Source organism: Miscanthus floridulus, chromosome 6 (assembly GCF_019320115.1).
Source record: "Miscanthus floridulus cultivar M001 chromosome 6, ASM1932011v1, whole genome shotgun sequence".
Taxonomy (NCBI): domain Eukaryota; kingdom Viridiplantae; phylum Streptophyta; class Magnoliopsida; order Poales; family Poaceae; genus Miscanthus; species Miscanthus floridulus.
Genome location: NC_089585.1, coordinates 8242482 through 8314052, shown reverse-complemented (window position 1 = coordinate 8314052; position 71571 = coordinate 8242482). Strand labels below are relative to the sequence as shown.

At 44.7% G+C, this 71571-nt stretch overlaps 3 protein-coding genes across 4 annotated transcripts; 1 reads left to right on the top strand and 2 right to left on the bottom strand.

Annotated features, from left to right (window-relative positions):
• Positions 1–3609: 3609 nt before the first annotated feature.
• LOC136461607 (eukaryotic translation initiation factor 3 subunit A-like) lies at positions 3610–13873 on the bottom strand. The gene is given in 15 exon segments (XM_066460888.1): positions 3610–4411; positions 5152–5353; positions 5953–6033; positions 6115–6318; positions 7509–7706; positions 7796–8017; positions 8598–8716; positions 8719–8758; positions 8843–9070; positions 9650–9679; positions 9764–10132; positions 10223–10438; positions 10872–11353; positions 13463–13549; positions 13728–13873. Coding segments are annotated over 14 exon segments (2952 nt in total). The 5' UTR covers positions 13509–13549; positions 13728–13873; the 3' UTR covers positions 3610–3896.
• Positions 13874–49625: 35752 nt separating this feature from the next.
• On the top strand, positions 49626–54280 carry LOC136457558 (2-oxoglutarate-Fe(II) type oxidoreductase hxnY). Of its 2 annotated transcripts, none has more exons than XM_066457591.1 (11): positions 49626–49924; positions 51145–51340; positions 51603–51701; positions 52022–52073; positions 52305–52441; positions 52521–52621; positions 52709–52767; positions 52915–52971; positions 53126–53171; positions 53709–53788; positions 53914–54280. In XM_066457591.1, exons 1-11 carry the CDS (start codon positions 49838–49840, stop codon positions 54002–54004), a joined length of 1005 nt encoding a protein of 334 aa, XP_066313688.1. In that variant the 5' UTR covers positions 49626–49837; the 3' UTR covers positions 54005–54280. The 2 variants fall into 2 exon arrangements, with proteins under 2 accessions (XP_066313688.1, XP_066313689.1); XM_066457592.1 differs by having other exon boundaries at positions 49627–49924; positions 52305–52426.
• A 7193-nt stretch (positions 54281–61473) lies between these two features.
• Positions 61474–66895, bottom strand: LOC136461605 (NADP-dependent malic enzyme, chloroplastic). Its single transcript, XM_066460887.1, has 20 exons — positions 66728–66895; positions 66344–66576; positions 65112–65232; positions 64947–65021; positions 64670–64821; positions 64470–64575; positions 64335–64400; positions 64120–64215; positions 63958–64029; positions 63789–63872; positions 63560–63658; positions 63346–63393; positions 63198–63251; positions 63011–63109; positions 62792–62881; positions 62631–62708; positions 62286–62360; positions 62084–62174; positions 61858–61986; positions 61474–61751 (listed from the first exon to the last, which is right to left on the bottom strand). Exons 1-20 carry the CDS (start codon positions 66776–66778, stop codon positions 61663–61665), a joined length of 1908 nt encoding a protein of 635 aa, XP_066316984.1. The 5' UTR covers positions 66779–66895; the 3' UTR covers positions 61474–61662.
• Between the last annotated feature and the right edge of the window lie 4676 nt (positions 66896–71571).

Sequence of the window (71571 nt, the reverse complement as noted above, 5' to 3'; positions counted from 1 at the left end):
CATTCAAACATGAGTACATCTCATTAGCCCATTCTTTAGGAAGCATCTCAAAAGAGTTAAGCTTTTTCATGATAAGATGATAGCGTTCCTCACGCTCACTCTTTGTTCCCTCATAGAGCGCACAAACATCCGACCATAGTGCATGGGCGTCCTTGTGGTTCCTTACCTGGTTAAACACATCTTTGCAAAGGCCTCTAAAGATGGTGTTTCAAGCCTTTGCATTCCATTTCTCGTAATTCACCTCATTGCCTTGTAGGTGTGTAGCATCCCGAGGTTTTGGGAAGCCTTAGTGAGGCGGCTCTAAGTATTCCAACATCTAGAGTTTCTAAATACGCCTCCATACGGATTTTTCAATATGGAAAATCATCCCCCTGAAAGATAGGAGGATGTCGATTCCCGTGAGACATCTTTCTCTAGACAGGTTAAGTCTAATTCGTGAGCATGAGACTCCGATGCCAATTGAAAGGATCAAGATGCCAAAGAGGGGGTGAATTGGGCTAATTCTAAATTTCTTTGCAATAATTAAGTCCTACGGTTAGCCCAATTAAACCCTTGTGCCTAGAAAGTGTTTTTATTGATCTACCGCACTAAAAGTTTAGCAACCTATGTTCCAATCCTACTCTAGCATGACAATTCTAGTGAAAGCAAATGACAAGAATTGAATTGCTCAAAGTAAAGAGAGAAGGAGGAACACGGCGATATTTTGCTTGAGGTATCGGAGAGTCGCCACTCCCCACTAGTCCTCGTTGGAGTACCCGCGCAAGGGTGTAGCTCCCCCTTGATCTGCGCAAGGATCAAGTGCTCTCTACGGGTTGATTCTTTGACACTCCGTCACGGTGAATCACCCACAACCGCTCACAACTTGAGTTAGGTCATCCATAAGCTCCGCTGGATGATCACCAAGCTCCCAATCACCACCAAGCCATCTAGGTGATGACGATCACCAAGAGTAACAAGCACGAACTCTCACTTGACCACGACAAGCATAATAAGAAGGGTGGATGCACACTTTGCTACTCTTGCTTTCACTAATGAGGGCTCTCTTTGGGATTCTCAAATATCAATCACCTCACTAGGACCTTGCTCTTCTTGGCACTCTCAAAGGTGTTTCTTCAGCTGTTGGAATGAGCAAAAGTATCCCCCTCACACGAATGAAGTATTTATAACATTGGTTGAAAAACAAACCATTATGTGCCTCTACAGGGTGACCGGACACTCCGGTTATGTTGACAGGACGCTCCGGTCAGTTCTCTCCTGAACTCCAGTGTTTAAGTTGTGACCGGACATGTCCGGTCACGATTTTCCCTCTCTAGAACCTTACTGGAGTCGACCGGACGCTGAGACCCAGCGTCCGGTCACTCACCTCTTAGCGTCCGGTCGCACCAGACGAAATCACCTTGATCAAATGAACTGACCGGACTCTGCACCAGCGTCCGGTCACTCCAGAACCAGCGTTCGGTCAGTATTTGACCTTCCATTCACTTCCAACTCTCGATTATACGTGAATGAAGTTTGCTCCAATGGATCTAAGGGCTTTTTAGGAGCTAGCTAGTGCTAGATTTAGCAAGTGTGCACCACACCTAACTCACTAGACTCACCTAGGTCAAGCTACCCGTCCATACCCCCCTTAATAGTATGGTCAAAGGAAAAATAAAGTCCTAAACTACTCTAAGTGTCTTCTCAACTCCAATCGACACTTAGAACTAGTCCATCATTAACCTTGTCGTCCATCATTTAAAAACCGAAACGATTTTCATCATAGGAGCATAACCACCATGATTGCCCAATCGATCTCCATTACCATGACCTAACTTAATTGCCTCTATAAAACACACGTTAGTCATAGTAACCACGTATTGTCATTAATCACCGAAACCCAACTAGGGGCCTAGATGCTTTCAGAACTGACCAATGTAGTTTATTTTTACTGTTTGCTAGACTGTTCATGTGCTGAATGTGTTCGTGAAAAGACAATCATTGAGCTTAGTGTCGGCGGGGCACTTGAGCTGGAGACTGAGAAGATATCGTGATTTGCGGTGGCGGCGAACAATGGCAGCAGCGGTAGAGGTAGCGGACCTACCGCCAAAGCCAGTGGGGCAAGCGAAGGCGGCAGAGCTGTTTGGCTGACGGATTTTATGGCTGATAAGCCGAATGATGCTATTTTGTTGTGAGAGAAAAACATTGTATCATGACTGATAAGTTCACGCGAATAGGCAAGTGCATGGGCACGCTCTAATAGGTCCCTAATTCATATCATACCTCCTCGTCGAATCATAACATGTAGGTTTATGCTACTCTAAGAGGGTGTTTGGGACTGCCCCACTTCATGTTTTTTAACAAAAACAAGTTTAGCTCCGTGCAAGTCTGGAGGTGCTCCACGATAGAGTTTGTGAGAGAATTTTTGGAGTAGTCCTAAACACCCCTTAAAGTCTTGTTCCACCTCAATCCATATGTGTTGGAGTGGTTTAGTGTTGAATTTAGTTTAGATTTTATACCAAGCTACCCAACACACATAGATTGAGGTCAATACATGGATATCTAAACAAACTCTAAATAGAGAACAATGAGGCTTCCTGCTACAGACACGGGGTCGACATCCTACTGAGCCATTATTAGGATAATCTAGCAAATGTGCTCGTGCATTATAAGTTATAATGAAGTCCAATACATATAGGAATATGACTTCCTATCATTGTTAGACTTAAGTTGTTCTAATTCATATGAGCTTTGATCACGAGTCAAGGTCTCATACAAGAGACGGAGGGTGTAACCCAATACGTTTTGAATCGGACTCCATATCAATAATCATATAATAGGTCATGAGATCGAGCCACATATGAGACACGGTGTGAGTGCAGCGTGGGAAGTAAAGAAAGACTAGAAAGATTTTACATTGTAGGGGAGATGGACAGAAAAAACAATGAAATTTTAGCTCTTTAATATTAAGTATAGATAGATTAAGGCCCTGTTTGTTTCCAGCTTCCGGTGAGCTTTTGACCTCGGCTCTGGAACCTTCCAAAAACAAAAACAAAAAACTCCTACGAGCTAAAAGCCCAAAAGCTCACTTCGAGGAGCTTCTGGCTTTTGCCTTCCGAGACCTTTTGGTATTTTGAAGCTCCCTGATGGAACTAGCTACGCACTTATACACTGTTTTAAGATTTCCAAACGAGTTCACACCACGAATGGGACTAATTTCATTTCAACTGTCAATGTACAAACCCTTTTATTGGCATACCTAAGATTGGCATCGCGTCCATTTATCAGGATTTGAATAGAGAATAGACACTGACGAGTGAAGAGTGAAGGCGGTATAGAACGTACATGTTCGTTCCACAAACTCAGATGAGTCGACCAGGGCAACACGAAAAGTTTTTGAGTAGCCTGTTTCAGTCGCCTTCCCCGTTACTTGCAAAAGTGACCAGTACAAGATACTATCATTCATTAACGACTAAAGAATTAGAGGCAACACGAAAAGTATTTCAGTAGCCTGTTTCAGTCGTCTTCCCCGTTACTTAGAAAAGTGAGCCACCAGTTTTGGTAGATACTATAATTAACGACTCAAAGAATTAGACAGCCAAACCGTACCACAACGACCCAATTGCAAGATCAGATATAACTGAGCTTATGCCAGACATCTCCCTTAAGAAGTTAGAACAAAGGTACGAGCCAATAAAATCATAAGATTTGAGTATCACTAACAAATAGCGACACAATATGCATGGGGTATGTGACTGGAAAGGTGCCATAGCCTAAAAGGCTAGCTCCAAAATTTTAGGTGCAGTCAGCAAAATAAAAAACAAATTCAAGTAACCATTCTTCCCGAGATCACTAGCAGGCATTGTGCACGGAGGTCTCCACATTGACATATGGCAAAAAAAATTCTCTGCAACACAGGATCAGTTCCGTGGCCGCCCCCAGGTTGATGAAGAGGACGAAGAGTTCGAGGAATATCTTGATCCGGGGCGCCAGCGATCAGTAGACGGAGGCAGGCCATCTTGGCGGGGTGGGGGTGCATCCTGTCGTGCAGGACCATCTTGCCTGAGCGGACGCACATCTGGGCGTGTGCGCTCTTCACGTGAACCCCAGCGATCTTCATCGCGTGGACGCACATCTGTTGGTCTCTGGCTGCCAGAAGAGCTGCTGCTGCTATCACCACGGAGTTTAAACTTGGGAACATATTTATTAGGAGTGGGAGCAGCCGCCGCAGCAGCAGGCGCTGCTGCTGATTCTCGAGGTGGCTGTGCAATAGGTGTAGAATCAGGAGCGCGCACAGCCTCAGATCCCTTCAAGAGCTTCTCCCTGCTCGCTTTTGCCTTCTCCTCCAACTCTATCTCTCTCAGTCGCTGCTTTTCAGCGATAGCATCAAGCTTAGCTTTCCTTTCAGCCTCCTCTCTCTTCCTCCTCTCTTCCTCTGCAGGAGTAAACAATATAACCAATAATATGGATGAATTAGGATTTGAATACTTAAGTTCCATTTGGCCAAATATGGAATACGAATAGAAACCAAGCCATATTCAGTTAGACCATAGCAAATAGAGTTTATGCTATCTGTTGCTTAAGTATCAGAAATCAATGCTAGGTTAGTGTTGGATCAGTTTGAACAGGGAGTCAGGGACCTCTTCATATAATGACCAAAAGCTATTGCATGGTGGGGTAAAACAAAACCGAAGATTACCAAATTCAGATCATTATTAACAAGATATCAAAACCAATGAAATCATGTTAACAGCATTCACACAATGGAAAAGTTAAAACAATGCATGCAAAACTAAAGATGTATGAAATGTTAACATTGTAAATTTATACCTACAAAGTAACTTTTAAACTTTAGGTCAAAAGAACTACAAGATTATGATTCAATTTCAACAGTTTTGCAGAAGATCAAAATGAACTAAGGCTAAATAGCTAGTGGGCAACTTTCCAGGTAAATTAGGCAACATTTTGCTCATTCTTACTTAACAATTCACCACGATCATTTTGACTACAATACAGGATAACGGAAGACAATAATTTAATGATCAAAATTTTGCTTCCAAAAGGTAACCAAAGGTAATAATAACCAAGCAGATGTGTGCCAACAAGTAATCTACATATGGTAAATCTTCTGCTAAAAAACAAATGGTAAATCTAATCAGTTCAAAATTCACTTGCCTTCACGTTTTCTAGCTTCCTCTTCCTCACGAAGCGTTTCAATCCGCTGTTCCTCCAGGTTCAGATAATACATCAACTTCCTTACTGTCTCCCTTTCACGCTTTCTTGATGATATCAACTGACTGATCCGTTCATCTCTCTCTTTCTTTAGACGACCAAACTCAGCTTCACGACGTTGGACAATTCTCTCCTGGAAAGTGTTCTGCAACAGCGAAACAGAAAGTCAGTACAATGTTTTCTCTCACAACAAAACAGCATCAGCCGACTTATCAGCTGCAAAAACCATCAGCTGAACAGCCCAATTATCTGTCTTCAACAAAGATATTAGAATATAGCTAGTTTGACATCTCGTTAGTTAAGACACACAAAAGCATTTCAAATTTGAACACCAAGTTCTGTAAATGTCAGTTAAAAGTAGCACAGTGGCCACTGGCCAGCATTAGATCCTGAGCAATCTTATCTTGGTTGTGTCAGGATCGGTAGTGGTATATACAACTGCTTGTTGCTGCTGCTACACTTTTCTTGAGTGAGCAAAAATGGAGGTTGATTTGGGCTGCTATACGCTAGTGGTTTTCTTAGAGCATCAACAGATTAAAGAGGGGGGGGGGGGGGGGGGGGGGGGGGGGGGGGGGGGTAGCCAACCTGACCTATTCTAACTTATTAACTAGGTGAAATCATTAACACAAGGATAATATTCAGACAGGTTATAGGGTGTACAGCATCACAAATTGAATATATACCAAACAGAAGCCACCTGCCCTGTGATGTAGAGGCTTAACAAAGACATAAATAGCATACAACCTTGTGTTCCAACATTCGAGAAAGTCTATTTTTCTCTTGCAAGTCGCCAGCATGGTGTTGCTTGCTGAGTTCAATCTCCCGCTGCAAGCAGAGATAAATGACTTAAGTGCTGACAGTTATCTGAACTGCATATAAACAATAAAAGAATAGTAGAAAACTGACAAGCTGCTCTTGCTCATGAAGGATCTTCTCTTCCTCGAGACGTTTTTGGAAAGCTTCCTGAATCAGTGGTGCCTCTTCCTGCCTTTTTGCCCTTTCCAGATAATCCATTGTTTTTGCAAACTTCTGCAGTTTTTTCTCCATTTCCTGGCGCTCCTTCAACTGTTCATTCCGTGCCAATTCCATGATGGCCTCCTTAGTAAGCTCCTGCAACCAAACATTCAGATCTATAAGAATATATTGAAGAGGTTTAAAATTAAAGGATAGAATGGTAATTAAAGTTCCAACACTAGAATTGAGGATTTTAGGCTTTTAGCAGTGTGGTCAACATTACTTCAGAACAATGGCAGATGGTTATTGATGACACATGTGGGTCAAATATAGTGATAATATCCAATTTAAAAGAGAACACGTGATAACAAGCTCATAGAACTTTAGAGACAAATGCAGCAAGATAATGCAAAACTGAAAATCAATAAATATAACTTTAATACCATTACCAAACGCACAACCATACGCCTTAGCATGTACAACCATACGCCTTAGTATGTACCCCCTTTCTAGGGACGGAAATGGATGTCTGTACATCCAAATTATTCAAATTCATATCCGCTAAAACACGTACTATGGATATCCATCCCAAAAAGTGTACATCTCGCATTTCGATGAATCAACTAATTTCAAGTTTGACTAGATTTATAGAAAATAGTATCAACATTTGTAATCCATATAGGTTTACTATGAAAATTGGCATGATTAATCTAATGATGTTTATTTGGTATCATAAACAACAACAACAAAGCCTTTTAGTCCCATGCAAGTTGGGGTAGGCTAGAGTTGAAACCCAACATGAGCCCCTAATCATGGTTATTTGGTATCATAAATATTAGAATTTTTTTGTCTACATTTGGTCAAACTTGAGACTGGTGAACTGCTCGAAATGTAAAATGTGCACTTATTTTTGGACGGAGGGAGCACTTTATTTATGATTCAAAATGAAATTTAGTAATATCGTACCCTTGTACCATCGAATTTTAGTCCATAGCCAAAATAACATTCAATTATCCCATGAACCATATCAGAAATTTAAGTTTCCCACATAACAAAAGGGAAAGAGCACACATGCGCCAACATGTTTGTACAAGATCCATATTTTAAATGAAGCAGGAAATAGAAGATCTGAGCCCGGCATGGAGTTCGCCTCCTTGTTCGAGCCAGATATTCCCAGTCAAAACCTTGGTCATGTCTATGTGTACATCTACATCACCTATCTCCTACTGGCCATCTTATCCTCCACTAAAATCCGTATAGAAACTTAAAGCATATAATGGACCATTGTTTTCACAAAACATAGATAGCAAGCAGTGCTAGTTACTGTAAGGCCAACTGTTTCTTACCCCTTCAACAACGACATGTTTTTTCCCTGCCTTCTTCAAGTCTTCTAGCAACTTTTTTGCTTCTGCTTTATTTTTTTCCTCTATCTCTCTACGAATCCGGTCCTGCTCCCTCTGCTTCTGTTCATTGAGAAGCCTCACCCTTTCCTCATCTGCAGTTTTCTTTTGACTGCTCATTCTCTTTTTTTCTTCTTCTTTTTCCTGGAAAGAGAGAGCAACCATAAACAATTAATTAATTAAAAAGGACAAGCACAAACGAACAAGCATTGAAGAGTAATAAAAAAATATACCTTCTCCAATATTTGACGCTCAAGCTCTTCTTTGCGTTTTTCAATGATGGACTTTCTTGCAAGAAGCCTCTTATGCTCATTCTCCACTATTCCAGCCAAACTAATGAGACTTTCACCGAGTTTAGACGGCTTTTTCACTGGTGGGCAAATATGAATCCTCGCTTTATTTAATGAATCAGCAAGAACACTAAGGTGATCACTTAAGCCATCAGATTCTATGTCCTGCAAAGAGAAATCAGACATAACCATTAGTGTTCAATCTCATCATGAAGCAATGCATTCAGCACCACAAAAAATATGACATCCAGCAATCCAATTAAATTTTTGCATATATGAAAAATTTGAGGAGCTAAAGGGTTATTACATGTATTCCAAAAGAAAAGGGTATAGCAGTGGAGCACATGCTCATAATACATATAGTAGGTGATGAGTATCAGTATATTAAAAATAAAATAGAAGTGTTTTCACCATATGTACATTCACTGGAAACACATTAAAGAGCACTGTGCGCAAACGAGGTGACAATGTGAACCCACTGTGCAAAACCTTGAACCATGTGGTACTGCACACTTGCGTTTCTGGCAGATAAAACACCAAGGAACACAATAGCAGATAAAACAAGGAACATAAAATAATGGAGGGCCAATATAGGTCTTGCACATCTAAGATCATGAAAAGAAAACGGTATGACATACATATACAGTTATACACAAAGCTTACAACCCAAGAGGAAACTGTGAACAGATAATGACAGTGCTAGAACACATCAGAACTGCTGGTGGACAGAGTCAGGACCACATACCACAGTACCAAAATGAACAGCTCCTGATAAGTGGTTAACTTTTATAGCAACAAAATTGCGTTTCACAGCATCAACAGAAATCTTCTCCACAACAGAAAAGTCAAAGAAAGGAATCATTTTGAGAGCATATCAATCTTCATGGACTGGAAAATACAAGAGGCCTGAAAAATGGAACACAAAAACTAAAAGTCATTATTGCAACATATAACAATTATAAAGGTATGTACAAACATCATGATTAGGACCTGTTGTAGCACTCTCAATGTTGTCAGCTTCTCCAATGCTGAAATGTACTGAGATAGCTTAACCTCTGGAACAGAAGAAACTGATGAAAGCTTCCCTCCAATCTTTGAAATCTTCGAAAGAAGTGGCTGCACTTTTGATGCAAGGTCCAGAGGCAGAAACTCATGTTCCAAAAGGTTGTACAAATCTCGCACTTCTTGGGAAGCACATGAAAGGACTCCTTTGGAGGCCTACAAGCCATAAAAATAGATAGATATTGATAGCTATCTATGACAGCAAGAGAGATAACATTCATTTTATATTGATGGGCCAAAGTAAAGAGATGACAATGTTTTCTTATTTCATATATCCAACTGACAACGGTAAAGGTAGAATCATGTTAAGTGCTACTAATAAGCAGTTACTTATATAACATAAAAATAACACTAGTAGCATAGTGCCTCAGAAGAAAGCTCTTTGAAAGTCTCATGGCCATGCTGAACCATTTAGGCTTGTTTGGATACCCTTGTATCTATCTCAATCCACTCGCGTTGAGGTGGATTAGGGTGTAACTTAAACTAATTTACACTCTAATCCACCTCAACACGTGGACTGAGGTTAATATGAGAGTACCAAACAAGGCCTTAATGTAAATAGAATATCACACGCATTAAAATAATTCTTCATGTGCAAGACATCTTTCTAGAGTGATAAAACAAAATAATAATAAAAAAAAACAAATTGCTCAAAAAGGAATGCATGTGATGACAGAGACCACATAAAAAAAAGATAACACAGCTGCAGGAATAACAGTACGATTAAGCACGTACCAACTCAGATAGAAGAGATGCTCTTGAAGGCTGCAAAAGGGAAAGCAGATAGATCAGGGTGGAAAAGTTCTACTGAACATACTATTTAATTCACACATGGTTTGGAGAACAAACCATTTCCCTATTTTCACGCTTGGAATCAAGCGAGAAGTTAACAAGGTTGGCCATCCGCATGTTACGCTCCTTCTCATTCTCTGTCTCAAGATGAGATGCACCATATTTTTGGTCATAAGGTGCCACAGATAGTGCAGCAAGTAAGACAGAAGATGCTATTAATTGTAGGTCCTTCTGAGACAAGTTTTTATTGTAGCTCTTTTGCAAGTTGAAAAGCTTGAGCCACGCATACGCATGATAAAGGTGGCTGTCAGATATCCAGAAGATTTCAGTCAACTTTGCATAATACACCACCAAGATAGAAGGTTTTGGCATTTTCTTCACCATGCTCATCAAACCATGGATATCTTCCACTGATCGGAAGGCTTCCTGCAAGATGGTATGTTCAGTGACAATTCAAGGAACATAGCACTTATATGGATAAAAAATTAATTAAAATTCATAAGTTATGGAACAAACCTGCCAAAGGGAAAGCTCTGTAGCAACTTTAAGCTGCTCAACACGTGTATCAAGATACAGTTGTAAACTTTCAGGTGCAGTCAGATCAGGACGATCTCTTTGATCACGATATTTGTTGAGATTAGCAAGATGGTTTCTGATAATCTCACACAACCTACGGAATTCAGTTGTTCTCTTATACTGTTTACAGAATTGAAAAGCCCTATGAGCAGTCATCTGCATATTAGGAAGTTAATCAGTCACAAAAGCTACTCATAAGTATTTGCTGGAGCACAAATCGTACAAGGAATAAATCAACATACAAGTAAACGGTAGGTACATGATCCAATAGGAAAGTCAGTAATGCCAAGCCATTTAACCAAAATATCAGACAGTACATTAAGCTATTGAGTTCACAAGATATGTTTTGACAGGTAGATACCATTTAATAGCAAAAAGGCTGAATTCAGATAAAAATTGGTTGAATGGCCACATACATCTGAATAGAGTGGTTGTTAAATGGATAGAGGCAAAAAAAAGGTGTAAATTCAATAATAAAAACTATGCAAATGGTAATGTGCTGTACCAATATCATGGAAAAACTATGGGCCACATACAAAGTAAATTCAACAGAAACAAACAATAGAATGCTCATAAGAGAATAGCTTACAGCATATAACGCTTCAAGCTTTGAATTGTTCCTTAGTATCTCTAGAACAGTCCTGTATGTCTCCCAGAGGAACTTAAACCATGGAGTTACAGCTTCTTTATCTGATCGGTCCTTTCCTTTCTCCCCACTAACAAAACTGAGCATGAGGTCCTCGGGGCGCTTGTCTGCTTCCAGATCTTCAACATCCAGAGCATCTTCCAGGGCTTCTGCCTGACTCTTAGCTTGTTCAGCTTTCTCATTGGAAAGCTGCATGAAGTGCTTTATGACATCCTCCAAGGATGACACGTTCACTTGCTGGCAGACAATCCTATACTGAATAAGACCATCTTTTGCATATCTACCTTTCCTCAGGTCTACACAGAGTTCTACATACTTCATCATGATCTTTTCGAGAGGCTTCTGCCATGACCTGTACCTTTTCGAGGTAATGAGATCATGTAAAGCCTGCAGGGCTGCCTGCTTTTGCCCAACATGGATTAATTCTGAAATAAAAGCAGAGGAAGCGATCAGCATACACATCTTTTACGCCAATACGCCAATACAAGTAGATGCCCAAGAATTTGCAACCATGTTCAGAACAATATCGATACAAAATCACTAATTGTACAGATATTTTGATAACAAATCGAAACCAGCTTATAGATAAAATAAAAATGAGGTCAAAACTCTTGGGGTTTCTATTTTCCTTTTTTGCTAAACTTATAACTGGTCCTCGTGGAGAAGGCAATAACAAGTAAAAACATGGATATAAGAAAAAAGTAACATCATTGGTCAATTCAGTATCTAATGGAAGTCTTAAAACTAAAATGGCATGGCTTAGCACTATTATTATAACATGCAGGGGCAAAGGTGAGTTCTTGTGGGTGGAACTGCACCCCCAGAATTTTCGTTTTCAATTGTTATCCCAATTTCTCAGCCCTTCATGCACCACCACCAACCCCACAGCCCAAAATACTGCACCCCCCAGCCCAGTGAACAGCACAATTGAAATAGGCAACCTCGTGACTGAATTGTTCACTGGAGAGAAAAATCATCGTAGCCCAAAGACCATCCGCGTCCGGCATCTGCTACTGTGTCTTTCCCCTCCGTTCATCTCCTCCCATCGTTGCATTTGCATACAGGAGTCACCCATCTAGCCCGGCGACGGTCTCGCAGACTGTCTGCATGGTGCCAACCACTAGCCACCGTGCCTCCCTCGCATGCCTCCAGCATCCGCTATCCTCATGCGGCCAGGCCTGCAACTATGACTGCCTCAGCTACGATACAGCATGGTAATGTGGCCAGTCAGTCACCCATCGCCGAGTTCCATCGCCGAACTCGGTGCCGCCCGACTCCAAAATACACGATAAAGAAATCAGAGAAAATTCGATACTGAATCGGTGAAATTTGGGATTGAGTACTTTGGTTCCACCTATCTGTAATGCACTCATTTTATCATTTCCTAGTTTGACAATCATTACAAAAAAATACATGCATTTAGAGATTGGGAAAATTTGCATGTCCTTATAAATTATTAGGAATCACTACATGTCTTAGATTTTACATTTAAGTGGCGTACTAAGCACATTTTGATTGAGGGAAACATTTTTATTAAAGGAAAACAACATAGCCAGATAATACCAACAATGCTACAAGGTCAGTAACCGATATTAATAGTGAACTCCATTTTGGTAAACATTTTTATCACTTCATTATTCTCACTCTAAGGTATTGCAACACTGCTTAGCAAGTTTTTTTAAATGGCAGTCACAGTCACAACTCACAAGAATTCTCAAATTCCAGCCTTCCTAGTTGTTTTCAGGTAAATTAAATAAATCATTTTTATGGTGCATAAACTTCACAAGATTCTATCTAGTGGAGTGGGATTTGATCCCTAGATCTTGTAAAATACAGGGTTGGACGCTTTTCACAAATTATAGGACTCCGATATACATTGTACTCCCTTCATTCCAAATTATAAGATGTTTTGGCTTTCCTAGATTCATAACTTTTGCTACGCATCTAGATACATGTTATGTCTAGATTCATAGTAGAAGCTATGAATCTAGAAATGTCAATGTCTATAATTTGGGACGGAGGGAGTAGCATTTATAAAAAGGTATTTCTACCTAAAATTTTTTGTTTACCTATGCAAAAACCCAAAAATCACGAATTCCTTTAGGAATTTGATCCAAAATTTGAACTCCTCTTGTACCCCCTCCTCTATTTCTCTCTAGCTTTACCACCAATTACATGACATAATTCATCAAAAAAAATCAATGGGTCAAATTACCCCATGTAATGCGACAGAACAGACAACTGGCTAATATTTGCTTGTATGCAGTAACCGAGGCTAGCCTATCTAATGGAACAACATCAATGTAGCCAATGCTCAGCTTCCAAACTAACCTAACACTTAGAACCTACCACTCAATGGCTTCGTCAGCAGTAAACATTTCCTATCCAATCAAAGCAAGTAACAAACACATCATCTTCACACTATCCTAATTCGCAAGTGCCTAACAAATCGTGCATGCTGCAGGCATAGCTTCAGCACTACCGCGGCAACAACCACCTGCAGATAAAAATCGAGCCAAGTTCCAGCGACTCACCTTCAGCTCTCTTGAGTGCGTTCTCAGGTTTCGCGAAAGTAGCCATGGTCGCAGCAAGGGTTCTGTGGCGGCGATCTACTCCTGCTCCTGCACCACTCCAACAATCAGGGGCGGATCTAGTAAAGGCATGTACACCCGATATTTTTTGCAAAAAGTTAGAAGTTATTAGTAGGCATCAAACAGCCAAATGGTTTGAGGCTAAGAGTTTGGGAACTCGGTTTCGCACAGCAGATAGGGAAGAGAAGGGGGTGGGAACTGGGAATACCTGGTGGGCGCTCTTCTCCGGCGAAGAGATCGGCGAAGGCCTCGGCACCTGGCGTAGGGCGGCGGCGGCACCCCACCCAGTCGCCGCACTTAGAGAGGGAGAGAGAGAGCGCGCACGGCGGCTGGCACCGGGAGGAGAGGCGGAGGCTGGAGGTTAGGGTTACTTCGCAGTATATATATGGGCCTGGTTGTAGTTGGGCCTTTAACAGGCCTTCGCCCTTCTCCTTCCAAGCTGAGATGCGTATGTAGCTGTACGCATACGCAGCGGCTTAGCGGGCTGGTTAACGGTGAACAGGGCGAGAGGAAATTTATACCACCTACCTCTCTCAACTTTCACGAAAGTCTATTTTTACTCCTCAAACTCTAAAATCAGGAAAAACACCTCCTCAACTTTTAAAATCATTCATCTTACCTCCCTGGACCTGTTATAAACAGTTTTAAACACGGTTTTATCTTTTTCTTTTTTATTTATTTCGTCTGATTTTTAAAAAAATCATAGTAAATCACAGAAAAATCATAAAATGGAAAATCTAATTTTGTTAAACTCCACATGAGTAGATTTACACAATGAATATACAATATGGTATGTTATAGTACAAAATTTTTATTATGATTTTAGATTTATGATTTTCTGAAATTAAATAGAATAATTCATACCTGCAGTTTCTATGGTCCAATTATGGTGAAATTTTTATAGTGGATTAATTATTATATGATTAAATTGTAGTAAAAATTTCATACTCATTGGATCATGTATAACTTAGTTATAGATTTTTATTTAGGTTTATGCTCGTTAAATATGAATAAATCTATAACTAAGCTATACATGATTGAATGAGTATGAAATTTTTACTACAGTTCAATTATACAATAATTAGCCCACTATAAAAATTTCATCACAATTGAACCATAGAAACTACAGCTATGAATTATTCCAATTAATTATATAAAAGCTTAGATCTAAAACCATAGCAAAAATTTTATACTAAAGTATATCATATTATATATTCACTATATAGATCTACTCATGTGGAGTCCAACAAAATTGAATTTTCTATTTTATAATTTTTCTATGATTTACTATGTTTTTTCAAAGATTCGACCAAAATAAATAAAAAAGATAAAAGATAAAATCGTCGTCAAAACTGTTTATAACAGGGCCAGGGAGATAAGATGAATAATTTTAAAAGTTGAGGAAGGTGTTTTGCCCGGTTTTGAAGTTCAGGGAGAAAAAGCGGACTTTCGTGAAAGTTGAGGGAGGTAATATGGACTTTTTCCAAAGTTATATAACTGGAGTCGGCTCATTAATCGCTCAATTCGATTTATTTGGTTTTTATATTTTTAAACGAACTGAGATAATATTTTAGCTCACGTAGTTAACAAGTTCGCAAGCTTAAAGAGCCAACGTTATTAACCTTAAACTTATATGAGTTTTGAATGACTTGATATCTTACACCTTGTAATTAGTTGATGGTTGGACATAGACCTTAAAGATCTATGGCCTATTTGGCAGAGATTCGCCAGCTCTAGATTCAAATTTTCAGCTCCACTCCAAAAAATTTCCAAACACTAGATCCACCAAATCTGGATCCACCGAAATAGTGAATCTCCTCAGGGGTGCTTTACCAACTCAAGATTGGTGGAGTTGGGCAAAATAACCCACCACTACCACTAGTTACACAAATAACACTTTCGATATGTTTTCTTTCTTTCTTTTCTTCTTCGTGTGTCCGCACCTAGAGCTCGCCCCACCGGAGCTCGCATCGAACTGGAGCCCCAACCACGCCCTCACCTGGCCGTGTGCCCTTGGCCGGCCGTGCTGCCTCCGCCAGGCTCCCAGCCATGGCCGCTGCTCATCGACTCCGTGCCCGCACCACTTGAGCCGCACCCCACCGGAGACCCAACCGCGCCCGCGCCATCACCCTCGCCCACCAGCGCTCATCGGCGCACGTGCCTCGGCCGTGGCCACGCCCGTTCGCCCCACACCGTTGGAGCACCCATCTGAATGCATCATCGATTGCCCACCTCGTGCCTACGCGCCCGACGAGGTCGCCCATGCCTACCCACCGTGCGATGTCTCTGCTCGATAGGAGGAGGAGAAAGAAGAGTTGATGCGTGGGCTCAGGTTGGTAGTGAGAGAGAGAGAGAGAGCACTAGAGACCAAGGGCAATTCTGGTCATTCAAATGAAAATGCCCTTACGTGGATCTGGAACTGCTACATTAGCCAAACAATTCTCTGGTAGATCAACGATAGTAGAGCTGATCCACGGTGAATCGCAGATCAAGACTCACTTTTCCAGTGGTGAATCCTTGCCAAATAGGGCCCGAGACTTGCAATTAGGTGATGGCTGGTGATGATAATTTAATATAAGGTTATGTTAAATCTTGGATTAAATACATGATAGTTTAGATTAAATACATGACAGTCCAGCTAACCCCTCGACTGATTCTCCAAATTAGTCGGAGGCTTAGGGCTAGACCCACGTATATGCTCGTCATACACTCTAGGCATCTACAAATGGCTTGATGGGCCTCTAAGGACTGGCTCCAGAGAAAGGCCTCGGCGATTGATAGGCGAGGCTGAGATGCCATGTCCCTATCAGAGCCGTTCTTTGCTCGGGGGCTCGGCCAAGACATAAGGAATTCCCAACCCACGAAAGCCCTCGCCAAGACAAAGCTCTTGTAGTCATCCTAACCTTGGCTTGAGGTGAACGTTCACCCCAGGCGAAGTCGGAAGTCAGGTCTGGAATCTGTAAGGCGCCTAGAGCCTGATAGACGTAGAAGCACCTCACCATCGTCTTGTTCCTCAACCGCAAAGCATTGTTGGCCACTCCCTCGGTAGGGTCACGCCTAGGGCCATCTCAATAATTTTAAGGGCCCGTGGGCAAGCAAGATAGCAAGGGTCTAGTCATCTAATTTTTTAATATGATGATTAAAGTATATAGTACTAATAATAAGTGTTAACTTGTAACATAAGTTTCTTGTGGGGAAGTTAGGCCTGTCCCTTGTCGCGTGCGAACAGGGTGGCATCGGCATGTCATGTCTTCACGAATATGTCTCACCTCACGAAGTAGTGTCATCATGTTTTGTAATTGGGCTAGCAATTGAGAGGCAAAACGATCGATTGATCAGGAGCGGTCGGTGATGAGGAATAGCTAAATTTCATTATAGGAAGCGATGACAAGCTAATTCCTTATTTTTAGACTCGTGCTAAGTGTATGTTCATTTAAATTTCCATTTTCATATGCCAAATATGTATACTAAATACCGTATAGACATACATATACTCATGGACCCCTCTATGGCATGGGCCCCGGTTGTTGCATCGACTGCCCTCCCCTCTTAAGACGGCCCTAGTCATGCCTAGGGTGTGATGTGTTAGGACAAGGAACTCTCTAAGACCTTGGAGAGGGGGGCTCTAAGCCCGCTTAGTAGCCCCTCCAGACAGAGGGAGAAGCCTTGCATGCTAAAGAAGTTAGGAGAAGGCTCACCTAGGGAAAGTAGACAACACTTAGCGATCAGCACCAGGCTATAGCAGTGGCGTCAGGGAGTGGTTGCGGTTTTGTCGATCCCTAACTATAAGACAAAGGAGGACCAGGTGATGGCAAGGGAAAGAAGAAGACTGAAGCTTGGGGCAAGAAACCCTAGGAGAAACCATTTGCTTTGCATCACAATCGCCTTCTCGGTATATAAGGAAAGGCATGGGCTCCTGTACAGAAGGTCCAATCTAAACCCGAAGAACCACCAGGCACAACCGATCGACAATCGAAGAAGGGAGACCAAACCCGAGCCTTAGATTAGCAAAATGCTTCCCCCTATAGCTCTCTCTCTCTCTCTCTCTCGATTCTTCCATTATAAGAACTCTTGATTAAGCATTCCTAACATGAAGAACACCACTGCTGGACGTAGGGCTCAAAGACCTGAACAAGGGTAAATCCCTTGTGTTTTGAGCATTTTGAGTGCTTAGTCCATCAGAGGTACACACATCGAACCATGTCAAACAACCTGATGACTATTGTGGTTACGACCCATGACAGCTGGACATAGACCTTAGGAATCTCAACTTACTATGGCGCTATCACTTTTGTTTTAAATACATATATGGATATAGTCATTAATGGATGCATCGTGTATGGTGTGGAGTATGAACCATGGATACATAGTGTAATAAGTTAGTGTATCATCGTAGATGTTGTTGGCTTCTCGTTCGTCCTCCTTACCCTTGATTAGAGATTCGCGAAGGTGGAGAATGGAGATTGCCCACAGGAAGAGAAGTAATGGACGAGGCTATAAAGATATAGTGTTATGGATTGAAGTGAAGTACTGGCATTAAATAGATTCAATTGTCTCATCAGTTACAACACTTTGGTATTTATAGTCGATACCAGAATGCGTGGTGAAATTACAAACACAAGGTTGTGGAAAAGGAATATTGTTAGCACAACAAGGGGTATTTTGATATTCTCCTACTCTGGATCTAACCACTCCCTTAACATAATGGAGCCTCCCTTCCCATGGTGCCCTCATCTAGCCGCACCCCAGAGGCCACCCTAGCTAGTCTCAGGTGCGCACCAGATGGAGGGTGCTTCGGTCGCGTGACCTTCACGTTTAGTGCTCACTGGACATGTCCAATGCGTGCGCAGAATCTGATTCAAGAGGGTAATAGTTGGATATTCAAGTGGGGCTATGAATAGATGGTGTGGTTGGTCTTGGCCACTCTCTTGGTAGTCCTAACACTTGTCCACACCCATTAAGAACTGAGTAACACACTCCACTCATTTGCATCACTTTGATTCACATTTGGGTGAGATTGGAGAGCCTCTAGTGCATTTGCATCTCATGGCACTAGTTGAGCGTGGTGGCCATTGCTGTTCTTGTTACTCTTGGTGATTGCCATCACCTAGCTGACTTGGAGCTCATGGGATCATTGAGGGGCTATTGGTCATTGTTGCCACCTCCGATCAAGTTGTTGTAAGGGCTCTTATGATCATCCCAGTGGGAGATTGCGAAGAGCAACTTTAGGGGAATGCTTGTGGCTAGTTGGAGTGCTCCTTGAGGTTGATTCTTGTGGCACATAAGTTATGGGTCTAGCTTGAGTAGCTAGTTAGCGCGCAAATCATCTCTTTGAGACTCGCCACAACAACTGAACCTAGGGGATAAATCTTGTGCTCCTCTCTCGCCCGTTTCGGTATAATCCATCACACTTACTCATCTAATTCATATCAAATTTTTGTGTGTGGTAATTGTTTGATTAGTTCACTAGTTTAGTTGTGGCTCTATAAAGTAGTTTAGTTATGCAGTTGAGTAGTTCTTGTCAGTTGCTTAGCTTGTTAGTCCTCTAGTGTAGTTAGTTTAGCTAGTAGCTCTTGTGTGGTGAAGTGAATTGGACTAAAATTTATTTGCTACTAGACTTGTGTAGGAGCTTGCTTGGGTGTATTAGAGCTAGTGCAAAGTAGTTGCTATTAGGACCATATTTTGTACTTATCAACTTTGTTCTAGTCTTGTGAGTTTGTAGAAAACTTTTTATGGGCTATTTACATCCTCTAGCCATCTAGGCCCTTTTAGTGAGTTGCTTTTGCATTATTACTAGATAAATGTACATATTGTGTTTTATATTATTTTTATTGCCTGGCTCGCAAGCTAAATGATCCAACTCTAGCTTGTAACAAACGAGCCAAGCCTAGCTTACTCATTATCTAGCCCTAGGGGAACATGGACAAGTCCAGAAAACCATCTTTGCTCATACTTTCTTCAATGAGGAACTAGGGAGATAGAGGATTTCTATCAGGATATATAATCTCTAATACTACTATAAAGAGTGAAATATCTATGTCATTCTTTCTTTCGTCTATCGACCCCATGCTCTACAATGTTCTTTTTTCACCCTCATGCCTGATTTTCACAATGTACACGAATCCATGACTACATGCAACCCTAGTTTTTTGCATGCTCGTGCTCTCCACCGAATGAATGCATGCCTTGTTATAGCGTCTGTCGGTGTTTTCGGACCACCAACGAGTAAATCTGTATTTGCGTGTCTAGCTCAGAGGTGTGCTCGGAGGACATAAGGGTTTATACTAGTTTGGGCGGAACGTCCCTACATTCAGTTCGCTGCTGCTCGTATTACCAGCACTTGGTTTGTAGTAGGGGTTACAAACAGGCGAGAGAGAGAGAGGATCCCAAGTCTCTAGTAGAAGGAGTGAACGGGTGCTGAGAGCTTGCTTGCCGCTCAACCATGTGCTCATATCGTGCTCTTGTGTCCAGATCCCCTTTTCATGGGGCGCCTTGCTTCCCCTTTTATAGGCGAAGGTAAAGTGCGGGTTATAGAGAAGGAAAAGGAGAAGAATGAGAGAGAGAAGAAGGCTTCTAGGATTGCTGGGTCCTTCTTCTCCTTTATGCGGGTCCCACTAATCCTGTAGATGTCAATAGGGATGGCTCCATGTCATAGCCCTGTTCGTCACTAGCGCCATGCACAGGCGTCATCTACCGGTCATGGCATTCTACTCCATCTCGGCGGACGTCGTGGTGAACTGACGTGCCTATCAGTGTTTGTAAGAGGATTAGGCAGAACAGCACCGGCACACCCGACACCGTTCTTGATGTGAATCCCCAAGTATGGCCCATCATGGCCATGGGTTACATAGAGGTGCACCAGCCTCTTTCCTAGCGTCAGTGTTTTGACCCAGACCCATACACTTGGACCTAGAGTGGTTGGCGGTGGTATAGGTCCCCGTCGGACGAGACAGAACCCACATCCTTGAGTTTGGGCGAGACGAAGCTCGTGACCTTGGGTGAGATGGAAACCACATCCTTGGGGTTAGGCAAGATGGAGCCTGCACCCAAGGGGTTGGCGATACAGAGCTCGCGGCCTTGAGGTCGGGCAAGACAAAGCCTGTGGCCTCGAGGTTGGGCGAGACAGAGCTCGTGGCCTTAGGCGAGACAGAACCCACATCCTTGGGGTTGAGCGAGACAGAGCCCATGGCCTTGGGGTCAAGCGAGACCTTTTAATATGTCTCGAGCCATCTAAGAAAGTCAGCGTGGGTGCTCACTTCCTTACTTTAGGTATCCCTAATATCGATACCCGATAGTAGCCCCCGAGCCTACGGAGGAGTAGAATACTCCTTTGGAGGCTTTTTTGGATGGAAGAACTCTGAGGACCTTGGCCTTCTTTTTGTAGCCCATGGTGTGTCCTGGTAGGATGATAATTCCCTTTTGTCGTGATCGGTCTTCTTGGGGGCATGTAACCGTAGGATTCAGGAGGTTGGAAAGATTTTTCTTGATTCTAGTCCCCTAGGATCCGATTGGTCCATCATCGTACTATGATCGTGTGTTCGGTCTCCTTGCAAGTCCAACTTCCCTCAAGCCCCATGTGCAGTAGGGGTCCGGTCGAGGGTCGGCTCGTCTTTGTGATTGTCATCCCTCAAACATTTTTTGATAAAATAGAGGGGCTGAGTCATGCCATGTTTTTTTCTCGATGGACAAAACATGGTGCTCGGTGAGCTGTTAACGGTCTAGTCCAAGTGGGGGTCCAGCATGGGTCAGTTGGTGACTGATTCTAGATTCTTGGCGGCCAATCCATATAGTTTTTAGGTATGTTCGGCCAGTCCTAAGGGCTCGTTGCCTTTCTTCAAGAAAAAACCATAGACTGGGAACCGACCAAGACTCGAACATGGGCTAGGATGGCCACGGTGCTCGTGCACCTGGGTACTGGCCATTAGTGGGCCCATTCCTTTCCATCTCTCGCTCTAAGGGTGCCCTAAAGCGGCTATGAATTCGTCGACGGGCTAGCCTTCAAACTCCTAGTCCTGAATGGGTCGTAGGAGCATTTTCAGCTTGGTATCCCTCCTTACCTACGATAGTTCTTGGCCCATCGACCAGGCAAACCATCATCCGACGTGTCCTTCAAGGGCATAGCCAGAGATAGCATGCACATGATCTTCAGAGGGAGGTGACATGATGAGGCATAGCGGGCACGTGAACCTAGGCAGATGGTTTGCCTTCTCGCCCTGCTCTGTCATATAAATAGCGGCCTCCTCTTTATGTTTCTGCACACCAAAACTACAGCCTTACCTTCTCTATTTCTCCACCATCATCGTTGGGATCTGCCATGCTTGCTAATCCACCATCAAAGCCCTAGATCTGTAGCTTCCACTTCTCCACCGCCACCTTTGCTTCTCCGCAACCGCCTTTATCCTCCATGGATTCGTGGTACCGCTCAATGTTACCCATGCACGTATGGAGGGCCTCATCAAGCGTGGTCTTTTCTATGAGAGGACCGATGCGGCGGAGTGGCTTGTGCTAGGCCATGAGGATGCGCCAACGTTACCCGATGGCTACATCATCTCCTTCACACCCTTCCATGAGTGCAGACTCATGGTTCCTCCCCACCCATTCTTCTAGGGTTTGCTGCACCACTATCAGATTGAGCTGCAGCACTTGAACCCCAATGGGATCCAGCACATCACGGCCTTCATCGCGATGTATGAGAGGTACCTAGGGATCGAGCCCCACTTTGAGTTGTGGAGATATTTCTTCTCCATCTCCTTGATCAAGAAGAAGGAGAGAGGCTAAGAGACCCTGGTGCCAATGGGATGCATGAGCATCCACCTTTGGGGGCAACGAGTAGCCGAGTACATGCCCTATCGCTCCCTTGTCGGTCTTCTCCGAGTGCCTAGTCGAAGAGGAATCGTCATCATGGTTGTGGGGGCCACCCATCAAGGAGAAGAAGTGGATGCGCGACCTCCTCGAGGCCATCGCGTTTTGAAGACCCACGGCCTCCGTGGGGCTAGCATCATCGAGGGGTATCACGTGAGGAGGGTGGCACCACTAATGGCGCACGTCCTCTCGCTGTCTGGGATGACGCCTAGCGCGTAGCTCATTGAGACAACGCTCACCTGAGGGCTTCTCTACAACAGCGAGGTCACATAGTGCATCAAGGAGGCCATGGGGGAGGCCAACACCATGTTCCCGATCCTGGGGCATCCCGTGATGTGGCCAGATGTGGGTTTCATTGAGCTACTAGCAGGGTTAGTCTTCTAGGACTCTATCGTGCCACTACCATAGCATACGGCCATGAGGGCGGTGAACCATGTCACGGATGAACAAAGGAAGAAGAAGAAGGATGACGAGGAGAAGAAACGGTGGTGGAAGCAGTGAGTGAAGCTATAGCCAGGGAAGCGGCATCAAGGTTCATTGGGAGAAGAGGAGGAGGAGGATGGCTCTAGGTCACCCATCCCATGGGATGATCTAGCCACCGAGGACGAGGACCTGCCTTCGCCATAGGCAGGGCCCTTCCTATGGCATGCCACAAGGCAGGAGGGGGAGGACATGCCCTAGAGCCAGCGAAATCAAACTGCCCTGCCCTGTCTGTTTTGACGGTGGCCTCAAAACTAGTGGAATCAGGCCACCTTGCCTTGTCTAGGCCTTCGATAGTGGCCCCATTGCCAGCAGAATCAGACCGTCATACTCCATCCAGGCCGTTTATGGTGGCCCCAAAGCCGGCGAAAATAGGTTGCCCCGCTCTGTTCGAGCCCTCGGTGATGCCTCTAGAGTCAGTGGGAGGCAACCATTCTGATTCGTCCGAGCCCCCTAAGCTGAGGGAGGGCTCAAAGTGGCAACATGCCGATAAGGAGCCAGGGTAGAGCAAGCCAGCCCCAAAACATTCTCATATGATGGTGTTAGGGCGAGTCAAGAGTTTTTTTGTCCTTTTGTCTTAACAAATTTTTTGCCGTGAACTGACCGCCATGTCTCTTGTAGCGTCGGAGGATGTGGGACTCTCCTACTACTCACTCCAAAAAATATCCTCCTCTAGCAAATGCGCTAGGAGCCGGTTGGCTCCACGCTAGAGGTGAGCGTGAGTGGCATTGGGGCAGCCACAGTGTCGACCAGGGAGGCGCAGCCAATGGCTACATCCATGGGAGAGCAGGAGGAGAAGGGCATGTTTGGGGCACCCATGGTGGGCGTGGCATGGCCGGTCATGTCCTTGACATCACAGGCGAAGGTGGTATGGCCGGAGCTATCGTCCGTGCAGGTGGCCATGTCCACGGCGGGGTGGACAGAAGGGGCGCACCCAAGGCATGCTTCATGGATGTGGTGACAGGGCAGGCCTTTGTGTCAGCGTCACCCGCCCCCTCTATCGCTAGAGGAGATGCTCTAGAGGAGCTGTCGCCGCAAGAGAGGTTGGCACCGCTTGAGGTCAGCACGGGGACGTCCCGGTCTCTGGTCCAGGTGGCTACCCTCGATAACGCAGTAGAGGAGAGGGAATGGGGGAGCGTCCACATGGATGTTGGGGGCACGGTTCATGCCCTAACCACCATGCTAAGCTCGATGCATGACATTGTCACCTTGGTTGGCTAGGTATGATGTGACCGTGCTTCTGACCCTCATGTTCTCTTTCCACACCTCTAAGTCTTGTCTTCTTTGTAGATCCTTATGGCCCATAGCCAGGAGAAGTCCTAGTTCCTTGCCGAGGAGATGCGGTGGAGTGAGGGCTGGCTACATAGCTCACTGTCACCCATTAGGAGGTGGCTGAGCTTGCCCCTGCCACCTAGGAGGTGGCTGACCTCTAAGTTAAGGAGAAAGATGCTCATGACGACGCTTGCGAGGCTGAGGAGAAGCTCATAGCCCTGATCAAGAGGGTGCACACGGACACCATGGTGCCTGAGTGGCTATGGAAGGAGTTGGACAATTTGCTTCGAGCCATAGAGGAGCTCCACACAAGGATTGACTTGGCTCGCTAGGAGTGCGCCAATGCTCAGTAGTGGATCGACCACCTTGAGGATGAGCTTTAGGGGAGAGGGACCTAAAGGTTGTAGCCAAGGGTGTGTCCACCGAGCTCACCGCAGAGGTTGGTTAGTGCCAAGAAGATGTCCAGAGCCTAGAGGCCGAGGTCACCTGGTAGCGCGATGAGGTGCGCAGGCTTTGGGTGGATGTGAACGGTAAGTCTATAATTTCACTTGTTGTCTTTCTCCTTGGAATCCATGGTAAGCCTTTTGACACGGTTAGTACGTGACTTGAGCAGGTCTCAATGACAAGCTTAGGGTAGAGGTGGTGAAGAGCCATGGCCTAGAGAAGGAGCTCAGCGAGGTGAAGGACACCCTCCAGAAGGAGAGCGACGAACATGACAACCTACGCATAGCCATCCAGCTGGTCTACGACGAGCTCAAGCTGGCCTCGGAGTAGGAGACAAGCTCGCTCATGGTTCATGCCACCTGGATCATGGATTGGGCACGTGATATGGCAAGGGGTGCACTTCCCTTTGGCATTCACCGATCGTTCGTGATCTCCCGTTCTCATTACGAGAACATCGATCTAGCAACGATGAGCCAAGGCTTCACACCCGTCGATACCGACGCCGAGCTAGATGACATCGAGAAGGAGGTGGCTCCCCTAGTGCATGACCTTTCTATAAGATAGAAGATGAAATCATCCCCTCGAGGGGTTAGTTTAGTCAGATAGGTTAGGCGGCGCATTTGTAATAAGCGGGCAAGTTCCAACCCTTTTGTTTTATATAAACAAGCTTGTTCTTTTGTTTTGGTTGAACAAATTTGTTCTTTCTCCCTTTTTATGTGTAAAAATGGTTAATGCATTCCGACCTTTCCCGTTGTTAAGACTGTAGAGCTTGAGGTGTGGACAAAAAACTCTGATCATGCTGGTAAGCAAGAGTGCCATAGCCGCTAGGGCGTAGGTTTCTTGCAGTCTGACCAGTTTTACTCAGTGTTCGTTTCTACAAACCTTGCCTCTAGGTTTTTAACATGAGAAAGGGTCAGGCACGATGACTATTTTAGAATGGATATATATATCCTTATCAGCCCCTGAGTGAGGCCTAACCCTTTGTCGTTGCCAGGGTTAGGTTTCACTAAAGATCGAGGAGACGATAGCGAAACTGGTGAGAGAAAGCGTTTTTTGTTTCAGAAACGTTATTCTTAGTTTTTGTACGTACCCCTCCCTAGGATTGGAGCCATTGTCCTACGACCACGCATTCGGTCTCCTTATGAGTCCAACTTCCCTTGAGCCCCCGCACGTTGCAGGGGTCTAGTCGAGGGGTCAGCTCATCTTTGTGATCATCATCCCTCAAGTATTTTTTCTATAAAATGGAGGGGCTGAGTCGTGCCACATTTTTCCTTGATGGACGAAACATGGTGCTCGATGAGCTATTAATAGGCTAGTCTAAGTAGGGCTCTAGCTTCCTGTTCGTGGGGGTCCAGCATGGGTCAGCTGGTGACCAACTCTAGATTCTCATTAGCTAATCCATATAGTTCTCGGGTCCGTTCGACCGGTCCCAAGGGCTCGTTGCCTTTCTTCGAGGAAAACCCATAGACTGGGAACTGACCAAGACTCAAACGTGGGCTAGGATGCCTGTAGAGCTCATGCGTCTGGGTACTAGCTGCTAGTGGGCCCATCCCTTTCCACCCCTCACTCTAAGGGCGCCCTAGAGCTGCTGTGAACCCATCGGAGGGCCAGCCTTCAAACTTTTGGGCCTGAATGGGCCATAGGAGTGTTTTCAGCTCAATATCCCACCTTACCTATGATGATTCTTACACCTATCTACACCGACGCTAAGCTAGATGACATCAAAAAGGGGGTGGCCCCTCTAGCATAGGACTTACCTATCGAGATAGAGGATGAGATCATCCCCCAAGAAATTACTTAGGTAGATAAGCCAGGCGACGAACTTGTAATAAATGGACAAGCTCTTAAATTTTGTTATGGCCAAACAACTTTTTAGCTCTTCTTCCCTTTTTGTATAAAAAGGTTAATGCATTCTGACCCTTTTTGTCATTAAGGCTGTAAAACTCGGGGTGCGGGTGAAAAAACTCTGATCACGCTGGTGAGCAAAAACGCCATAGCCACTGGGGCGTAGGTTTCTTGCAGTCCGACCAGTTTTACTCAGCGTTCATTTCCTCAACCCTTGCTTCTAGATCTTAACATGAGAAAGGGTTAGGCATAGAGAATGTCTACCGAATAGATATACTCTTTAATGCGTTCCGACTCTTTCCATAGTTAAGGCTAAAAAGCTCGGGGTGCAGGCAAGAAACTTTGATCACGCTGGTGAGCAAAAACGCCCGAAAGGTCCTTATTTAGTTTTGGTAATTAAGTGACAACCCTAGATGGACTAATTGTGTTTATATGAGATACACAGGTGATTAGTCCACAAGTACATGTATGTGAGCAACATATGCCATGGAGGTGGAAATGACTTAGAGATATTGCAAAGCTCACACATGTGATGATGAAGGAGCTCATTGCATATGAGACATGACATTGAGTCATGTGACTAAGGTGGAGAAGATCAAGACAAGACTTGGCCTGATGGACTGGTTGCAAGCGTGAAGGGCAAGTTGGAGGCTTTGGAGTAATGGATCGCATGGCGGTGAAGCTTGAGCAAGATTTGGCGCCGATGGACGAAGGCAACGGTGAAAAGCAAGTGAAGTCAAGATCGATGAACCAATACGGTTACGTGATGATATGAAGTGGATCATATCATTTGGTGATTGGTTGGTGCATGTGTTGCATCAACAATGGAGGAGATGGAATGGAATGCGTAAGGTAAAGGTACAACCTAGGGCATTTCATTTCACCTATCATAGGTGTGTAGAGAAGTTTATGAACGGGTTTAGGATAGATGGCCATAGTATCAAGAGGGGCAAACTTGTTTGCATATCGGTCATCTAGTGACACTCGAGTGATCTAACTTTGCATTGTTGCTAGGATCGAGTGGCATGGCAAGTTTAGTGGCTAATACTTTGAAAATGATTGTGAAAAGCTAACACACATACACAAGGTGATGTACACTTGGTGGTGTTAGCACATTTGCAAAGGAGAAGAAGCTGGAGTTGATGTGGATCAACTCGGTGAAGAAAATGAGGCGAAATAGGTCATTGGAAGTGACCGGACTTTGCGCAGTGCAACGACATTCGGTCATGTGTTCCTGAGAAGGCGTGGTCTCGGTCAAGTGACCAGACACTGGGCGAAGAGGTGTCCTGACACACAGTGGCTGCGTTTGGTCAGGGTGACATACGGTGACATAGGCGACGCTGGAGTTGGCACACGGGCACAGAGCTGATCGGACGCTGGTTTGCGTCCGATCATGTAGGAGCGGATGCGTCCGGTCACAAAACAGAGGCTCGAGGAGCTCTCTAGAAACGATCGGACTCAGGTATAGAAGCATCCAGTCATCCTTATTGTGCTGTGTCCGGTCGTCTTGACCATTGGCGTGTGAAGTTACCATTGAGATCGGGTGGCTCCGGTTGAATGTAGAGTGACACTTGGATGACGTAGCGCGATCGAACGTTGGCAGGGTGCATTCGGTCCATCCGACCGGCGTGTCCGGTCAGCCCAAAAAATGCCCAGTGAAGGGTTAACAGCTATTTTAGCCCATGGGGCTATAAATAAAAGTGTTGGTTAGCCTTTGGCTGATAGCTTAGTAGAGCTGAGCACACTAGAGCCTTGGTGGCTTATGTGGTAGTGCTTGGGAGCCCTCTAACTCACTTGAGCTTGATAGTGTTCATCCGATCGAGTGAGTGAGCGATTCTAGTGCGATTACATCATGAGGTTGCATCGAGTGGCATTAGGTGATCGAATTGCAAGCCAATGGTGCTTGTTACTCTTGGAGGTTGCCACCCCCTAGATGGCTTGGTGGCTTGTGACTCTGTTGAAGCACACAAGAAGATTGTGCGGTGCTCCGAAGGAGGATTTGTGAGGGGGATTTTGCTCACCCTACGGGGATCGCGAAGAGCAACTCTAGTAGAGCGTGTCATTGAGCTACCCTCTCTTGTGGCTAGCTTCTTGTGGTGCCCAACGTGGGGGCTTGGCAGGTGATGCCAATTAACCACTGAACCACCAAATGAGCGATCGACACAATGGGGACGTAGCTTGGTGGCAACCAAGTGAACCTCAGAAGAAAATCACCGTGTCAACATTGTCTTCATCATCTTCTCGGTGGTTTGCATTCTGCGCCACACAAGATTGTATTACTTTCATTTACACTATGCTTGTGTAGTGGCTCTTGTGACTAGTTTAGCTTTAGTAGCTTGCTAGTTACCTTCTTGCTTGTATAGTATAGAAGTAGCTCCCTTGCGTGGCTAATTTGGTTTTAGTAACCTTGTTAGTCACATTGCTTAGTTTGTGTAGCTAAGTAATTTATGCTCTCTAATTTGGCATTGGTTACCTTGTTATTGAGCATTGCTAGTAAGCTTAGGTGGCTTTGTGATTTTGCTTACTAGATTATGTAGGAGCTCCCTCGGTTGTGTAAAGTACTATGCGTATAGGTTTGTGTGACCTTGCAAGCCAGATTGGTTAAGTGAGCTCTAACTAGCCTGGCACCTTAGTTGCTTATTTAGGATCTTTACAAGGTGCTTGATAACTTATTTAGGGGAGTGTAGTCTTGGCTAGACCGATAGTTTTAATTCCACACTTGTTACGGTTAGCTAGTGCGATTAAGTTTTAGAAAGGACTATTCACCCCCTCTAGTTCGCCATCTCGACCCTACAGTGCCGTAGCTGCTGGGGCGAGGTTTCTTGTAGTCTAGGCTAAAAAGCGGTGTAGCTATTCGATGTTTCAGGCGTTGACGAAGACTTCATCATGGATGGTCTTGAGCTTATAGGTGCCTGGTCAGAGCACCTCCATGACGACATATGGTCCCTCCCATGGTGGAGAGAGCTTGTGGTGGTTCTTGTTGCTCTAGATGAGGCAGAGCACCCGCTCCCCAACGTTGAAGGCCTGACCCCGCACTCGACGGCTGTGGTACCGGCACAACACATGTTGGTACTTGGCCAAGTAGAAGAGGGCAACATCACACGCTTTATCTAGCTAGTCCATGGCATTCTCGAGGTATGCCTCGGCTCCCTATTCGTCGTATGCCCTGACCCTCGGTGCTCCATAATCGAGGTCGATTGGGAGAATAGCCTCGGAACCATAGACCATGAAGAATGGCGTGTAGCTGGTGGCCTGGCTGGGGTCATCCTCAGGCTCCAGAGCATCGCGGGAAGCTCCACAACCCATTGTTTACCAAACTTGTTCAACCGATTGAAGATCCTAGGCTTGAGGCCTTGTTGGACCATGCTGTTTGCGCGCTCGACCTGCCTGTTCATGCGGGGGTGCGCCAGGGTGGCCCAATTGATGTGGATGTGGTATTCATCGTAGAGTCGGAGGAACTTTTTGCCGGTGAACTGCGTGCCATTGTCCATGATAATGGAGTTCAGGACTCCAAAGCAGTGGACGATGTTAAGGAAGAATAACACAGCCTACTTGGACTTAATCGTGGAGATCGATCAAGCCTCTATCCACTTTGTAAACTTATCTACGGCGACAAGCAAGTGCGTATAGCCCCCAGGTGCCCTCTTGAGAGATTCGACCAGATCGAGACCCAAAATCATGAACGGCCATGTGATGGGGATCATTTGGAATGCTTGGGTCGGCAGGTGGGTCTGTCGAGCGTAGTATTGACACCCTTCATAGGTGCGCACAATCTGTTCAGCGTCGACTACTGTGGTCAGCCAGTAGAAGCCTTGTCAGAACACATTTTGGACCAGGGTCCTAGGTATGGCATGGTGCCCGCAGGCCCACCGTGGATATCACTCAACAACTCCTTCCCTTGTAAAAGGATCAAGATGCCTAAGAGGGGGGGTGAATTGGGCTAATTCTAAATTTCTTTGTAATAATTAAACTCTATGGTTAGTCTAATTAACCCCTTGTGCCTAGAAAGTGTTTCTATTGATCTAACGTACAAAAGTTTAGCACCCTAAGTTCTAATCCTACTCTAGCATAGTAATTCTAGGAATATAAATGACAAGAATTGAATTGCTCAAAGTAAATGCTCAAAGTAAAGAGAGAAGGAGGAACATAGTTTGCCGAGGTATCAGAGAGTCGCCACTCCTCACTAGTCCTCGTTGGAGCACCCGCATAAGGGTGTAGCTCTCCCTTGATCCGTGCAAGGATCAAGTGCTCTCTACAGGTTGATTCTTTGACTCTCCGTCACGGTGAATCACCCATAACCGCTCACAACTTGAGTTGGGTCATCCACAAGCTCTCTGGATGATCACCAAGCTTCTAATCACCACCAAGCTATCTAGGTGATGGCGATCACCAAGAGTAATAAGCACAAACTCTCACTTGACCAGGACAAGCCTAATGAGAAGGGTGAATGCACACTTTGCTACTCTTGATCTCACTAATGAGGGCTCTCTTTGGGATTCTCAAATCTCAATCACCTCACTAGGACCTTACTCATCTTGGCACTCTCTAAGGTGTTTCTAAACTATTGGAATGAGCAAAAGTACCCCCACACATGAATGGAGGTGGTATTTATAACACCGGCTGAAAAACAAACCGTTATGTGCCTCTATAGGGTGATCGGATGCTCCGATCATGTTGACCAAACGCTCTAGTCAGTTCACCCCGAACTCTAGTGTTTAAAGTGTGACCGGACGCGCCCAGTCGTGATTTTCCCTCTCTGGAACCTTATTGGAGTCGACCGGACGCTGACTCTCAGCGTCCGGTCACTTCAGAGTCAGCGTCCGGTCACTTCATCTCTCCAGCGTCCGGTCGCACCAGACGAAATCACCTTGGTCAAATGAACTGACCGAACTCTGAGGTAGTGTCCGGTCATTCCGAAGCCAGTGTCTGGTCAGTATTTGACCCTCCATTCACTTCCAACTCTCGATCATACGTGAATGAAGTTTGCTCCATTGGATCTAAGGGCTATTTCGGAGCTACCTAGTGCTAGTTTTAGCAAGTGTGCACCACACCTAACCCACTAGACTTACTGAAAGCTCTAGTTTGATTTTGGTGAATTGATGAAACCCTAAGTGCTAACCTAGTTTATTAAGTGATCATGAGATAGGTAGCACACTCCAAGTGGTGAAGCAAATGAACATCATAGCATGATGATGATGATGCCATGATGATGATCAAGTGCTTAGACTTGGAAAGAAGATAGAGAAAAACAAAAAGCTCAAGGCAAAGGTATAAACCATAGGAGCTATTTTGTTTTGGTGATCAAGACACTTAGAGAGTGTGATCACATTTAGGAGTGATAGTCGTACTATTAAGAGAGGTGAAACTTGTATCGAAATACGGTTATCAAAGTGCCACTAGATGCTCTAACTCATTGCATATGCATTTAGGATCTAGTGGAGTGCTAACACCCTTGAAAATGTTTGTTAAAATATGCTAGCAAATGTGCATAAGGATGATACACTTGGTGGTTGGCACATTTGAGCAAGGATGAAGAAGATAGAGGTGAAAAGGAGTTGATCTCGCTGGTCACAAAGTGATTGAACGCTGGTCTCAGAGGGACTAGCACGTCCAGTCAGTTGTAACAGCGAAGACATTGGCTGTCGGTTAAACAATCGGACGCTGGGTCTTGGACTGACTGGACGCTGAGGTCTAGCATTCGGTCCTGTTGTTGGGCAGTGCAGAGAAAAGTCACTGAGTGACCGGATGCTTGTAGGATCCAATCAAGCATGACCGGACGCGTCCAATCACAGAAAATCATTTATGGAACCTTACTAGAAATGACCGGACGCTGGAGGCTCAGCGTCCGGTCAGTTTGGGCATAGCGTCCGGTCAACAGACGACCATTGAGATCATGTGAATAGTATTCAAAGAGAGGGGACACGTGGCGTGTATCACATGACCGGACGCTGAGGGCCAGCGTCTGGTCGATCTAACCAGAGCGTCCGATCACCCCGCGTTGTGCCCAGTGAAGGGGTACAATGGCTCTATTTCAGTGGGGGCTTCTATTTAAGCCCCATGGCTAGCTCAAGCTCACTCTCTTGGTCATTTGCATTGACATAGCAACCTTGTGAGCTTAGCCAAAAGCCCTCCCACTCATCTCCATCATTGATTCATCATCTTTGTGAGATGGGGAGAGAATCCATGTGCATTGCTTGAGTGATCGCATCTAGAGGCACTTGGTGTTCATGTTTCGCTGTGGGATTTGCTTATTACTCTTGGTGGTTGCCACCACCTAGACGGCTTGGAGTAGCGAGGATCATCGAGCGGAGAGCGATGATTGTCTCCGGCTTCGATTGTGGTGATTGTGAGGGGTTCTTGACCTTTCCTCAGTAGAGAGCCAAAAGGTACTCTAGTGGATTGCTCATGGCTTGTGTGATCCTCATCTTGTGTTGGTTGTGCGGCACCCAATTGAGGGTTTGGTGTGTGAAGCTAATTAGCGCATGAACCTCCAAGTGAGTGAATCGCCACAACGAGGACTAGCTTGTCGGCAAGCAAGTGAACCTCGGTAAAAAATCATTGTGCTCATCATTGATTTCGAGGTGATTGGTCTTTATTGTTATTCATCTTTGTGATTGATTGGTTCCTTCATCTACACGGCAATATAACCTTCTTGATCACTCTCTTTACATTACCGTAAACTAGTTGTCAAGCTCTTTAGTGTAGCTAATTGTGAGAGCTTGGTTGGTTGGTTGGTGTGGCTCTTTAGTTAGCCTTTGAGAGCACACTAACATAGGGTAGTGTCATAGTTATTGTGTGAATAGATACTATCTAAACTAGAATTATGGTAGGTGGCTTGCATTTTGTGTAGGCTAGCGTAACACTTGCTTCGCCTCATAATTGTCTAACCATTTTGTTAAGTGTTGTTGTAGAAATTTTTATTAGGCTATTCACCCCCCTCTAGCCATTAGGACCTTTTAAGTGGTATCAGAGCCGATGTCACCATGATTTGAGGCTTAACAACCTTTGGTGTAAAAATGGCTCAAATCAACAACACCAAAAAGCCAACCTAATTTGATGGCTCAAATTATCCATATTGGAAGGCTAAGATGACAACATATATCAAGTCAATCAATAGGAAAATTTGGAAGGTGGTAGAAACAAAAATTGAGATTAAAGATGAAGATGCTCCCACCGCCGTCGAAGAAATACTTCTCCAAAACAATGGCATAGCTCTTAGTGCCATCCATGATGCTTTGGATGAGAGAACATTCAAGCAAATCAAGAATATTGAGAGAGCTCCTGAGGCTTGGAAGAAATTGAAAGAATCATTTGAAGGCACTCAAGCTGTGAAGGGTGCAAAGGCATACATCCTCAAAGAAAAGTTTGCAAGCTTCAAGATGAAGGAGGATGAGAGTGTGCTAGACATGTTCCATTAGATGGAAGTGCTTGTTAATGATCTCAAAGCACTTGTTGAGAAGATAGAGGACAAGGACTTCTCTAATAAGTTCTTGAGATGTTTACCCGCAAGATTTGGCATGTTAGTCACCTTGGTAGTGAGAACCGGTTTGGATACAATGACACCAAATCAAATCTTGCAAGATATTATGACCGATGATGCTTATAGAGATGATGATGAGAAGGAAGAAAAGAAGGAGAAGAAAGATGAAAAGAAGGATGAGAAGAAGAAGAGCGTAGCCTTCAAGGCCACATCATCCAAGGGCAAAGCAAAGCTAGAAACATCAAGTGAAGATGATGATTCATGGGATGATGATGATGATGAGAAGATGGCTCTATTTGTTAAGAGATTTGGCAAGTTCATGGTGAAGAAGGGCTATCATGCTAGAAGAAAGAAATTTTCATCTAAGAACAAAGAAGAGTCAAGAAGGTGCTTCAAGTGTGGAAGCAAAGATCATCTTGTTGCTCAATGTCCATACAATAGCGACAATGATGATGATAACAAGAAGAACAAGAAGAAGGACAAGAAGGAAAAGAAAGAGAAGAAGGACAATATGACCTTCAAGAAGAAGAAGGGTGGTTCATATGTAGTCACTTGGGATAGTGATGCTTCCTCAAGTGATGATGATGATGATAGTGATGATAACAAGATCACCAAGAAGAAGGTTCTTGCAAGCATTGCTATCAATGAGAAGCCTTCTCCCTTTGAATCTTCATCATGCTTCATGGCTAAGGCCACTAAGGTGTAAACTAGTGATGATGAAAGCGATGAAGAACATGATGATGAAAATGAAAATAACCATGATAGTGATAGCGATGATGATGAACCCACCAAAGATGAATTATTTGACATGCTAGAGGATGCTAGAGAACACTTTGACATTAAGAGAAGAGAATGCAAAAGCTTGCATAAGGAACTAAAAGCCCTTAAGCAAGCCTTTGATGAGCTCAATGCAACTCATGAGAGGCTAGAGGAAGCCTATGAGAAGCTTGGCAAGGCTCACAAGAAGCTTGAAAAAGCTCATTCTTCTTTGCTTAATGAACATGATAAGAAGAAGTATGTTGAAACTTGCAATGTAGGTTTAACTTGTGATATAATTGATGAATCACTATCTATGCCTATCATTGTTGCTCCTACTAACCCTTCTTGTAGCATTTCTACTTCCACCTCATCTAGTAGTGATGGTCTCACTTGTGATGCCTCACTAGTGGTTGAGAATGAGAACCTCAAGAAGGAGGTCAATAAGCTCACTCACACCTTGGCTAAGGCTTATGGTGGTGAGGACCGCTTTCTTATGTGCTTGGGTAGCCAAAGAGCTTCTCTCTACAAAGAGAGATTGGGCTATACCCCCAAAAAAGGCAAGGCGGCCTTTGCTCCTCACAAGACTAGTTTTGTAAAAAACAATAGTCAGTTTTGCACTAGTTGCAAGCAAGTTGGTCATAAAGAGCATGAATGCAACAACAAGAGCAAAAATGCTAATGTATCCTTTATAAAGCTTGATTCATGCTATATGCTTACTAAGGATACAAATGGTGTGAAAGCTAAGTTCATTGGTAAACCATGGATGGGCTCAAAGAAGAAAGCCATTTGGGTACCAAAGAGCTTAGTGACTAACCTTCAAGGCCCCAAGCAAGTTTAGGTACCTAAAAAGAATTGATCTTCTTTTGTAGGTTAATTACAAAGTCAGAGGAAGGCATTGGGTTCTTGATAGTGGATGCACTTAACACATGACCAGTGATGCAAGAATGTTCAACTCAATCAACACCAATGGCAATGATGGTTATGATAGTATCACATTTGGTGACAATGGCAAAGGCAAGGTCAAAGGTCTTGGTAAGATTGCAATATCAAATGACATGAGCATATCCAATATGTTGCTAGTTGAGAGCTTGAATTTTAGTTTGCTATCCATGGCTCAATTATGTGATCTTGGATTCAAATGCATATTTGGGGTAGATGATGTAGAGATCATAAGTGTAGATGGCTCTAATTTGATCTTCAAAGATTTTAGATATAAGAATCTATACTTGGTTGATTTCAATACTAGTGAAGCTAAATTATCTACATACTTGTTCACTAAGTCTAGCATGGGTTGGTTATGGCATAGAAGGCTTGGTCATGTTGAAATGAAACAATTGAATAGATTGATTAAGCATGACTTGGTTAGAGGCTTGAAAGATGTTGTGTTTGAGAAGGATAAACTTTGTAGCTCTTGTCAAGCCGGTAAACAAGTTGGAAACACCCATCCTACGAAAAGCATGATGAGCACTAGCAAAGCATTTGAGTTATTGCACATGAATTTATTTGGACCAACACAATATACTAGCATCGGTGGTAACAAATATGGCTTTGTGATAGTGGATGATTATACTAGATACACATGGGTATTCTTTCTAGTAGACAAAAGTGATGTGTTTGCAACATCCAAATCATTTGTCAAGAACATTCACAATGAGTTTGAAACAACCATCAAGAGAGTTAGAAGTGACAATGGTAGTGAGTTCAAGAACACTAGAATTGATGAGTTGTGTGATGAATTTGGAATTAGACATCAATTCTCGGCCAAGTACACACCTCAATAAAATGGCCTTGTTAAGAGGAAGAATAGAACACTTATTGATATGGCAAGGTCTATGCTTAGTGAGTATAATATGAGTCAATCTTTTTGGGCCAAAGCTATCAACATGGCTTGCTATTGTAGCAACCGCCTCTATTGTCACCCATTGAAAGAGAAGACACCATATGAGCTCTTGAATGGTAGAAAGCCCAACATTGTATATTTTTGAGTCTTTGGTTACAAATGCTATATCTTGAAGAAAGGCACTAGATTGGGCAAGTTTGACAAGAAATATGATGAAGGATTCCTACTTGGTTATTCCACTACAAGCAAAGCATATAGAGTTTGGAATTTGGATAGTGGTACTATTGAGGAAGTTCATGATGTTGAATTTGATTAAACCAAGGGTTCACGAGTAGAGAATGAAAACTTGGAAGATGTTAGAGGCATTCAACTTTCAAATGCCATGGAGAACATGGATATTGGTGAATTGAGGCCTAGGCAAGTGAATGATGATGAAGATGATCAAGTGCAAGTGCTCTCTAACTCAAATTTGCAAGATGATATAAATCAAGTTAGTACAAGTGGCTCTCATGATAATGAATAAGATCAAGTGGCTAGTACATCATCTCAACCCAATTATCAAGTACGTGCAAGCAATCAAGTTCCAATACTCCAACCAACCAATATTGCAAGGGATCATCCATTGGACACTATCACTGGTGATATTTTAAGAGGTATGCAAATAAGATCAAGATTAGCATCCTTTTATGAGTATTTCTCATTCGTGTTATCCATTAAACCAAAGAAGATAGATGAAGTATTGAAGGATGTTGATTGGGTAAATGTTATGCATAAAGAATTGAATAACTTCACAAGAAATCAAGTTGGGAATTGGTAGAAAGACCAAAGGGATACAATGTGATTAGAACCAAATGGGTCTTTAGAAACAAGAAAGATCAAGATGGGATAGTAGTAAGGAACAAAGCAAGATTGGCAGCACAAGGCTATACACAAGTTAAAGGTCTTAACTTTAGAGAAACATATGCCTCGGTTGCTAGATTAGAAGCAATTAGAATCTTGCTAGCCTATGCTTGTGCCCACAACATCAAACTCTATCAAATGGATGTCAAGAGTGCATTTCTCAATGGTTACATCAATGAAGAAGTTTATGTTGAGCAACCTCCTGGTTTTAAAGATGATAAGAAGCCCAACCATGTATACAAGTTGAAGAAAGCATTGTATGGCTTGAAGCAAGCACCTAGAGCATGGTATGAGAGATTGAGGGATTTCCTACTCTCTAAAGGGTTCATAATGGGCAAGGTTGACACCACTCTTTTCATCAAGAAGATTGGCAAAGACTTGTTTGTATTGCAAATCTACGTTGATGATATCATATTTGGATCAACCAATCAAGATTTTTGTGACGAGTTTGAAAAGATGATGGCTAATGAGTTTGAGATGTCCATGATTGGAGAGTTAAGTTACTTCCTTGGTCTTCAAATCAAGCAATTAAAGAATGGTATATTTGTAAGTCAAGGCAAGTACATCAAGGACATGATCAAGAAGTTTGGCATGAGTGATAGCAAAGCTATTAGCACACCAATAGGAACAAATGGCAACTTGGATAGTGATGCAAGTGGAAATATGGTGGATCAAAAATTGTATCGGTCTATGATTGGAAGCCTACTCTATATGACTGCATCAAGGCTGGATGTCATGTTTAGTGTATGCTTGTGTGCAAGATTTTAAGCCTCACCAAGAGAAAGTCATTTGAAGGCTACAAAGAGAATATTGAGGTACTTGAAGCATACACCGAATGTTGGTTTGTGGTATCCCAAAGGAGCAAGATTTGAGTTGATTGGATATTCGGACTCCGATTATGCGGGATGCAAAGTTGAGAGAAAGAGCACATTAGGCACATGTCAACTATTGGGAAGATCACTTGTGTCTTGGTCATCAAAGAAGCAAAATAGTATAGCACTTTCAACCACCGAAGCAGAGTATATTTTGGCCGGTAGTTGTTGTGCACAAATACTTTAGATGAAGGCCACTTTGAGTGATTTTGGAATCAAGTTTAAGAGAGTGCCATTGCTATGTGACAATGAGAGTGCAATCAAGTTGACCAACAATCCGGTTCAACATGTAAGAACAAAGCATATAGATGTCCGCCACCATTTCATAAGAGATCACCAACAAAAGGGGGACATTTACATTGAGAGTGTGGGCATTGAAGATCAACTTATCGATATATTCACCAAGCCATTAGATGAGAAAAGGTTTTGCAAGCTAAGGAATGAGTTGAATATATTGGATTTCTCAAATATGTGTTGATGCACCCCCCCCACTTATATGACATGCCTCTCCTTCGAGCTATTCAAGGTAAAAGTTGATTGGCATGACATACATCCTTGCTAAGGACATGTTTAGTGCATCTAGTTACATTTTTCAATTTATTAGGACCCTTCAAGTGGTTTAATTTTATTAAGCTCATTCATGAAAATCAAATGATTTGATGATTGTATGGTACCACTATTGCTTCTATGCTTGACTTGATCTAGTGGTAGCATATGACATGTTTGTGGGCTTGTAAACCTAGTGTTTAATCTAGAAAATGAGCTATAAGTGTTTAACTCAACATGGTACAAGATAACCCTTATTTGGAGGTGTGAAGAAGCTTGTCCTTGGATCAAACCGAGTTAAATATCTTTGGCAAACATTCTAGTTTGAACCAAATTTGGGAATATGATCCTCACCCCATTGATTGACGTTGATAATCTCAACCTATCTAGTTTTTTGAACCTTTATGGTCATTGATGACAAAAGGGGAGAGAAACAAAGATATTAGTACATGGGGAGAAAAACAAAGATATTAGTGTACTAAGATACTAAGATAGTGAAAAGACAACAAAGGAGGAGAACTTGACATAGGGGGAGAGATATGACAAAGGAAAGGGATCAATTAAAATCTTGAGCACACAAGTAGGGGGAGCAAGCTCATAAACTTGTATGGTGCATTTGAATGTGCATTTCATATGTTTGCTTGCATGGCACAAGTGTTAAATTTCAATATCCATGCTTGTGTGGTGTATGCTAGTTGCAGGTTTGAATGATGAAATAAAAAACTAGCATGCATAGGATATCTAATGATTTCATTTCCAAGTGTTTCCAAGTGGTATTAAGCTAACCATGGTGCTAAGGATGGTATAATGGTGCACTCCGATTGGTATCACGCTTCAAAGGTCCATCTTTTATACCTTAGCATCATTTGGTAGACATTGACTCCTATATTTCCTATCTAAGCATATGTGCAAGCTACAATCTAAACTCTTAGCACATATGTAGGGGGAGCAATTGCTACCATATGGAGTTCATGAAACTTGTCCATATCCTTTTACACATGGTAAATATGCTTGGACAAGCAACATAGATTCAATTGAATTTTAATTCATATCTTTGTATAAGGGTTGTCATCAATTACCAAAAAGGGGGAGATTGAAAGCTCTAGTTTGGTTTTGGTGAACTGATGAAACCCTAAGTGATAACCTAGTTTATCAAGTAATCATGAGATAGGTAGCACACTCCAAGTGGTGAAGCAAATGAAGATCATAGCATGATGATGATGATGCCATGATGATGATCAAGTGCTTGGACTTGGAAAGAAGAAAGAGAAAAATAAAAAGCTCAAGGCAAAGGTATAAATCATAGGAGCTATTTTGTTTTGGTGATCAAGACACTTAGAGAGTGTGATCACATTTAGGATTGATAGACGTACTATTAAGAGGGGTGAAACTCGTATCGAAATGCGGTTATCAAAGTGCCACTAGATGCTCTAACTCATTGCATATGCATTTAGGATCTAGTGGAGTGCTAACACCCTTGAAAATATTTATGAAAATATGCTAACATATGTGCACAAGGTGATACATTTGGTGGTTGGCACATTTGAGCAAGGGTGAAGAAGATAGAGGTGAAAAGGAGTTGGTCTCACTGGTCACAAAGTGACTGGACGCTGGTCTTAGAGGGACCAGCGTGTCTGGTCAGTTGTAACAGTGAAGACGTTGGCATCAGTTAAATGACCAGACGCTGGGTCTTGGATTGACCGGATGCTGAGGTCTAGCATCCGGTCCTATTGTCAGGAAGCGTGGAGAAAAGTCACTGAGTGACCGGACACTTGCAGGATCCGATCAAGCATGACCGGACACATCCGGTCACAGAAAATTATTTCTAGAACCTTACTGAAAATGACTGGACGCTAAAGGCTCAGCGTCCGATTAGTTTGTGCGCAGCGTCCAGTCAACAGACAACCGTTGAGATCGTGCAAACAGTATTCAAAGAGAAGGGACACGTGGCGTGTATCACATGACCAGACGCTGAGGGCCAGCGTCCGGTCAATCTGATCAGAGCGTCCGGTCACCCCGTGTTGTGCCCAGTGAAGGGGTATAACGGCTCTATTTTATGGGGGCTTCTATTTAAGCCCCATGGCTGGCTCAATCTCACTCTCTTGGCCATTTGCATTGACATAGCAACCTTGTGAGCTTAGCCAAAGCCCTCCCACTCATCTCCATCATTGATTCATCATCTTTGTGAGATTGGGAGAGAATCCATGTGCATTGCTTGAGTGATTGCATCTAGAGGCACTTGGTGTTCGTGTTTCGCTGCGGGATTCGCTTGTTTCTCTTGGTGGTTGCCGCCACCTAGACGGCTTGGAGTAGCGAGGATCGTCGAGCGGAGAGCGGTGATTGTCTCCGGCTTCGATCGTGGTGATTGTAAGGGGTTCTTGACCTTTCCCCGACGGAGAGCCAAAAGGTACTCTAGTGGATTGCTCGTGGCTTGCGTGATCCTTATTTTGTGTTGGTTGTGCGGCACCCTATTAAGGGTTTGGTGTATGAAGCCAATTAGCGCGTGAACCTCCAAGTGAGTGAATCACCACAACGAGGACTAGCTTGCCGGCAAGCAAGTGGACCTCAGTAAAAAATCATTGTGTTCATCATTGATTCCGAGGTGATTGGTCTTCATTGTTATTCATCCTTGTGATTGATTGGTTCCTTCATCTATACGTCAGTATAACCTTCTTGATCACTCTCTTTACATTACCACAAACTAGTTGTCAAGCTCTTTAGTGTAGCTAGTTGTGAGAGCTTGGTTGGTTGGTTGGTGTGGCTCTTTAGTTAGCCTTTGAGAGCACACTAACATAGGGTAGTGTCATAGCTATTGTGTGAATAGATACTATCTAAACTAGAATTGTGGTAAGTGGCTTGCATTTTGTGTAGGCTAGCGCAACACTTGCTTCGCCTTATAATTGTCTAACCATTTTGTTAAGTGTTGTTGTAGAAATTTTTATTAGGCTATTCACCCCCCTCTAGCCATTAGGACCTTTCACTCACCTAGGTCAAGCTACCCATCCATACCCCCCTTAATAGTACGGCCAAAGGAAAAACAAAGTCCTAAACTACTCTAAGTGTCTCTTCAACTCCAATCAACACTTAGAACTAGTCCATCCTTTGAAATCTGAAACGATTTCCATCGTAGGGGCATGACCATCATGATCGCCCAATCGATCTCCATTACCATGACCTAACTTAATTGCCTCTGCAAAACAAACATTAGTCATAGTAATCATGTATTGTCATTAATCACCAAAACTCAACTAGGGGCCTAGATGCTTGCACCTTGTTCAATGAGGATGCAGCGCTGTAGGATCTAGGTGTGGCTTCACCTGTAGAGCTCACCCTCAATAATGACAAAGGACTTGGCATGATGCGTGAGCCACTGAGCCTTTGTTTTGTCTGTCGGCAGTGCCTCACGGAGGAGGTAGTTGAGGTAAGGTGTCCTCCAGTCGGCCAGAGGGTCGGGCTCTATCGCTAGATCCTCATCAAGCTCCATGACTTTGGGGTCGAATAGAGCCACCGGATGGTTAGCCCCTGAGCCCAGCACTTGGGACTTGATAACCTTAACTAATAAGCAAGATACATCGTCCAGTACTCCTAGTCGATGACTGCTGGTGGCATTTGGACCTCGATCCACTCTACAACGAAATCAGCCAGTATTTGGGACTTGATGGCCGTCCGAGGGGCATATGAAATGCCTTGACCCATCAGCTCGAGTGCCCACTTCACAATTCTTCCTATGGCATCCCGATTTTGTACAACCTCGCCGAGAGGGAAGGACGTCACAACCATCACCGGATGCTACTTGAAGTAGTGACGCAACTTTCTCTTGGTGATAAGGATGACATATAGGAGTTTCTAGATTTGGGGGTAGCGAGTCTTGGAATCAGACAAGACCTCGCTAATGAAGTACACGAGATGCTGCACTTTGAGGGCGTGTCCCTCTTCTTCTCGCTCTACCACCAAGGTGGTGCTGACCACTTGTGTGGTGGCCACAATGTAGAGCAGAAGTGGTTCCCCATTGGTTGGGGGGACTAGGATCGGGGCCTTCATCAAGAGCTGCTTGACCTTGTCAAGTGCCTCCTAGGCCTCGGGCGTCCATTCGAAGCGGTCGGCATTCTTCAGAAGCCAATAGAGGGGGAGACCTCTTTTGCCGAGGCATGAGATAAAGCGACTGAGTGCGGCGAGGCATCCTGTAACTCGTTGTACCCCCTTTATGTTCTAGATTGAGCCTATCCTCATGATGGCTGAGATCTTCTCCGGGTTGGTTTCGATGCCGCGCTTGGAGATGATAAAACCCAGCAGCATACCCCTTGGGACCCCGAAAATGCACTTCTCGGGGTTGAGTTTGATACCGTTTGCTCGGAGTTTTGTGAAGGTCTGCTCTAGGTTGGCTATAACCTAGTCAGTTGGTTTAGATTTGACCATGATGTTGTCGATGTAGGCCTCGATGGTCCACCCGATGAGATCTCTGAAACACTTGAGCATGCAGCGTTGGTACGTAGCCCCCACATTCTTCAGGCCGAACGACATTGTGACATAGCAAAATGATCTGAATGGGGTGATAAAAGATGTCACAAGCTGGTCGGACTCTTTCATCGTGATTTGATGGTACCCGAAGTACGCATCAAGGAAGCAAAGGGTTTCACACCCTGAAGTCGAGTCGACTACTTGGTCTATGCATGGCAAAGGAAGCGGATCCTTTGGACATGCTTTGTTGAGACCCGTGTAGTCAACACACATTCTCTATTTCCCATTCTTTTTTATACAAGAATGGGATTGGCTAACCACTCAGGGTGGTATACTTCCCTGATGAACCCAGACGCCAAAAGCTTCGCAATCTCCTCACCGATGGCCCTGCGTTTCTCCTCATCGAAGCGACACAGGCGTTGCTTCACCGGCTTGGAGCCTAGCCTGATCTTCAAGGCATGCTCGATGACTTCTCTTGAAATGCCTGGTATGTCCAAGAGTCTCCATGCAAAGATGTCTCTGTTGGCGTGGAGGAAGTCGGCGAGCGTGCTTTCCTATTTGGAGGAAAGCGTGGTGCCGATGCGCACCACTTTTCTCTCAGAGCTGCTGGGGTCTATGAGGACCTCCTTGGTGCCCTCTATAGGCTCGAAAGACCTAGCCGACCGCTTGGGGTCGGGCACTTCTTCGATGACCTCCTCCTTGATGGCCACAAGCTCTTTGGAGGCAACAATTGTCGTGGCATGTTCGCAGCACTCGACCTCACACTCGTAGGCGCGCTGGAAGGAGGTGCCGATGGTGATAACCCCACATGGACCTGGCATCTTCAACTTTAGATAGGTGTAGTTGAGGACGGCCATGAACTTCATGTAGCATGGACGTCGTAGGATGGCGTGGTAGGTCTCGTGGAACCCAACCACCTCGAAGGTAAGGGTCTCCATCCAATAATTGGTTGGATTCCCAAAGGTGATGGACAGATCGATCAAGTGGCATGGCCTGCTTTCTAGGCACGATGCCATGGAAAGGTGCCCCGGTCGGCCAGATGCGCAATCAGTCAATGCCCATGGCGTCGAGCGTTTCAGAGTACATGATGTTGAGGCCATTGCCTCCATCCATCAGCACCTTGGTGAGCCACTTTGTGCCGATGATCGGGTCGACCACGAGCGGGTATCTTCCTAGCTGTGGGACGCTTTTTAGGTGGTTGGTCCGATCAAAGGTTATGGCTGACTCTGACCATCGAAGGAAGGAAGGCATGGCCGGCTCAGCCGTATAGACCTCATGGTGCGTAAGCTTCTGGCAGCGCTTGGAGTCGTAGGCTGCCGACCCACCAAAGATCATGAGGCAGCCATCCAACATCGAAAATCCATCGTCCTTCCCCTCGGTGTCATCTATGGCTGGCTTGGGCTCCTTCCTATGCTCCCCCTTGTTGGAGCCTCTAGACAAGAACCGCTCCATGAGGACGCAGTCCTTGTATAAGTGCTTGACAGGGAAAGCATGGTTTGGGCATGGCCCTTCGAGCAGCTTCTCGAAGTGGTCTAGGGTACCCTTGGCGGGCTTCTGACCTCCCTTGTGATCGGCAGTGGCCACGAGCGAGCCCTTGCGCCGCTGCTTGTTCTTCTTCTTATTGGGGCGGTTGGAGGCGCCTTCGCCCGTGTCCTTGTCCCGCTTTGCCTTGCCCTTGGGGCAGTCAAAAATTGCCCCGACCGTCTCCTCGCTCGAGGCATGTCTGGTGGCGATGTCGAGGAGCTCCTTGGTGGTTCACAGGCTCTTATGTCCTAGCTTGTGAACCTAGGACTTACAGGTGGTCCCGGACAGGAAAACTCCTATGATGTTGGTGTCGGCAACGTCGGGCAGCTCGTTGCACTACCGGGAGAAGCGCTGGATGTACCCATGAAGAGTTTCCCTAGACTTCTATCGATAGTTTTTAAGATCCTATGGGTTCCCAGGACGCGTGTACGTGCCCTAGAAATTTCCCACGAAGATCTCTTTTAGGCCCACCTAACTTTGGATTTAGTTGGGCGGAAGGTGTTCCAACCACGTTCGTGCTGAATCGGTCAGGAACAATAGAAGGTTGCGGATAATGAAATTATCACTTTCTGCTCCATCAACTTGGCAAGCAAGCCAATAATCCTTAAGCCACATTCTGGGGTTTGTTTCCCTAGAGTATTTCAGGATGTTAGTACCATGGTGGGAAGACGGCGTTGAGGATGTGTCGGCCAAAAGCCTGAGGTCCCAACAAGTCGGGGCTCGGGCTTTGGTCCTTGCCACTATCATAGCGGCCGCCACGTCGAGGGTGGTAGCAGTGGCTAGCCACCTCCCTCTCGTCGCCGTGCTCATGCCTGCGGGCATCCAAGGTGTTGCGCGCGTCACGATGGAGGCCAAGATGCTCATACATCGGGGCCGTGACGTGTAGCCTATTGCCTCACTGTGCCTAGTGGACTAACATGTCCCTGTCGGGTCGCTCTGAGGGCGCGTGCTGGCTGGCGTCGAGCTCACATCATCAGGAAAATGAGCTCTCAGCCTGCTGCACTGTCGCACGCTCGAGTAGCGTGTGAATCTCATGATGGGACTAACAATCCTTGGGTGTCGCAGGCTCTAGAAGCCCCCAGAGCAAGGTCGTCGCGACAACGATGTTCTGGCTTACCCGGGTGAAGTGTGGGAGGGCTTTGTCATACTTGATGATCCTCTGATTCATGTCACGAGCCATGGCACATGCGCACCCACTGTCTCCGTGGCGCTCGATCTCTCACTCGAGCTCCGCACGTTCCTGCTCGAGGTAGAGTCGTGCTTCTTTGAGCTCTTGGTGCCGCGCCCTCAGCTGCTCTACCTACAGGCAAGGTGGGCCCCCTACATCCCCCTCGACCTCATCATCGAGGTCGTCTATTGGGGTAGCCCCTCCCTCATGATGCTTTTGATGTATCCCTCAGGGGTACCTGCCATGAAACATTCTCACAAGGGGTGATGGCTCCCTTGCTGGAATCAGAGTCGGAGGGCAACTTCAATCCTCCTGTAAGAAGGTTGTGGAAAGATTTCATGACGTATTCGGTCATCCCCATGAACTCATCATTCGTAGGGGATGGGGCGTGCGCTGCGCCACAAGGTGGCCAACGGTCTCTGCGACGTTGCGTAGACCGAACGGGAGCGCTGTCGGGCGCTCCAAATGAGGTATTCTGGGGAGAGCGGCTCTCCTCCGGCAAGCTGCATCATAACATTGGCGAATGAGAAGGTGAGGCGGCGCAAGTCCTCCCGGGATGGTCGGGGTCCCAAAAAGGCGCCGAGCTAGCGCTGTAGCCTCCGGTAATCGAAGCCAAGGAGTTGGTCGCTCCCGAGGGCGTGGGCCCTTGGTGCGTGCAGCTGCAGCTCCTCAAGCATCTCGGTGACCACGCCGAGGCCAGCAGAGTGGAGAGGCTAGACAACGGTGAGAACCTGCGCCAACTCTCCCTCCGTCATAACAATGAAGTCCAGGTTCCCGAAGCGCACGTGCACACCTGAGACCCAGCTGACGCTGTGACTAGCCATCCGAGGCTTGATGTGGACGTCGAGACGCGTAAAAAGCCCCTACCTGGCACGCCAACTGTCGGTGTTTTTGGACCATGGACTAGTAAATTTATATTTGTGCGTCTGGCTCAGATGGTGTGCTCAGAGGACACAAGGGTTTATACTGGTTCAAGCGGAACGTCCCTATGTTTAGTTCACTGCTGCTCGTGTTACCAGCACTTGGTTTGCAGTAGGGGTTATAAACAAGCGAGAGAGGGAGAGGATCCCAAGTCTCCGGTGAAAGGAGTGAACGGGTGCTGAGAGCTCAGTTGCCGCTCAGCCATGTGCTCGTGTCATGCTTTTGTGTCCAGATCCCCTTTTCATGGGGCGCCCTGCTTCCCCTTTTATAGGCAAAGGGAAAGCGCGGGTTATAGAGTAGGAAAAGAAGAAGAACGAGAGAGAAGAAGGCTTCCTGGGTTGTCGGGTCCTTCTTCTCCTTCATGCGGGTCCCGCTGATCCTGTATATGTCAATAGGGATGGCTCCATGTTGTGGCCCTGTTCGTCACTGTTGCCATACGCAGGCGTCATCTGCCGGTCATGACGTTCCACTCCGTCCCTGTCAGCGTCTGTACGAGGATTAAGCAGAACAGCACCGGCACGCCCGGCACTGTTCTTGATGTGAATCCCCAGGTATGGCCCGTCATGGCCACATGTTACATCGAGGAGTGCCAGTCTCTTTCCTGGCGTCAGAGTTTTGACCCAGGCCCATACGCTTGGACCTGGAGTGGTTGGCGGCGATATGGGTCCCCGTCGGACGAGACGAAACCCGCGTCCTCGAGGTTAGGCGAGACAGAGCCCGCGACCTTGGGTGAGACGAAAACCGTGTCCTTAGGGTTGGGTGAGACGGAGCCCGCACCCAATGGGTCGGACGAGACGGAGCCCACAGCCTTGGGCGAGACGAAACCCATATCCTTGGGGTCAGGCGAGACGGAGCACGCACCTAAGGGGTCGGATGAGACGGAGCCCACGACCTTGGGGTCAGACGAGATCTTTTAATACGTCTCGAGCCATCTGGGGAAGTTAGCGTGGGCGCTAACTTTCTTGCTTTGGGTATCCCTAATATCGATATCTGACAGCGTCTTTCCCCATCGTTGTGCCTCTGCCACCACCGTATTTGCCATCCAGTTGCTGGATATGTGGCCACTTAGATCACGTACAATTGGTCTTATAGCCAAGCTACTCAACATTTTTGTTGACATGGAGAGAGAGGCGAGCTTAGCTCTCATGCAAGGAACAATCTCGGCACGAGAGCTAATGTAGCGGTGGAGTATATGTGAAGAGAGAGATAAAAGAGAACGTAAGACATGGCACCGCATAATAATAAAAAACTTTTTATAGATAAACATAAGAAAATAACTATTATATAGTTTTGCTCTTATAACTTAATTTATAGTAAGCACTTAACTCTATTATTCATCTTGTTACGAGACTATAACAAGATCCCTGAACGCCGCAGACCACGGTTGATACTCTACAATGTGAGTTTTGACTATTTGAGAGATCCTCCAGGCTCTAGCCCGATGACAGTTGTGCTCACCGTGCTTCACGGAAGGAGAAGTGTCGTCAGTAGGGCTGTCAAGGTGGGACCTACTTCCATTTCCTCTATTCCTGATATGATCTTCCGTTTCGAGGACTTGGTTTTTGCTCCACTGGTGACCAGCTGCCATATGTTGCTACATAAACATTTAAATAGTCAAGCAAGCATGACTACATGCCAGGTAGCGTCTAAGGGCCATTTTAATAACCCACTTCCGCCCGCTTGTCGTTTATCCTGCTCCGTTCTGTTGTAGACTCGAAACGATGTTGTTTGGTAGAGCTCCCACGACAACTTCAAGTCCTAACCCAACAAAGGAAGAGGAGGGTGAGCTGTGGTGGCGTGAGGATGAGGCGTGGGCTGGGTCCTGGCCAACTCGATGACGACGAGGTTGGTCTCGGGACGGTGAGACAACGGGGAGGAGAAGTGATAGTGGAGTTGGGGAGCAAGTTTTTTTTTTCTCTCCCTACCCGTAGTGTAAGTTGTCGGGAGCTGCGGCGTTTGATGGTGCTTTGCAGCTTCTCCTGTGGAGTGGACTAAAGGGAAGTGTTGCCCAACGGGCCCTAAATACGCTAAATGGCCGTCTAAGCGAACAATGATTTTATGAGTGATATATTTACCACGCAAAAAAAAAAAAACCAACTGCACGAAAGAAGACAAATTAGATTACACAAACGACACTGAGAAAAAAACAAACTATCATATTCACTAAGATCTTGTTTAGATGTGCATGTATTCATTTTAATCCACGTACGTTGAAGTGGATTGAACATAAATTCCATTCTATTCCACTTCAACACATGTAGGTTGAGGTGGATACACATCCATCTAAACAAATGCCTAACCAGTCTTTTTACGGAATAAAATACCAAGGAAAATTGGCTGCTTTGAGATGTGAGTGAGCCCATCGAATATAGTTGAGTAGATTTGATTCTCTCACGAAACAAGAAAACATAAATAATCGTTTTGCATGAGCACTCATTCATCATCCGCTACAAAAAAAGACTGAGGGAAATTGGCTGCCTGTAATATGGCCCGTCCATAGTTGAGTTGATCATATATTCTCACGACACAGTAAAGCTAAAACATAAATAAAGTGTTAAGCAAAGATATAAAATCAGAAAACACAAATATAAATAAATACAACAAATTGATTTCTTTTTTTTTTTCTTGGCCCAAAGACCCAGGCAGTCGGTGGCCACCAAGATTGGGTCCCTTTGCCAATGCGCTTTTGGGCTGGTCTTGCCCTTGGCTTTTGCAACCTTTTCCACCTACCTTCCTCTCCAGGCTCGTCCACATTTATAAATCGTCTCGTCAGACCATTCCAATCCGGCAACTCCTGCTCCGCCTGAGCCTGAGCCTGAGCCTGAGCGTATCAAGAAAAGGGGAAGGCGGCTACCAGGGAAGAGGGTAGGCGGCGGCGGCGGGAGCAAAAGAAGAGCGGCAAATCCAAGAGAGATCAGAGCCTCAGAGGGAGAGAGAAGCGCCGAGCATGGAGAGCCCGATCTCGAGGACTAACCTGAATTGCATCAGCCTGGCGGACCCGGACGTCCAGAAATCGGTCGCGCTCCTCAAGCAGGTCTGCGGTTGTTTCTTGATTATCGTAATTTTAGTCGCTCAGGTGTCTGAATAGCAGAGGCTTGGAACTTCCTTTCTCGAGAATCATCTTGTCTTTTTGGTTATTTATAACTGTAATAGAAGGCACTTCCAGAGTTCCATCACTGCAGTATTGTTGTTTCTTTTCATGAAGGAGTGTAGGAATCTGCTTGTTATTATGTCTGTTTTTTTTTGTGCTATTCGTAAGGCAGGTTAATACTTAATAGAATTGGGTGGCTATCAGGGCACAAGTTCCACAAGAACATGGATTTCAATATATTACACTAATTGCACTACCATTGGTCAGCAATTGCTTTCACCTAGTATATATTATTTAATTGTGCCTTCAAATCTCATCCCTTTCGAAACTAAAGGTTCGTTTAGATTATGCTGACGAGAGTGACCTGCGGACCTGCCATCTTGCTTAGGTTCATTTAATTGCTTTCTTTAGGTGTCTGTTGTTAGGTTCATCAGCAGAAAAGGCAGCAACTTTGCCCAAAGATTTAGGTATAGTTGGTTCTCTTTATTAGGTGGATTCTTGTTGGTACTTGGATAGTTTATTTGTCCTAGTTTACATTTTTATTTCCTTGATTATGTCAAAAGTACATCTTGCCTCTATGACACAATCCATATAAATGCATGTTTACAGTTTTTTACATGTTATTTTGGAATTGGTAAATAGTAAGACAGTGATATAGCATGCATCCGCTTGTTTATGTTCTAGATTTTCTGATACTTATTTCCTGAGCCACACTTTGTTCAGTTTATTGCCTCATGATTGACTATAATTTAGTCTTGGACCACTAAACATCTAGTGTGCATGATATTGAAGTTTACATGTTTGTCAGCTGATTTCTTGAGTATTACTCCCTCCGTCCCAAATTATAAGTCATTCCAATTTTCTTGGAGAGTCAAAGCATCTTAAGTTTGACCAAAATTATAGAGAGAATTATAAAGACTTATGACATCAAATATGTATACTATGAAAATATAGCTAATGAAGAATCTAATGATATTTATTTGATAATATAAATGTTATTATTTCATTACATAAATTTGATCAAACTTGAGATGTTTTGACTCTCCAACAAAGTTGGAATGACATAATTTGGGATGGAGGGAGTAAATATCTTTGCTGGCTCTGTTCTTATAACATCTCTGTATCATATTCTTCTTCCTGAAAGCAATGTTTTTATTCGGTAGGCATGCCTGGATTCAGGCTTCTTCTATGTTGTGGATCATGGGATAAGCCAAGAGTTCATGGATGAAGTTTTTGCCCAGAGCAAGAAGTTCTTTGGCCTTCCTCACAGTGAGAAAATGAAGCTTCTCCGAGACGAGAAGAATCGAGGGTACACACCCATGCTAGATGAAATTCTTGACCCTGAAAATCAAGTGAATGGTTCGTTATGCAAACTCCACGCTTGTTGCGGCACATAAATCTAGTTTTCATGGGTCATCTATGATAGAGAACTGCTAGTGATGAAAATCTTGTCAGGTTATAAAAGTATTAATTTCAAAAGCATAGGACATTTAAAAAAAAAAGTCTAATGGCAACTGATCTGAGAAAATCACACTTAAATCTGGATGCCCTTCGTTTATGTACTGTACTATTTTCAGTTCCATATTTTACACATTCTTATAATCTCTATAATCTGTTTCAGGTGACTACAAGGAAGGATATTATATTGGAGTTGAGGTACCTGCAGATGATCCAGAAGCAAACAGGCCATTTTATGGTCCAAATCAGTGGCCTTCTAAAGGTAAAGCTATTTCCTTTTTGTTGAGATACCATTTACAGAACTGAATGACTCATGAATAAAGTTTTTCTGTTCATGAATCATTCAGTTTTGTACTTACAACCTCATACACTGGTTTAACGTATGTTTGAAACGCGGTGAATAATTGTAGATTATTTATAGTCCAACTCTTCTTTGTTGGTTTTTTTTGCCACATAAGAGTATATCCTTTGCTCCAGTATCATCATTTAAATTCTGATTCCTTTAACGATTAATTTGGTGATTATCATGACATTACATTGTGTTTACCTGTTTTTATATATACTTTCCATTGTTCCTTTCAGAAGTATTACCAAAATGGAGAGAAGTGATGGAGCAATATCACAGGGAGGCGTTGTGAGTTCATTGTTCCTTGACTTTAAAAATGATACTTTATATAGAAGCACATCTATTATACTAATTGGTTCTAATTTAGTTCTAAATCTGATAAAGTGGATTATTAATGTATGGTAATGAAGTATGGTAATATGCTCATATCTAGACAATTGAAGTATGGTAATGAAGTTCATAGTGTCTTGGATCAGAGCTTTTACTGTTCTGATCTGATCTGTATTCTATAAATTTCAGGAGAGTAGCAAAATCAGTGGCAAGGATCATTGCTCTTGCTCTAGATCTAGATGTGGACTTCTTTGATAGACCTGAAATGCTTGGCGAGCCTATAGCCACTTTAAGGCTCTTGCACTATGAAGGTGGACAAAAAACAGGTCATGCTTTCATGTCAAATGGTATTTACCCGCAAGGAACATAACGAATTCTGTTGTTTGATGTTCTTTCTATCATCAGGTAAAGTGTCAAATCCTGCAAAGGGTGTTTATGGAGCGGGTGCCCATTCAGATTTTGGCCTGATAACTCTCCTAGCAACAGATGATGTAGTTGGACTCCAAGTAATAAATACGTCTTGAAGCAATACCTTCTCTAATGTTTTTATTTGGATTTGTTTCAACTGGGTTTCACCCTTTTGAATTCTGCAGATATGTAAGGACAAGAATGCTCAGCCTCAAGTATGGGAATATGTAGCTCCTGTGAAAGGGTAAAGCCTATTAATCTAAATTACTTTATGTTTCCACTGAGTCATGTGTTTGGAAAGTAAAGGCATTCTGTTTAAAAAAAAAAAGTAAAGGCATGAAGTTCACGCTAGTAATCATATCTCATAATGTGTTTGGCCTTGAATTTTCAGAGAATTTATCGTCAATCTTGGTGATATGCTTGAAAGGTGGAGTAATGGTATTTTCAGGTAGGATACTAGTATCACTTGCTTATTATTGGGAGAATTAAATAGTGTTGCTGTCAGTTTGAGGAAGAAAATAGCGGTTAAACACTGCTATGCTTTGTTTACTAGTAATTACTGTTTTCTCATGATATAACACAATTTTTTCTCATACATATAGGTCAACCTTACATCGAGTGGTCCTAGATGGGCGAGAACGCTACTCGGTAAGTTTCTTCTGTTATGTAGATAAATTCATTTAAGTTGGTAGACTGCCTTAGTTATATATTATTGTAACCTGAAGTATTGCAAGACGAAAAGGACAAAAGGAAAGAAAAACACAAGTCCTTAAGTTGTTTCCCTGTTCCAGTTGCATTGAAACGAAGCATATATATATATATATATATATATAGAACAACTACTCTATAGCTGGCTACAAAATAACTTATTCTGTAGCCACCTTGAGTTACTATAATTACTATGTTAATTTATGAGATTATAGTAACTCCTTACTAAGTGGTTTACTATAACGTTATGGTAAATATCCCTATGTGTTATAGTAACCTAACTATAGTAAATATATATTGACATTATCGTAAATTAGTATATAAAATTATAGTAAATGGAGGTGGCTATAGAATAACTTATTTTGTAGCTGGCTACTGAATAGCCTCTCCCTATATATATATATATATATATATATATCTGGTAATATGCGCTGAATTAGTTGATCTCAATGGCGGTGTTTGCCTTGTCTGGAACAGATAGCCTACTTTGTGGAACCAAGCCATGACTGCGTAGTTGAGTGCCTGCCGACCTGCAAATCCGAATCAAATCCTCCAAAGTAAGCTCTTTGCCCCCTCAGATGGCTAAAGCCAGGCAGCTAAGCATCTGCTGTTCATCAGGATATATATGTCCGTTCTATTAAATTCCAAATCTTTACAGTTGCATTGCCTGTCCACTGTCCAGGTTCCCTCCGATCACCTGTTCTGCATACCTGTCCCAGCGTTACAAGGACACTCATGCAGATCTGAACTCCTACAACGACAGCAAGGCCTAAAGGATGCGCTACTAAACCCTTTTTTTCACTACTTCTGTCAGCCATCTGTACGGAAGACATGTAACCTGCAATAACACTAGGTGGAGGACGGCACTGTGTGAGTAGTGTGTACTAATATCAATACCAGATTACCAGTGTATCACATTATCAATATAGGTATAGCAGTTCTGTAGATGCCATTCTCCATGTAAGATGAAGAGAAGAATTGAAGATTAAGAATGGCCTTCTCTGTCGTGTTGTGAAGTTCCCGAGCTTATCCATGGTGCTGTTGAGGTCCCCTTTGTGTTATTCTGGCAAATAGCTCCCGACGTGAGGGCCCTAAAGCATCCGGATAATTCTCTTGTCGACTCATCCTTTTTTGGTATGATACACCAGGGTCAATTTTGTTGCGGTGGAAATCTGTCCCATCCACGTGGTGCGGCATATGCCAAAACTTTGCGAGGCTTCGGCTGGAACCAGCTTTATCCGACGATCTTCGCTGGGAAGCAGCTCTAATGCTCTATTCCTTTATCCAACGAAATGGCGTGACGATGCTCCTCTCCAAGAAGAGATGGCTGTGCTCACTGCTCAGCAACGTTGTTATCATGTATAAGTGGATCTCCTTTTATCTCAGGCTTCACTGGCAGCAATAACCCCAATCTATTGGTGTTCGCTCATTTCACCTTCTCACGTACCATTTGTTTTGATTCTTGGGATAATGAAGGAGGACGGGACAGACCCATGCTATTTTCACTAGTGTTTTGATGGAGGACGAGCGATATAGAATATATTACCCATTTGTTTTGATTCTTGGGATAATGAAGGAGGACGGGACAGACCCATGCTATTTTCACTAGTGTTTTGATGGAGGACGAGCGATATAGAATATATTACTCAGATGTGTGACTCACCTGTACCCTGGAATTAAGGTCGGCACTCAGCTACTCGACACACCCGTACCTTGGAATTAGGGTTGGCGTTGTGCAGGCGCGATGTGGAGGTGTTGTGGGGGTAGCACCGGGAGGTAGCGTAATCCTTTGGCGCTGGCGCTGAAGAATAGCGTCGACCTTCAAGCGAGGGGCAGCCGTCGGCTGGCATCGCGCCCGTTTTGGGCAGGAGCGGCGCCAGTGCGACTGCGTCTTTGGTCGGACAAGCGCTGCCCACGGTGGCGCCCGTGACCTCGGCGGGACGGGCGGACGCGGGGGTTCAAGGGGCGCCTTCGGAGGCCACAGAGCAGTCGGCGATGGCGGCGATACCGCTGCCGACGACGGGGCGGATGGGGCTGCCGACCGCGCTCGCGGCACCGACCATGGCGAGCATGATGCAGCCGGTCGGGGCCCCGCCGACGCAGGTGGAGGCTGCGGCGGCTGTGACAGGCGGGCCTCAGCCGGGCGCAATTGTGGCGGCGTCTGAGGCACCGGCACGACCCGCGCCATCGGCGGCCCAAGCGACGACGCCTGGCGTGGGTCAGATGTAGGGGGACGCAGCCGAGGGGTCCCCGGGAGTCGTGGTGCTGGGGGAGAGGTCGGCGTCCACACCGTTGACCCCTTCCGTCGCCATAGGGGGCCTTCAGCGGGGACATCACGGCGAGAGGGGTCGGCAGCGCTCGGAGCCGGCGGGGAGTCGTCCCTGGCCCTGACGTCATGGTTGCGGCCGAGACGCTCATGCACTGGGACCGCGGTGCGTAGCCTGCCGCCTTGCGATGCCTGGTGGACAGATGCATCCTTGTCGGGTCACTCTGAGGGTGTGCGCTGGCTGGCATCGAGCTCACATCACCAAGACAATGAGCTCTCGGCCTGCTGCGCCGTCGCACGCTCGAGTAGCATGCGAATCTCATGATGGGCCCGACGGTCTTCGGGCATCGTGGGCCCCGAAAGCCTCTGGAGCAAGGCTGCCGCAACAATGATGTTCTGGCACGCGCGGGTGAAGTGGTGGAGGGCTTCATCATCCTCGATGATCCTCTGGTTCACGTCGCGGGCCATGGCACGCGTGCGCCCACCGTCTCCGTTGTGCTCGATCTCTCGATCGAGCTCCGCGCGCTCCTGCTCGAGCTGGAGTCGCGCTTCCTCGAGCTCTTAGTGCCGAGCCTTCAGCTACTCCACCCGTAGGCGAGGCGGGGCCCCTGCCTCCCCCTCGGCCTCGTTGTCGAGGTCGTTTGTTGGGGAAGCCTCCTCCTCGTGGATGCTTTCGATGTGTCCCTCAGGGGTACCTGCCATGAAACACTCACGAGAGGGGTGTGACTCCCCCTGCTGGAGTCAGAGCTGGAGGGTGACTCCGATCCTCCTACGAGGAGGTCATGGAAGGATTCCGCGACATACTCGGTCATCCCCATGAACTCGCCGTTCGCAGGGGATGGAGGCGTGCGTTGCGCCAAAAAGTGGCTAACGGTCTCTACAGCCTTGCGCAGATCGAACGGGAGCGCTATCGGGGCGCTCCGGATGAGGTATTCTGGGGAGAGAGACTCTCCCCCATCAAGCTACGCCATGATGTTGGCGAATGAGAAGGTGAGGTAGCGCAGGTCCTCCCGGGACGATCGGGGTCCTAGGAAGGCGCCGCGCTAGCGCTCTAACCTCTCGTAGTCAAAGCCGAGGAGCCGGTCGCTCGCGGAGGCGTCGGCGTGCAGCTACAGCTCCTCAAGCGCCTCGGTGATCACGTCGAGGCTGAGGGAGTGGAGAGGTTGGACGGCGGTGGGAGCTAGCGCCAGCTCTCCCTTCGTTGTGACGACGAAGTCCAGGTCCCCGAAGTGCATGTGCGCGCCCGGGACCCAGCTAACGTTGTGACTAGCCATCCGAGGCCTGGTGTGTACGTCGAGACGCGCAAAAGGCCCCTACCTGGCGCACCAACTGTCGGTGTTTCGAGTTACCACCAACAAGTAAATTTCTAATATTACGCGTCTAGCTCGGATGGTGTGCTAAGAGGACATGAGGTTTATACTGGTTCAGACAGAATGTCCCTACGTCCAGTTCGTTGCTGCCGCTCGTGTTACTAGCACTGAAAGTTCATAGTATGGGTTACAAACGGGCGAGAGAGGGACATGTCCCAAGTATTTGATGGAAAGGATGAACGGGTGCTGAGAGCTCGGTCGCTACTCGGCTGTATGTTTGGGGTTCGATGAGTTGGTCGGATTCGAGCCTGATGCGGTGTGTTGCGATGAGTTCCGATCCCCCTAATGGGACGCCCTGCCCTCCCTTTTATAGGCCAAGGAAAAACAGGGTTACAACGGAGGAAGAGAGGAGAACGAGAGGGAGAGGAAGTCCTTCAGGATTGTTGGGGCCTTCTTCTCCTTCATGTGGGTCCCGCTGACCTTGTAGATGTCAACAGAGGCGGCGCCACGTCGCGGTCTTGTCCATCACTGGCGCCATGCGTAGGCATCATCTGCCGGTCATGGTTGAAAGGATCTAGGATGTCGCCTAGAGGAGGGTGAATAGGCGTTTCTGAAAAATCAACACCTTTAAAAGCGGAAACGATTAGTAATAGGAGTTTCCACAATGGAAACTCCAAATCAAAGTAATACAACCCCTCACAAGTTAGCCACAAAGTATATAAAAGATACTAGATAAACCTAGGGAGCCAAACAACGGCAACCAAAGAGTTGAATCAAAATGCACTAGTCAGTTAATGTCGGAAGTCCCGACAGTTTGGGTCAGAACTTCCGACGTGTCAGAAGTCCCGACGTTTGGGTCAGAACTTCTGACGTGTCAGAAGTCCTGACAGTTTGGGTCAGAACTTCCAACGCAAACTGTCAGCACTTCCGACCCCTACGGGAAATGAATTACAAGTGCTAAAATGAACTTTGTGATGCCGATAACTTACAAACCCACTTCCTAGTGGTAAGGTAAGGTGTTGGGTCACTCTCTTGATGTTGATAAGCCACCACTCCGTAGATCGAGTCCCAAACCCTAAGAAATAGCTAGAGAGAGGAAGATAACCAAATACATGTAAATTCGAGCAAATCACAACAACAACAAGCACGCGGGAGACAAGAATTTATCCCGAGGTTCGGCAGCCCCACAAAGGAGCTCCTACTCCACCTCCTTGCCTCACTCAAGGATACCACAAAGGTCACTTGAGTTTCTTCACTAGAAATCAAGGGTAATACAAACTTCCCAAGGCTCTTCCACAAGATGGAAGCTCTTGGGCGACGTCTAGCCGGCTAGGGGAAAATCCCCAAGAGTAACAAATGCAAATCAAACTGGCTTGACGAAGAAATCAAGTGCTCAAGCTTGCTCAAAGTGTTTTTCTCACTCAATCCACTCTCCAATCACTCAAACCCTTTAGGAATTGAAGTTGGAGGCAAAGGAGAGAAGAGTGGCGAGCCTAGAATGCTTGGGGGCTGTTTTGGGCGAGTGTTTGTTGCAATGAAATGAGTGGGCAACGGTTAGAATGAAGGAGACGGGTATATATACTCCAAGGCAAAATCTAACCGTTCAGATCTACGTCGGGAGTTCCGACGCAGATCTCGGGACTTCCGACGTATGAAGAAAACACTGTTCATGTGAGGTCAAAGTCCACTCGAGACAGCCAACGTTGGAACTTCCGACGAACGTCGGGACTTCCGACGGTCGGAACTTCCGACAAACGTCGGGACTTCCGACGGGCACAGTCAGCAGGTCAGTAGAACCATCGATGCCGGGACTTCCGGCTTGGGTCGGGACTTCCGACTGTCGGGAGTTCCGACTCACGTCGGGACTTCCGACGTCCACAGTCGCCACGCAGGCTATGACTGGGAGTCAGCACTTCCGGCAAGAGTCATGACTTCCGACTGTCGGGAGTTCCGGCTTACGTCGGGACTTCCGACACCGACAGTCAAAGAAAATTATTCTATGTGCTCGTAAAGTGCTAGAGTGTCTCTCTTTTGATTTAATTATTATGCTTGAGCACTCTATCTTCCTCAGACCACCTAAACTTGCATCCCTCTTAATAATACGGCATACCTATTAACTCAAGATCAAAAGAAAAACGAAATTAAACCTTTTGAGTTGATCTTCTTTAAATTGATGCCGTGTCTTTCAATCTTCATCAAGTGTGGGTGCCAACATGTCAATATTGATCTTTTCACTTGAGCATAGCCATCTTGAGCATGTGACTTGATTCCATTCATCAAATATGAATAACTCCAAATGCATCAAGTCACTTTAATCAACTTGTCCAATATAGATTTGATCCTTCACATCAATATGACCATCTTAGCTTGATTAGTACATCAACTAAATGCAAGTACTTTCTTCTTCACCCTAGCTAGGTTCTTCGGCCGCCAAGCCGTCGCTTGCCCTTCACCCTTGCTTAGTACCTCGAAGCCTTTCCTTGCTATCTTCACCATCTCAAGCCATTAAGTCACATCTTGTGTTGAATCATTCATTCATATGTATTATTATCTTTTTCATTTCAATTTAGCAAGCTTCAAATATGAGACCATTCCATATGCAATCCCTCATGTCTCATTAACTAATACTCACGAGCTTGCTTTCACATAGTATATGGAAATCCCACAATAAACAAGCATTTGCATGAATTCCATTTGCATTGTTGTCTTGTGCTTGAACTAGATTGTTTATACAACAACACATCATTTTGGCTTTCATTAAGTACCTGTGAGATAACCTATTACCTGTCCACACTTAGCAAACGGGTTAGTTCTTTAATCACGTTGTCATTCAATCATCCAAAACCCACTAAAGGGCTACATGCACTTTCAATGGTGCTCCACTCCGTCCTAGAGGATGTCGTGGTGACTAGACACGTCCGTCAGTGTTCGCACGGGAGTTAGGTAGAACAACACCGGTACGCCCAACGCTGTTCCTGAGGTGAACCCTCAGGTATGGCTCGTCGTGGTCACGGGTTACATCGAGGCACGCCAGTCTCCTCCCTGGTGTCAGAGCTTTGACCTAGGCCCATACACTTGTTCCTGGAGTGGTTGGCGGCGGTATGGGACTTCGCAGGGCGAGGCGGAGCCCGCGACCTCAGGGTCAGGCGAGGCGGAGTCCTCCCCCAGAGGCTGGGCGAGGCAGAGCCCGCGACCTTAGGGTCGGGCGAGGCGGAGTCCTCCCCTAGAGGCTGGGCGAGGCAGAGCGCTGACCAAGGGGTTGGGCGAGGCGGAGCGTAGACCCAAGGGTCAGACGAGGCGAAGCGCTGACCCAGGGGTCGGGCGAGGCGGAGCGCTGACCCAAGGGTCGGACGAGGCGGAGCGCTGACTCAGGGGTTGGGCGAGGCGGAGCCAGTCCTCTGAGGTGGGGAGATGCGGAGCCCGCCCCCAGAGGTCGGGCGAGGCGGAACCCGTGGCCTCGGGGTCGGGCGAGGCGGAGCTCGTCCCTAGAGGTCGGGCGAGGCGGAGTTCGCCCTCGGAGGTCGGGCGAGGCGGAGCTTACGCACCTGGGGGTCGGTCGCAGCTGTAGTCGCGCCCTCGACTGCTTGGATGAACTATCATCGACGACCATTAGTCTCTCCTCTTCGGGTACCCTAGTATTGGTCCCCGACAATAAGAGTATACATACATGTGCTAGTTGGTTATAATTGCAAGTTCTAGTGGATTATTGATGTGGATAGCTTGCATGTTGAGAGGATTGTTGTTGTGGATAGCTTGCATGTTGAGAAGGTTATTGATATGGATAGCTTGCATGTTGAGAGAAATCTCTAGTGAGATTTAGCTTTATAAGAGTATAGGATTAGGCCAACCCGCGTAGCAGAATATAGTGTCGAAACAGCTCAACACAAACATTTCCGGGTCATGTAAAATGTATTAGATATTTTGAGGGCTACCTTACTAAATTTATAGTTAAGTGAGTCATGCAGTCAAGCTTCGATATGTTAGAGCCAGAGATCACGTAGACGTTTTGACTATTAACTCACGACCACGACCACGTGGATGTCCACGTAGTGTGACCGAGCAACCGATGCTAGAGGAGGTTATTCGAACTTTGAAATTGCTGGCAAGAGCCCCGGCCATGCTGCCCGATGGATAAGGAGAGACCGAGATGCTGATAAGATGATGGTGGTTCTTGGACCTTGCTGCACCGGCTGGACTCCTAGATGGCGGTGAAGGATGGCACTTGGGTGGAGAAGCTAGAAAGAGCAAACAACTGGATCAATCTTCTACGTTGAAGGAAGCCTACGGTGTGAAGTAGATGATGGTAGCAGTCATTTTGATCTTAGCTTGTGTTATAGTTGAGTCTCTAGGTAGAAGTGCCTTTTCCATTCTGGTTGGATGTGAGTGTATTGTGTACTTGTGTGGCTGCTGAGAACTTTCTTTTGTTAAGACTGGGGATTTTTTTCTTTTTTTTTTGAAAAACTCTAAGACTGGGGATTAAAGCCCATGAACTCTAAGAAAAAAGAGAAATCACTTGCAACAATTCGTTTGTGCTGAGGGCTTTGAGCTAACTTGCAGAATTCTTTGGTTTCGCTTAAATTTGGCCATCTTGAATTGTTTTCACGGCTATCTGACTCTTTCAGCCACTTTAACAGACCATCTTAAGCAAGCGAAAGAATAACAAACATTGGGACACAAGATTGTTTGCTTTCATAACGTTACAACATATCATATATGCATAGACAGGTACAGTATCGACCAGCAGCACCAGCAACAAGGGTGGTTAGCAGCAGGGACTATAAACAACAATAACTACAACATTGCAGTATCATCTGCGTTGATAGATTTTATTACTCCAAAATTGATCCCAGCAGCACTACTGGTAGTTACGGTAGACAGGAGAGTACATGCAGCTCTCTGCATATGCCACCAGGTCTTTGGGGGGAGGCACACGGGTCGCCAAACCTGCAGAGGGAAGTTGATGATGTCATATCAGACAGGTATGAGACTTGGTGGTGAATGCCAAGATGTGGAATGGTGTCTGCAAAAGAAAAACAGAGGACGTGCGTACCGAGTTCATAAGCTTTTGCAGCCACGGCTGCAGCAATGTATGCAGAGATCTTTCTAATGTTCGTGAAGGGTGGGAAGATCGATCCCGTGACGAAGTTCTCCTCTGTGGCCTGATCAGCTAGTGCAGCCGCTGTTTGAATGAATGAAACATGAGATTGGTCCCTAGTTTCATCAAGGTATTATAAACGATTTTTTATGCCCAACGGTTTCCGTTCGGAGCTACTTACAGGCGGCAAGAAGCATGTCCTCGTGGACACGGACGGCTCCAGAAATAACAAGACCGAGGCCGAGTCCAGGAAAAATGTACGCATTGTTCGACTGTTGTAAATAGCACAGTCGAGTTAGCAATAAACTACTTATGTTTTGCGGGTGTTTACACCAGCAAGATTGCATTGCCTAGTTGGGTTTAATATTAGAAACAAGTTCTACCTGCCCAGGTACAAAAGTCTTCCCATCATACTCCACAGAGGCAAATGGACTGCCACTGGCAAAAACTGCACGACCCTGAGCATAGAGTGCAAATAAAGAGATATGAGTTGCAAACTACAGAGTACAGACCCCACAAGTTTCTTTCCAGTTTCCAGAAATCAGCCACTTCTTTTTTTTTTGTCCAATTAGATCACAGTTTAATAAACAGGAAACTGAGCACGAATAATCTTCTAGTGATGGCTACATTCAAAATGGTAGTCAGACAGTGCACAAAATGCCAAATGTTTTGACTGGAGTGGACCAATTTGCTGATCAAACTCTGCACAAGGTGATTAGACATCTCACCTGAGTCCAGGTATATGCTTGTTCAGCAGTACATTCAGAATGTGAGGTTGGATTTGACAGTGAAAAGATGATAGGCCTCTGCATTTATAATTAGCAATATGGTCAGCTTTCCATCCTCACAATATACCACCAGCAATGTCAGAAAACAGAAAAAAAATTACCTCATTGATGGAAGCCATGGCCTCAACAATTTCTTTTGTGAATGTTCTTCCAACTCCAGATGTCCCAATCAGAACTGTAGGTTTGATGGACTGGACGATATGACGAAAGGTTAGTAAATTCTTTTTTATGAAAACAGCACAAACAGGACAGCTTTAAGTGAAGGCAGCAGCTGCTAAATGAACTGAAGTACAATCTTAAATGCACATGAGCGTGACTACCTGAACAGCGTCATACAAGGTTGTCAAGGGCTCATGCTCATGTGCCCAAGGTTTTTTGAATGGCGCAAGGGAGTTTTTACGAGAGTCAACAATCAAACCCTGTATACAAAATATCGTGTCAGGACGTCAGATAAACAGGTGAGCAAACATTGCACTAGCAACAGCGCATTTTCCTTTGGTTACACACCTTTGAGTCCACCAGCCAAACCTTCTTGCGGCACTCTTCAACTGGGGCCTTTGTCTATAAATCGACCCGACCAGTACATGTTAGAGTAAGAACTAGGACAAAGGAAACCTACCACACATTTAGATACTAGAACAATGAAGCTAGTTACCTGTTTCGACATCTCAAGAGCGATGAGTTCTGCAATACCAGTTCCAGCCTGAAATCAAATACATTATCAGAATCTTACAGATGGGTCTACTTTCCTTGATAGAATAGAATCTTACTAATGGTCACAATCTCAATTCAAAAGATACTAGTACAGTATGCTCCGACAGTTGGGTGACAAAGGAAATAACAGTTCACCAGGAGATGCTTTAACTAACCTCCCCAGCACCAAGGAACAAATAAGTCTGCTCTGCCAGGGTCCCACCAACCATCTTGAGTGCTGCTAACAAACCTGCAAGGACCACTGATGCTGTGCCCTGCAAACATTCATATTTCCAAATTGGTACCAATCACAAAAGGCAATAAACTGAAGGATGATGATCTCAATTAATTAAGGTTGCCCCCTGGTATCAGTAAAAATAAAAATACCATGGTGGTTCCATTTACCTGGATATCATCATTGAAAACAAGATGGCTCTTGCTATATTTTTCAAGTAAATCAAAGGCATTATGATTGGCAAAGTCCTCAAACTGTCCAAAATTTACAGTGTTACAATTTGGGATAAAGAGTAAATTGAGCCGGTATAGCAAAAGTACAATGTTGAGACTAACTCACCTGAATGAGGACTTTCTCACCATAGAATGTCTTAACAGCAGCCATGAACTCTTCAATAAGCTCATCATACTCCTGCCATTAAGGAAAATGCACAGATAAGATCCCAAGTGTCACATATTTTGCCAATTCCTAACACCTAGCAATCTCGACACAACTACATACCTCGCCCCTTGCACGTTTTTGCCGGAGTCCAATGTAGAACTCATCATTAAGCAATTTCTCATTATTTGTGCCAACATCAATTGTGACAGGCAAACACTGCAACGTAATTTAGAATTCGCCAATTGTGATAACTTAGTTGTTTGTTGATACCAAACATACATGACCATTACAAGAAATGCAACCAAAAAGGGGACAGAAAAGATATGAACGCTTACAGCTGTTGGATCGACTCCTCCAAGAGCAGTGTATAGAGCAAGTTTGCCTACAGGAATTCCCATTCCCTATAGAAGGATTCAGTATAATATAAGCAAAGGTTCTCACGTAATAAGCAACTAATGAGACAATCATACCTGACAACCCAAATCTCCAAGTCCCAAGATTCGCTCACCATCAGTAACACAGATAACTTGAACGTTCCTATGTGGCCAGTTCCTTAGAACTTCTAGGACCCTCCCCCTGGAATGCACCTCGAGGTCAGTCCAGATAAAATAGGTAGATGGTAGACAGCTATATATTATTGCGAAGTTCAAGCAAATATAGGCGCACATACTTGTCCTTCAGGCTGACATACAGACCCTGTGGTCGTCCAAAGATGGACCCATACTTCTGGCAGGCCTCACCTACAGTTGGTGTGTAAACATAAGGAAGCAGCTCCACCACATTTTCAATCAAAAGCTTGTAGAAAAGCCTCTCGTCCGTCTCCTGAAAACAGGAGGTGTTAAGCACAATGATGCAACTACCCATTCATTCTAACTGAACATCTCATATCAATTATGCTGGCCGTCGCAAGCTTTCATATAAGAGTAGAAAGGATAAACTGGGATTGCCTGAAGGTTCATCATGGCCATATAGCACTGAATAGGGAGCTGGTACTGCCGCAGGTTGTTCATGAACTTCTTAATCTACATATAGATTAAAGTGATCTTCGGTAAATAAAAAAGAAAGAAAGAAAGGTCAGCACAAGAACAGGTACTGTTTATTGTGCCCCATACTTGGAGTTCCTGAGATACAACTGCCGGAGGAAGCAGTCCACGCAAGTAGTGTGCATCCCTCTCCTTCTCCGTGAAAGCAAGACCCTTGTTGTGATGTGGGTCCCTCAAAAGGGTGTAACCGCTGATGTAGAAATAAGACAAGTCAGCATATTTTCAACCAAGTGAAGGAAACTTATTTAGTGGAAAGAACTATGGTCGTAGATTCAAAGAAAAGCTTTGCATCCACAGCCATGAACCATTCTAGAGCCCAGATTTTTTTCTTTGGGTGATATGGCCATATGGATGCTTGACAAGCTATCATTGTGCGCCGCGAAGGTTATCATTCACAGTAAATTACGTGACAAATTCGATTTGGTAGTATATTACCACAATATGGTTGCAATTTAGTATCAATTTCCATCATATTTCACTGCCGAAGGGGTAGTGGAAGAAACCAGACAAATTGGTATCGCTGTGGGCCAGCTTAGGATATACTTGCACGAAACAGGACAAACCTTAGGCAAAGCAGACAATTCCCCGCTTTTTGTTCAACAACTCTGGTGGACCTAGCTCATCAGTATGAGGGCGCGTTTAGTTCGCAAAAATTTTTGGTTTTGGCTACTGTAGCACTTTCGTTTGTATTTGGCAATTAGTGTCTAATTATGGACTAATTAGGTTCGAAAGTTTCGTCTCGCGATTTCTCACCCAACTGCGCAATTAGTTTTGTTTTTCGTCTACATTTAATACTCCATGCATGTTCCGCAAGATTCGATGTGACACTTTGGGGTGAAAATTTTTGGAATCTAAACAGGGCCTGAGTTCATTTGAAACTCTGGACCTAGCTCATCAGAATTCTACAACAACGCCAAAAAACATTCCAAATTCAGAATCCTACAACACTACCAAAGAAACATTCTGAAACTGGAACTTGCTAGAAACTCCCATATGACATATGGTGATTTAACAAACCTAGACTATATCAGGCTGGAGCTTCTTAGTTAAGCTGAAGCACGTTTCGATAAATTAGTATTGAAACTAAAATAAAAGGCAAACTAAATGGTAATGTTGTCTTCGGTGAATGAAGGCACATGCACAACGACAGAAGAATGCAGCTAGTCAAGCATGTGAGCACACTAATAATAGAACAAGCAATTAGAGATTTGACTAGACGCAAGCAAGCAATGGTAGAATTAGAACTAGTATGGATATGTTCGAGGTAGACAGACAGAGCCCCACGCGATTCGACGGCTCACCTTGCGACGGAGGTGGCCCAGGGCATGACGGGCAGCTCCTCGGTGGCCGCCGCCACCTCCACCACCACCTCCTCCGTCTCCGTCTCCGCGGCGGAGCCTATCGCGACCGCCTCCACCCGCTTCGGCGGCAAGGCGCGCACCTTCACGGCCGCGGCCCTCCTCGGCACGGTCTTCCTGTAGGTGCTGCATCCGTCGCAGCTGCCGCCGCCCTCGCTCCGTCCTCCCCGCTTCCACTGCGGGTGCGGAGAATAAACAGACACAACACGCAAGCTCAAATGGTCAGCTGGTGGCAGGCAACTTGCGATGCCCAAACCGCGCGGGGAATCACTAGCGGAGGGAAGGTGGTGTAGAAGGGTGCGTGGTTAGGCCGCTCGTGGAACGCACCGGGGAGGCGGGGGACGCGGCGGCGACGGTGGCGGCGCGAGCGGAGATCATGGTGGCGTCCAGTTCGGCGGATGGAGAGAGGGAGGCCGGAGGCGGGAGCGGCGCGGCAGTGGCCACTGGCGTCCTCCTCCCTGTTCGGAGCTGGCGCCTGGCAGTAGTGTGGAGAAGGTAATGGTGGCGAGGGGTATAAAAAGGGGAAGCGCTGGGGGGCTCGGCTCGGGGCGCTGCGCGTTCTAGTTTTCCGCGCGTGCGGCACACGTCGGGGTAGGGAGTAGAGGCGCTGCGGTCTGCGGTCTGCGGGCTGGAGTGCTGGTTGGCCGCTGCCCACCGACCACCCTGACCTTGGGTATTGACGGCGTGCTTTCTGCTTCCCCCCGTTTTAGCCGACGGGATGATAGTTTGCTGAACCTAGTGACTGACCGGTTTAGTACACATCGTGCTGTGGGTTAGTCGGCTGCACTACAGCGTTACTGATCTACTGGATCCATTCTAAATTACAAGATATTTTATTTTTTTCAAGATATATTTGCTTTTATTGCGTATCTAGACCTGAGTGTATAGCAAAAGCTACGTATCAAAACGTCTTATAATTTAAAATAAAAAAGTAATTAATTAACTTTCAAGTTTTGTATAGTAGTATAAAAAACACATGCTGATCTCAATCGTCACCCTCGCACCCCCCCGTGTTACCGTTTGATTGGACCTTAGACATAAGAGTCCATTCCATCTCAACCTTACTCATATTAAGGAGTTTGGTTTCGCACCACGCGCTGCCATGCCTAGCTTACAACGCGCCATGAAATTTAGAAGCTGCTGTTTTGTTGGCCCTTCATGTGCGGCAGCCACTACTTTTTCCCATTCAAAACCACATCACATCTGTGGCGCCAACTTTAAACACCGTGCCCTAGGCGCCACAGCAGCTGCGCGCGGTAGCGTGTGGCTCGTGGAATCTTAGCTGCACCATAGCCAAACACGTCCTATGTGGAAAGTTATGAAAACAAGTTGGCGAGGACTCGGCGTTTTAGGTGGATAGAAAAAAAGGACAACCTAGTGAACAAACTTTTCATTGTTGTTTTTCTGGTTAGGAAGGAAATATGCAATGTTGAGACTAGCACGATCGAAAAGAGGATGAACTATTTTGTCGGCATATAAAAAAGCGGACGGAGAATTCGAAACAGTGGGTGGAGCCAGGGGCATCAAGAGCCATGCCCCCTCCTAACATCACAACAAAGTTTTTTTACTTAATATATAATTAATAATCTATATTTATATTAGAAAGATATGATAAAAAGTCCTTGTCATATATATTTTTAGTGTCTTGTGGAGAACAAATTAAATCACATAAAACACAATTAAAATATAATTTTTGATCCATCTAAACTTGTTTCCCTACTATATTAGAATACATTTAATGAAATTTTAGGTTTTACAACATGTGTACTTACATTTCATTATATTTTAAGTTTTATTGAGCACGCATTTAACTAGTAAATTTTTACTCTAAACTACACGGTACAGACGTTTACATATATGCGCACACACTCACCCTATAAATATACACACATTCTACCTTACTATGAGCACTTCGGAAATACTAAACTGTTAGGTTTCGAGATTCATGAGTCATCACATGCGACTCGTTGTACACAGACACGGTAACCTACCACGAGATGAATAACATTGTTAGATCGTCAAGTACTGGAATAAATTGAGAAAAATAGGAGCGACTGCATCGATAACTAACCCATGTTCATATACATATGAAATTTCTTAATTATATTGGCTTCTCTATGTATAATTCATGTCTCCGCCACGGAGAAATCCATCAAACACAAACAGTCTGAAAGCTCGTTCCTCGAATCTACTCATGTCAGCTCTCTCTCCAGTACTCCATCTGATGGAGTGACGGTCAGTTAGTAGTGCATGCAGGTGATACGCCCATCCATCTATTATGTTAGCTAAGACAAGACTGTGGTCGCTAACATTTTGCTTCCCCATCTCAACCAACCAAGTCCATTTACGATGACTGATGAGCTTTATAAAAAATCGCTTTCGTTCGCGGACCAGCGCGGCACGGCGGCACCCATCGCACCTGTCAACCCGCCTATTCCGTGGTCCTGGCCACTAATCAATTCCTGCAAAGACGGGCTTGAAAGGATCATCCCGTTTCTTTTGTTACTGATCACTGATCACTGATAAGAAGAGAGGCCCTCATCCCATTTCTTTTGTTACTGATCACTGATAAAAAGAGAGGCCAACACTGCACCGATTTGCATGCCTTTGCGGCTGTGGCCAAGAACAGACGAAGGGCGGAGAACTCGATAGGGCATGGTATGGCGTCCGAATTTTTTACTATTTGGCCCTTTTTTCGAAAGTTTCTCTCAAATAGACCCCTGGCGGAAAGAATTCCAGAAATGGACCCTTGGCTCGGCGCCAGAGTGACAATCAAGTGAATTTTTATCAGATCCAAAAGTTACAAATATATTTTTATCAGATCTTTTTTAGCATGTAACGGCAGGTGCTCTGCCTTTGCATTAAGTAGGTGAAAACAAACAGGTACAATAGGTTTACGTGCTGGTTATACATTCCCAGCCAATAGAAACGATAGAAACTAAAAAGAAGAAAGAAAAGACGACACTGCAATATAATTGCAGTCTCAAACTGTCGCTATGTTACCTACTAACTATTTACATGTTCTAACTCATGCGCCATGGCATGAAGCATAATGTCTTGTTAAATTCGACGCCACTAATTGGCGAACTTTTAATCAAAATAAACCCAACGATCAATTCTCCGACCAGCATATTTGCCTTAATAAGAAAGCATCCATTCCCACCTGACACTATTTTAGAATAGTCTGATGGCATATTGTTCTCTTTCTCTTTTTGGGTGAGCGCACAGGCATTTCATTCTCTTTTTGCACATGTGCCGGGCGCGGACGTGTTGGATCTCATGTGCTCCCATATTTTTTTCTTTTTTTTTGAGAACTATGCGCACATAACTTAGATAACTGAATTACACAGCATAACTTTGACGAATAACTTTACTGTGCTAAGTTATACAATACCACCTTTTCTTTTAGCGCAAAAAATTACATTTTGAAAATGCCTGCGAGAATAACATTATCTTTAGGTTTGATCAGCATTTTTTTCTTTTCAGAAACTAATCATTCGGAAACATGGAAAAATGGTTTATAAAAGGGTAGGGTGAAATAAAAGTAACTTTTACAACCTATACTATACAATAAATTCCATAATATGATGCAAACTTCCAAAACCAGATAAATAATAGCTTTCATAACTTCTGCAGCGATAGTCTCAGCATCTCCATAACTATGACATTGAGCATATCTGTTTGTTCAATTAGAAGATCTGCAAAATATTTTAATATTTAAAATAACAAATCAAAACAAAAAATATGACAACAAAAGAAAAAAATATAAGTCAATTGAAAAAGTAAGATGACTATGTAACATACACATGAAGACATAAGTTAAAGACATTACTCTTAACAAAAGTTAGTCAAATAAGTTAGGTAGCATGCATGCACATGAAAACACAAGTTAGATACATAACTTTGTACACTAAGTTAATCAAGTAAGTTAGGTAGCATACACATAAAAAGAGAAGATAGATACATAACTCAGTAGAATAAGGCAATGAGCTAAGTTAGGTGGCATAGACATGAAAAATAAAAAGATAGATAAATAACTCTGTTATTTAACATAGCACCACAAAAGACTATATAGAACAAATCTATAGAGCAAATTATGAGGCACCATTGATTGAAGAATCTCATAGAGAAATAGAAGAAACTATTTCAATAGCAATGAATGTAATAAGTTAAGTAGAAAATCATCCCTGTTATATTTTGTTCATGCATAATTTTAAAGCTTTATAACCTGACAAGTTTAAGAAGCAGCAAAGATAAGGATTCCATCAAAGACAAAATAATAGATACAAATATGAAATCTTATAGGTTTGTAGCACCCGGTTTTAAGAACAAAACCAGATACACACCACATGTGAGCCCAGGAAGTCAAATCTTACATATAGCTACAAATAAAGGTAATATCAATAGACAATGCTTAATATATAATATACTTAGTATAGAGTATATAACTTTAGATAGCAAACAGCGGAAAGATAACTCTAATCTTCAGGTGAAGACTCTACTTCCACAGGGACAACTGACTGGTTGATCACAAGCCTAATTCCTCTAAACTCTAGCAATCTGGTACCCATCCGGGATTTTTCCAAATTTAAAAAGTAAAGCAAGCGTAAGTACATGTCGTACTCAATAAATATAATATGAGATTCATGAGGCACAAAAGGCTGACACTGGTTTAACTGCGATTAGCTTTTAATGAGTCATCTTTTAGCAATTGGGTGACAACAAGTTTTTCACAAACCCATAAACACATGATCAGGTAAACATAAATAATGAATAGCATAAACAGTAATCATTAATGAATATCTTTATCATCAGTATCATCAGTGTTCATCATCTATTCCGTAAGGGTTCTAAGGTCGCTCGTGACCATGAGCACGGTTGATATACCAGTTTTACACTCTGCAGAGGTTGTATACTTTCACTTTGAGTCGTGATTTATCCTTTCACCCGAAGTGATCAACCTCTTGACCCACTACCAAGGAAGGTCGACAGGGTTCACTATGAAGCCTTTCAAAGGTTTATCTAACAGCCCAATGCTCTAGCCCCCTTGTCCCATGTTGCTAAAAAACATATTTTAGTGTTTATTGCATATTCCATTAGTCAAGTTACAGGATCATGGTTGTGGTTGAGCACTAGCATCATACTACCCAATGCAATAAATCAAAGGTAAC

What these genes read in the sequence shown, in the direction of transcription:
- LOC136457558 (XM_066457591.1), top strand. Translation starts at nt 49,838, where the DNA reads ATGGAGAGCCCGATCTCGAGGACTAACCTGAATTGCATCAGCCTGGCG. An exon ending in AAATCAGTGGCCTTCTAAAG is followed by an intron (nt 51,702 to 52,021) that starts GTAAAGCTATTT and finishes TGTTCCTTTCAG; the next exon opens with AAGTATTACCAAAATGGAGA. An exon ending in CAATATCACAGGGAGGCGTT is followed by an intron (nt 52,074 to 52,304) that starts GTGAGTTCATTG and finishes TATAAATTTCAG; the next exon opens with GAGAGTAGCAAAATCAGTGG.
- LOC136461605 (XM_066460887.1), bottom strand. Translation starts at nt 66,778, where the DNA reads ATGATCTCCGCTCGCGCCGCCACCGTCGCCGCCGCGTCCCCCGCCTCC. An exon ending in GTGAGAAAGTCCTCATTCAG is followed by an intron (nt 63,873 to 63,957) that starts GTGAGTTAGTCT and finishes AATTTTGGACAG; the next exon opens with TTTGAGGACTTTGCCAATCA. An exon ending in TTTTCAATGATGATATCCAG is followed by an intron (nt 63,659 to 63,788) that starts GTAAATGGAACC and finishes GAATGTTTGCAG; the next exon opens with GGCACAGCATCAGTGGTCCT.